This window comes from Bos indicus, chromosome 8 (assembly GCF_029378745.1).
Source record: "Bos indicus isolate NIAB-ARS_2022 breed Sahiwal x Tharparkar chromosome 8, NIAB-ARS_B.indTharparkar_mat_pri_1.0, whole genome shotgun sequence".
Classification (NCBI taxonomy): Eukaryota; Metazoa; Chordata; class Mammalia; order Artiodactyla; family Bovidae; genus Bos; species Bos indicus.
In genome coordinates, this window is record NC_091767.1 from 65,286,405 (window position 1) to 65,357,686 (window position 71,282).

The following is a 71,282-nucleotide window of genomic DNA, read 5'->3' on the forward strand; positions in this document are numbered from 1 at the left end:
ACATAAAATAAGCAAGTTCTAACTCTGGGTAAGGGTGATCCCCTGGAGGAGGGCATGGCGATTCCCTCCCAGCTGCCCCAGCACAGTATTCTTGCCTTGAGAATCCCAGGGACAGAGGAGGCTGGTGTGCTTCAGTGCTCAGCTTTCCTTATAGTCCAACTCTCACATCCACACATGACTACTGGAAAAACCATAGCTTTGACTAGACAGACTTCTGTTGACAAAGCGATGTGTCTGCTTTTTAATGTGCCGTCTAGGTTGGTCGTAGCTTTTCTTCCAAAGAGCAAGTGACTTTTAATTTCCTGGCTGCAGTCACCATCTGCAGTGATTTTTGAGCCCCAGGTAAATAAAGTTTCTCACTGTTTCCATTGTTTCCCCATCTATTATATGCCATGAAGTATTGGAGAAGGCAATGGCAACCCACTCCAGTGTTCTTGCCTGGAGAATCCCAGGGACGGCGGAGCCTGGTAGGCTGCCATCTATGGGGTCGCACAGCGTCAGACATGACTGAAATGATTTAGCAGCAGCAGCAGCGGCAATGGGACCAGATGCCATGGTTGTAGTTTTCTGAACATTGAATTTTAGCCACCTCTTTCACTCTCCTCTTTCACTTTGATCTAGACGCTCTTTAGTTCTTCGCTTTCTGCCATAAGGGTGGTGTCATCTGCATATCTGAGGTTGTTATTTCTCCTGGCAATCTTGATTCTGGCTTGTGCTTCATCCAGCCCGGCATTTTACATGATGTACTTTGCATATAAGTTAAATAAGCAATATGTGTGAATGGACCCTCATCTTTCTGAATCATTGCATTGTTCCTATCAGGTGGGTCAAAGAATTCTCATCAGTGTTGGGGATTCTCAACAGAAATCGTGCGTATGGATAGAGGGATGTCTGCACCTTAGGCTGGTGGGCACTCCTTCACCATTTGTGTGGTCCTAGCATTTGGGCCCCTAGAAGGGTGGGTCTGGTGGACAGATGACATGCAGAAGAGAACCTTCAGAGGTGTGTTGTTGGTGTAGCAGGCAGCAGTCAAAAGTCATGGTGCTTCCTGGATAAGAGGTCAGATAACCAAGTGCTCTCTCAGGAAAAGGCCCTGAGAGTCAGTTGGACAGCTCCAGGTATTGCTGGCTATTCTGTGGCACAGCTGATGGGCAAGGACAGCTCCACATTGGGTCCAGGTGGTGAAAGTCTCCACGTCTTGTGTCCCTGAACCCAACTTTCCCAGGAGCCGTGGGGACTATTGAGTATCAATGTGGTCAGCTGTATCACTAGGTCTCAACCAACCTGTGTGTGTATGCTCAGTCGTGTCTGACTCTTTGCGACCTCATGGACTGCAGCCCGCCAGGCCCCTCTGTCCATGGGATTTCCCAGGCAAGAATACTGCAGCGTGTTTCCATTTCCTCCTTCAGGGGATCTTCCTCACCCAGGGGTCGAACTCAGGGATCCGGGGATCAAACTCAGGGATCCAGGGATCAATCCACACTGCAGGTGGATTCTTTCTTTTAAGGCACCAGGGAAGGCCTTCAACCAGTCTAGCTCCGTGGAAACCTAACTTCTCAGGGATACACAGGACCTCTGGGGATCAGTGAACTGACAAGGACGAAGGTGGGTGTTTTGCAGAAAGTTTTCATTTTCGTCTCAGGTTCAAAGAATTTGTTAACAAAAGAAGTCACTAGTTATACACCAATAAATAATACAAATATTTATTAGAGAATTATCTAGCTTTCTTTCAATATACTAATGTTAGAAGAGAAATAGAAACAGCAGAGGATACATCACCAAATTGGGTTTTGACCAACATCCAGAATTAAACAGCACTGGGAAGTCCCCTGACACAGCATATCTGGAGTCCCATTTGGGAAAAGTTCCCAGGCAATGCATCTGCTTCATGAGTGAGACTTCAAATATTGCAGTTTGGGATTCCAGTTTATAATCCCAGGATGCACACTGATACCATCATCAGTGTGTGAGCAATTTCAGCTAGGTTTCAAGCTAATGCTATTTGTCTGTCATGTAAAACTTGGAATATTGTTAAGCCTGGGGCTTGGTTGGCCACTGTCCCTCTGGGGGCTCAACAATTTCAAGACTTGTCTCCTGTCTTGTCTATGGTTCTGCATGGCTTGCACTCACAATAGGCAATCAGGGCACCCAAGTCAGGGCTGTGTCCAAGCAAGTTAGAAGCAAGGTCAGAGGCCTGATCTGCTTTGTCTCTGAAGCCTAATCAAGACTATTTATTTAATTTCCCTAGTAGTGGGGAGGCTTGGTTCCTGAGAGAAAGCTTTAAGGACTGAGAATTGGAGAGCCTGGGGAGTCCCGCTCTGAGGAAATACAGCTCTGAAGTTCTCAAATCCTTTAGACATTTCTCTATTCTTTTCTGAAGGCTTAGGATTCTTCTAGCAGTGGAAGCTCATCTCAGTTTCATGCTTCTTTTATAGGATTAAGTGATCCATTTTTTAAAAAACTATTCAACAGGAATTTGGCAATAAGAAGCTCATGATCTGAGCCACAGTCAACTCCCGGTTTTGTTTTTGCTGACTGTATAGAGCTTCTCCATCTTTGGCTGCAAAGAATATAATCAATCTGATTTCAGTATTAACTATCTGGTGATGGCCATGTGTAGAGTCTTATTCAGATTTAAATTGAATAAACCAGGGAAAACCACTAGACAATTCAGGTATGACCTAAATCAAATCCCTTATGATTATACAGTGGACGTGAGAAATAGATTTAAGAGATTAGATCCTGATGAAGTATGGGTGGAGGTTTGTGACATTGTATAGGAGACGGGGATCAAGATCATCGAAAAGAAAAAGAAATGTAAAAAATCAAATGGCTATCTGAGGAGGCCTTACAAATAGCTGTGAAAAGAAGAGAAGCGAAAAGCAAAGCAGAAAAGGAAAGATATACCCATTTGAATGCAGAGTTCCAAAGAATAGCAAGGAGAGATAAGAAAGCCTTCCTCAGTGATCAGTGCAAAGAAATAGAGGAAAACAATAGAATGGGAAAGACCAGAGATCTCTTCAAGAAAATTAGAGATACCAAGGGAACATTTCATACAAAAATGGGCTCAATAAAGGACAGAAATGGTATGGACCTAACAGAAGCAGAAGATATTAGAAGAGGTGGCAAGAATAAACAGGAGAACTGTACAGAAAAGGTCTTCACGACCCAGATAATCATGATGGTATGATCAATCACCTAGAGCCAGACATCTTGGAATGTGAAGTCAAGTGGGCCTTAGGAAGCATCACTATGAACAAAGCTAGTGGAGGTGATGAAATTCCAGTTGAGCTATTTTAAGTCCTAAAGATGATGCTGTGAAAGTGCTGCACTCAATATGCCAGCAAATTTGGAAAACTCAGCAGTGGCCACAGGACTGGAAAAGGTCAGTTTTCATCCCAATCCCAAAGAAAGGCAATGCCAAAGAATGTTCAAACTACTGCACAATTGCACTCATCTCACATGCTAGCAAAGTAATGCTTAAAAGTCTCCAAGCCAGGCTTCAACAGCATGTGAACCGTGAACTTCCAGATGTTCAACTGGTTTTAGAAAAGGCAGAGGAACCAGAGATCAAATTGAAAACATCCATTGGATTATCAAAAAAGCAAGAGAGTTCCAGAAAAACATCTATTTCTGCTTATTGACTGTGTGGATCACCACAGACTGTGGAAAATTCTTAAAGAGATGGGAACACCAGACCACCTGACCACTTGAGAAACCTGTATGCAGGTCAGGAAGCAACAGTTCGAACTGGATATGGAACAACAGACTGGTTCCAAATAGGAGAAGGAGTACGTCAAGGCTGTATATTGTCACCCTGCTTATTTAACTTATATGCAGAGTACATTATGTGAAATTCTGGGCTGGAATCAAGATTGCTGGGAGAAATATCAATAACCTCAGATATGCAGATGACACCACCCTTATGGCAGTAAGCGAAGAACAACTAAAGTGATGAAAGTGAAAGAGGAGAGCAAAAAAGTTGGCTTAAATCTCAACATTCAGAAAACTAAGATTATGGCATCTGATCCCATCACTTCATGGGAAATAGATGGGGAAACAGTGGAAACAGTGGCAGACTGCATTTTTTCGGGCTCCAAAGTCACTGCAGATGGTGACTGCAGCCATGGAATTAAAAGACGCTTGCTCCTTGGAAGAAAAGTTATGACCAACATAGACAAAATATTAAAAAGCAGAGACATTACTTTGCCAACAAAGGTCTGTCTAGTCAAGGCTATGGTTTTTCCAGTGGTCATGTATGGATGTGAGAATTGGACTATATAGGAAGCTGAATGCTGACTAATTGATGCTTTTGAACTGTGGTTTTGGAGAAGACTCTTGAGAGTCCCTTGGACTGCAAGGAGATCCAACCAGTCCATCCTAAAGGAAATCAGTCCTGAGTGTTCTTTGGAAGGATTGATGTTGTAGCTCAAACTCAAATACTTTGGCCATCTGATGCAAAGAACGGACTCATTTGAAAAGACCCTGATGCTGGGAGAGATTGAAGGCAGGAGGAGAAGGGGACAACAGAGGATGAGATGGTTGGATGGCATCACTGACTCAATGGACATGAGTTTGAGTAAACTACTGGAGTTGGTGATGGTCAGGGAGGCCTGGCATGCTGCAGTTCATGGGCTCGCAAGAGTCAGACACGACTGAGTGACTGAACTGAACTGTTTCAACAGGAAGCTGCAACGCCATCAGATGGAGCCATGTGATCAGTGTGGACACCAGCTGACCCCACAGCCACCTCCTGCCTCCCATGGATTCACCCAAGAATTTCTGAACCCTCTTAACGGTGAGTCTTCTGGTCTTTTCTCCCTTATTGTGAATCCTCCTGCTAACAAAACATACTGTGGAAAATTAAGAAAAGCAAACCTTAACTATAGTTGGAGTCTGGAAGGTCTGTAGAGGGAGCTCTCATGCCGTGTCATTCATCCTCAATTACCCAACAAGAAGAAATACACCTTGCATTCTCAGACAAGAAGTGCAGCCACATTACCACTCCAGCCTTAGGAGGAAGACTTCCCTTTTGGCCAGCAGCAAACCCAGCCAATAGAAAATTCTGCCATTTAGCTAAAGAGAAGCCATTGTCACCTGAATGTTTACTTTCCTCCACTGAAGTTACACTTGTTCCCATTCTGATGACTTATTTCCTTGTCCTGCCCTCCTTGCCTTAAAAGCCTTCCATGATGTGTCACTCCTTGGAGTATCTCCCTGTCTTCCAAATGAAATGCTGCCTGGTTTCATGAATCATTTACTAGAGTCAATTTATTTTAAATTTGAAGTAAATCTTCAACTTTACTAAGTTAATTTTTGTTTTTTAATATACTGGTGGCAGCGATGGGATCTCAAGGGAATTTCTGATGACATTTGGAGACAAGGAGAGACAACTGTGGTGCCCACACATCCTCTGAGTCCGCTGTCTTTCTTGCCATTCACGGAGGTTGTTAGTAAGCTCCTCTTGGTTTGAGCTCCATTCTCTTTGCATTTGTGCCCCTAATCTAATTGGCTTTCCTTTCAAGGCAGGTTGGCTTGGCTGGCAGATCATTCTGCCTAAGGCCAAACCCACCTATTAGATCAAATTTCCAGTGCACAGTAACATTTCTTGGTTGTTGCCGATCTATTTTTGAGTGGTAAACCCTAGCTCCTAATTTTGTTTGCTAGACCCCATGTTGGGAACTGCTGACAATGTAGTCTTTACTTCCCTATGTATTTGGAATCAGTACCAGCCCCTAGATTCTGCACTCAGAACTGTTGGTGACCAGCTATACTTCATTTTGCATGGAATCAGTCTGTAGTCCTCATTTCTTGGGATTTCCTGGTTCTGTGCTCTTCCTCAGTACAAGGTTCTCTGGGAATTGGTGGTTGTGTATGCCAGGCCTTATTTAGCTAGGTGGTCGTAGCATCTCTTGGGTAGTGCTGATATATTATGGCACAGGTTTGTTTGTCTTATTTTGGGATGACAAAAGCTAGCTAAGGAAATGGTAGCCATATCCTTATTGAGCATGCCACCTTCTGGCACACCAGCTTATTTTATATTTTATATGTAAGAGCTATAGACCTTGAGGCTGTAGATATCTAGAAAGATGACAAAATTTTACTAATATTGATCTAGAATTATAACAGTCATTGTTCAGAGTGTTCCAATTAGACAAGATTTTTCATTTAAGGAAAACTCTAGAGAGCATCAGATCCCAAATTGGACAAGGAGAATGAGATGGCCTTCTTTAATTGATATGAAAAAGCTTACAGAAAGTTTCAAGATTCCTAAATAAAGGTCTGCTTCTTTTAAGGACTCAGTACAAAAAGCTAATGAATGCATTGAAATGGGTGCATTAGTCTATGTAGAATATTTAGCTAGTGAGAAGTTGCTATATGACACAGGGAGTTCTACCTCCTGCTCTTTGACAACCTAGAGAGGTGGGATGAGTTGGGGTGGGAGGGAGGTTAAAGAGGGAGTATATATATGTATATACTTATGGCTGATTCACATTCTTAAACTGCAGAAGTCAACACAACATTGTAAATAAACCATTTATCCTCTAAATAAAAATGTTTACAAAAAATTAAAGAGACAAAGGTACCTTAAAAAAAAGACTACAGACAGATGCAACTAAAGACTTCAATCCTACTGCCCACCTACCACGTCTTTTTCCACCTGAGTACTCATGTTTTACTAATTCTCTCTCTGAAATACTTTCCTAATCTAAAGAGATATTTAACTATTATCATTTAAGACAACTGTACGTGAGGTTTTAGGCGAGCCCCCTCACTTGTTCTTTACTCCTTGGTCAACTGAACTGAGAGCTCTAGTCGAAGAATTCTTGAAACTTAAGGAGGAGCCCCAATATTTTTTGAAGAGCTAAGAGTCACTGTCAGGGCCTGTGACCCCAAAGTGCTAGATCTTTCTCAGCTTGCACACATGTTGGCAGAACCAGCGGAGGCCCCCAAATGGATGCAGGAAGCAAAACGGAAAACTCCTAGGATGATATTCAAGGGTTGGGAAGAATCCCCTGGGGGAGGGCGTGACAACCTACTCCAGTATTCTTGCCTGGAGAATCCCCATGGACAGAGGAGCCTGGCAGGGCTACAGTCTACGGGGTCACAAAGAGTTGGACATGATTTGAGCAACCAAGCACAGCACAGCAACCTTAAAAGGCTTCCAAAATAACAACTGACTTTTTATAAGCCATTTCTAAAATCATCCCTGCTCAGACTGATTGAGCTATTATTTGATCATACAAACAAAAGAGGGAAGAGTCTGTGCCATTCTACAGCCAGTTTGGAAGCATTCTTTTTACCGCATTTGGGGTTCCATGTAATAAAAAGGACATTCAGCTAACTTTAGCTGCCCTGTTTGTAAATGGATTATCTTCTGAGATAGTTGTTGTTCAGTTACCAAGGCCTGTCTGATTCTCTGAGACTTCATGGACTGCAGCACGCCATGCTTCCCTGTCCTTCGCTGTCTCCCTGAGCGTGCTCAAACTCATGTCCATTGAGTCAGTGTGCCATCCAACCATCTAATCCTCTGTAGCCCCCTTCTCCTCTTTCCCTCAGTCTTTCCCAGCATCAGGATCTTTCCCTGTGAGTCAGATCTTTGCATTAGGTAGCCAAAGTATTGGAGCTTCAGCTTCAGCTTCAGCTTCAGCACCAGTTCTTCCAATGAACACCCAGGACTGACCTCCTTTGGGATGGACGGGTTGGCTCTCCTTGCAGTCCAAGGGACTCTCAAGAGTCTTCTCCAACACCACAGTTCAAAAGCATCAATTCTTTGGCATCAGCTTTCTTTATGATCCAACTCTCATCTATACATGACTAGTGGAGAAACCATAGATATTACTATAAGGACTTTTGTCAGCACAGTGATGTCTCTGCTTTGTAATACACTGTCTAGGTTTGTCATTGCTTTTCTTCCAAGGAGCAAGCAAGATATTGGATTTCTTCCAATATCTTTTGAGGCCATACTCATCATCTGCATTGATCTTGGAGCCCAAGAATTGAAATCTGAACTGTCTTCATTTTTACCCCCATTTATTTGCCATGAAGTGATAGGACTGGATGTCATGATCATTGTTTTTGAATGCTGAGTTGGAACCCACCTGTCTCCTTCAACTCTTTCACTTTCATCAAGAGGCTGTTTACTTTCTCTAACTTTCTGCCATTAAAGTAGATCTGCATATCTGAGGTTATTGATATTTCTCCTAGCAATCTTGATTCCAGCTTTTGAGTCATCCAGCCCAACATTTCATGTGATGTACTCTGCATATAAGTTAAAAAAGCAGGGTGACTGCATACAGCCTTGACACACTCCTTTCCCAATTTGGAACCAGTCTGTTGTTCCACGTCCATTTCTAACTGTTGCTTCTTGTCTTGCATACAGGTTTCTTGGGAGAGCCCTAAGGTCGTGTTTTATTCCCATCTCTTTAAGAATATTCCACAGTTTGTTGTGATCCACTCAGTCAAAGGCTTTAGCATAGTCAATGAAGCAGAAGTAGATGTTTTTCTGGAATTCTCTTGCTTTTTCTATGATCCCACAGTTATAGGCAATTTGATCTCTGGTTCCTCTGCCTTTCTAAACCCAGCTTGTACATCTGGAAGTTCTCAGTTCATGTACTGCTAAAGCCTAACTTGAAGAATTTTGAACATAATCCTGCTATCATGTGAATGAGTGCAATTGTATGGTAATTTGAACATTCTTTGGCATTGCCTTTCTTTGAGATTGGAATGAAAACTGACCTTTTCCAGTCCTGTGGCCACTGCTGAGTTTTCCAGATTTGCTGGGATACTGAGTGCAGCACTCTAACAGTGTCATCTTTTAGGATTTTTAAATAGCTCAGCTGGAATTCAATCACCTCCACTAGCTTTGTTCATAGTATTGCTTCCTAAGGCCCAATTGACTTCACACTCCAGGATGTCTGGCTCTAGGTGAGAGATGACACCATCATGGTTATCTGGGTCATTAAGAGTTTTTTGGACAGAGTTCTACTCTGTCCATGGAATTCTCCAGGCAAGAATATTGGAGTGGGTTGCTATACTCTCCTCCAGGGGATCTTTCCAACCCAGGGATGGAACCCACGTCTCTTACATGTCCTTCATCAGCAGGCGGGACTTTACCACCATGCCACCTGATTAAAATAAATAAGCCAAAGAGCTCTCATATCAACCCTGCTTCTCTTAGAGGAAAGATTGTCATCCTGTGGATAAATCTGACTTAACAATGATAAACGCATGCCAGCTGTCATTAAAGTCAGTTTTAACAAAGCAGGGAAACTAGTTGTTTATGAGCAATGAAAAGTATGTCTGTGATATCACTGAAGTCCCTCTTTGGAAAGGGCTGGATATACAATGTGAGGATTTTGATGATTGTTGTACACATTGTGTATGTTAATGCACACTTTGATTATTTATGTAAACTTTGTTCGATTCAGATGTGAAGTCCCTTCTGGTCATATTATTAGGACATGCTGCTGCTGCTGCTGCTAAGTCGCCTCATCATGTCTGACTCTGTGTGACCCCTACCAGGCTACTCTGTCCCTGGGATTCTCCAGGCTAGAACACTGGAGTGGGTTTCCATTTCCTTCTCCAATGCATGAAAGTGAAAAGTGAAAGTGAAGTCACTCAGTCACGCTGCTGCTGCTGCTGCTAAGTCGCTTCAGTCGTGTCTGACTCTGTGTGACCCCATAGACGGCAGCTCACCAGGTTCCCTGTCCCTAGGATTCTCCAGGCAAGAACACTGGAGTGGGTTGCCATTTCCTTCTGCAATGCATGAAAGTGAAAAGTGAAAGTGAAGTCACTCAGTCGTGTCCGACTCTTCAAGACCCCATGTACTGCAGCCTACCAGGCTCCTCCACCCATGGGATTTTCCAGGCAAGTGTACTGGAGTGGGGTGCCATTGCCTTCTCCACTCAGTCATGAGTATACATCAAACATAGATTATATGATATCTTTTTGTAAATTCCACACTATTTGAGACAAAGTATCCTTTTTTAGCCCTGGAATGAACATAAAATGGAGCCTATTTGAGTCTTGGAAATTGTACATTTTAAAGAATTATTTAAATACTGAATCTTCTTCTATAGTTCATCAGTTTAAGCTATGTTACCTGGATATTAGAATTTTATCATATGTTGGAAATATGCATAGTATCATCTGAGGGCGTTACCATACTTTGAGAAAGCAATAAGTGTATTTTTGCAGGAGACCAAAAAGAAATATTGCCAGATAGTTGATTCATTTGAAAAACATACATGTTTTATTGAAAAATAAAACCCAAGCCTGACACAAGCTGTTTTGTACAAAATGCTGCGTTAGTTGCACAGCCCCCTGGGAGGTGAATGAAACTCCACACACCTTGTTGCTGCTTTATTTTGTTCTAGAGCCCATTTGCTACAGTCCTTTACCTTGTTTCCAAAGTAAAGAAATCTGCATCTTGAGTTCAGATCTTATCCTCCTTGGATAAGAAAAGAAAAAAATGTGATCTTGGCACCATCTGACAGAAAGATGAATACAATGGGACAAATAAGATACTTTCATGGGAAGTTGGCAGCATTTAACTAATGTTTAAACTTTGTGGTTCTCTAAGCCATGGACAGAGCTGAAGTTAATGAAGATCTGTGGAGGAAAGACTTCTGCAGGTCTGCACATAGAACACTGTGACTCTTTGTTCAGAGGCAATGGTGACAAAGGACAGAAGGTATGAGCATTTCCCCAGCAGAGACCCCACCCCCACCCCCGTTTAGGACAATGCTGGTGATGTCTGGATGTCTTGGAGTTCTGGGGGCAGGAGTCGGGGCCGGACACCATCTCTGGTCCTTCTCCTGTGCTGCCAGATTGTTAACTGATACCAAACTCACCATGATGGACCTGTCAGTGGGGGAATACTCAAATCCTAAAGAACACCTATGAGGTGTGTGTGTGGGAGGTCTCAGACAGAGGTCTCTGTGGGATGCTCTGAGAGGTCTCTGGGTGAGATTTCTCAGAGTGGGTGTGCGGGAGGTCCCCATGTGCGGACAGTGTGGGTCTCTGTGTGGAGACTCTTAGTGAGGGGACCTCCATTGCAGGCTGTTCTTCCCCTTACAGCAAGAGAAGGGCACAGGGATTTTCCCCTTCCGGTTTCTTGCTGTTCTGTTGGTGTCCCTCTGTGTCACTTATCCCCACAGGTGTCTTTGGAGTCAGCTCCCCCCACCCTCAGCACTTGCCTCTCAATGCCTCTGAGAGGACCAGGCAGCACTCAGGCTCAGAGTCTCTGCTTTATGGCTCCCTCTTGCCTTAGCGCCAGAGGCCAATCTGTGTCCTGGTTTCAGCTGCTCCCTTAGGTCCTGGCTGAGCCCTCACTGCTGTATGCACCCTGGAGGAAGCCAGGTCCAGCCCCAGTGGATCCAGGGAAATTTGAAGGAGAAGACGGCATCAGCGAATACACTGGCGTTAATTAGATATTAATTAGAGATATAAAGAGTAATAGAATGAGGATAGCTCAGCAGGAAAATTCAGTGGAGAAAAGAGGCTGAGTAGCTTGGTTTACGCGGAAAACCAATAAAACTTCAAGCCAAGAAGTTTGCACCACTTACATAGGCCGCAGGCATCCTTCCATTCTCCTGAAGAAGAAGAGACACTGAGGCCTCCCCGGTCAGATCTTAAAAGCCCAGGCAAAATTAATAAGCTTGGTGGGCCTCTGCGTTCCAGATGGAAACTCAGCCAGAGGTTGAGAAAAAGAATGACATGAGGAGACCAGTATTTTGAGGAACTGATCCAATTTTTTATTTTTCCAGGGTCTGTTTTTATACACTGAGATGTTATACAAAAGTCACATGGGGTCAACAGTCCTGACTTTTATTAAAGTCAGGTGCTTCATACAGATGCATACAGAGGTCTTAGGGGTGTTACCTCATCTTCTAGCCATGGGGCCTGCTGACAATTTATGACCCTCTCCTTGTGACAGTGGTCAGTCAACCAGAACACTTATTTCTCCAGGGGTGATTATTCTTAAAACAGACTCCACCTTCCAAAGGTACCAGATAAAGTTACATTCCTATATGGTGAGGGTGTAGTGGGTTTTAATTAAGGAAAGAATTTACTTAGCCTAAGGTCTAACTTGATTAATATCAAAGGTTAATACTTATTTCTTCTATATATTCATTAATGTGTATAAGGGCAGGGGATGCAGAAACTTAGCAGCAAACATTGGCTCAACAAATGAAAAACCCTTCACCAATACAATTTCTAATCAGCCCACTATACTCATACTAATAGTTTTCTAACTTCTCTAAAGAACCTGTTTTTAGAAGGTTTAAAGCATCTCGTGCCTCTCACGGTTGGGAGGCTGTGAACAATCACATGTGGCTGGACAAGCCTGTCAGGCAGGCTAGAGAACCTTCAGAGGAGTTTGTAGGTTGAAACATTCCTGTCACACCCAGGAATTATTATTAACTGGAGCTCCTTCTCCGAAAGAGGTGGTGGGGGACAGCCCCCCGTAAAGTCAGAGGTGTAGGTGAGAGCACAAAGTAGTAAAGTAGGCAGGCTCTGGTTATGGGGGTAGATGCTCGAGAATTTCCAGGGGGACTCCTGAGGCTCGATCCCGCCTTTGCGTATGTTGAGCCTCCTTCCTCATGACCTTTGCCACGGGCGGAGCTCCTCACGCTTGCTCCTGGCATTGGCTATAGGTAGAAACCACAGCACAAGTAGGCCTGTGCACCCTGTCCTGCAAACCTGGTCCTTGTCCCACATGTCAGGGTCCTTGTCCCACATGTGGGGTCCTAACAGGCATGGGGGCAGGGCCATTCCAGCTGTCACCTGGATCAGAGGCCCTTCCTGGAGCTGGTCTCTCCACAGCCTTAGTGACTATGACACAAAGCCCTGAATCACTCTAAGAACTGCTCTTGTCTCCCTGCTTTCCAGGGCTTCCATCATGGCTCAGATGGTGAGGAATCTGTCTGCAATTCAGGACCCCTGGGTTCGATATCTGGGTCAGGAAGATTCCTTGGAGAAGGGAATGGCTACCACTCCAGTATTCTTGTCTGGAAAATTACATGGACAGAGGAGCATGGCAAGCTACAGTCCATGGGGTCTCAAAGAGGTGGACATGACTGAGTAACTAACACTTTCCTGTGTAGATGGGTCCCAGGGAAGAAAGCTGACCGCTCCCTTCTCCACAGGTCACTTCCCACCCACTGGGTAACATATCCTGTCTGCTGGCTTCCTCCCCTTCCAGGCTCTGGGCTGAGCAAGGCTGATGACAGGTGAGACCTGCTATGACTTCAGAGAGCCCTTGGGCCTGTTGGGTCCCACCTGTCCTCTGGGAGCCTCCTTGGGCCACATGCATAGGTAGAGGCCCCAGACCGCGAGTCTGTCCTGAGCTCCCCGTCCTGTGAAAGCTGATTAACTACACTGTGGAGAAGTGAAGACTCCTTGCTAGGAGGCCCCCCTCTGTCAGGGACTCCAGGTGGCCTCCCTCTTTCTGGGCTCTGGGAGCTAGAATAGAAGGGAGACTCTGGGGTGGGGCCACCAGGAGTCAATGGGCCCCTAACTTCTTTCCTCTGGGCCTGTAGACGCTGGTGGGACACCAGGGGCTCCTTGGTCACTGCACCATCTACAGACAGCTCTGCCGCCTGCCTCCTTTCCCTGCGTCCGACACTAGGGGCACAGTGTCCCACTCAGACAGTGAGGTGACTGCACACAAAGACATGCCCCTGCCCATTCCCTGGCAGAGGTGGGTACTCTGAGCAGGCTGTCCTCTTCTCCAGGGTGGAGGTGGACTGGCCTTTGGAGGCCTCCATGCTCCACACCGCACACGCTTAGAGCTGAGAGTGTGCGGTCCTCATCCTCGCCACTGCTCCAGAGCACGAGAAGGACAGAGAACGGGCGACAGTCCTGGCCCATCTCATTACAGCCCATCCGGAAGAGGAGGGGCTTCCAGGACAGTCATCGAATCCCATCATTACACGGGGACGATCTCTCACCCTGGACTCTGGGCCAGCACTGCCCCAAACTCCCTCCTTACTCTGACATGTGAATTGTCTCTGACACTTTCTGAGCCTGAGGGGAATTTCAGCTTATGCAAACTCCTCCCCTACAGCCTCACAATTTCAAGGTAGAGAGAGAAGTGGAGACCACAGAGCTAGATCCTGAGAAGAGGGGGGTCTTTAGGTTTAGTTCACTGTGACGTATCCTGAATGCTGTTGCTTGTTTCTGTGATGCTGGTATTATGGACGCTGAGGTGCAGGGAGGGAATTAGGGTATGGATGAGTATCCATGCTGGGGTTCACTTTCCTTCCATGGCCTCGTCCCATATGGAAGTCAAAGCAGGCACCTGGGAAGAGTGAACCCTGATCCATTTCCTTCCCGCCAGCAGGGCACAGACAGAGCACCATTTCTCATGAGAAAAAAATTTATTTCAGGAAACTAATTTTCTGGTTGGAAGAAGCTTTTAGCACACAGAGGATGTTCTAACATGAGAGAAAAACGTTCTCATATGCATGGTATGCATTTGTTTTGGAGAAGAGTTTTTCTCTCAGGAAAGCTGTGACAAGCATGTTCTGATTGACCAGAAGAGGTGTATTTCTGAAGAAGACAGTGCCTTGGACAGTGGAGGGGATGGCCTGGGACACTTGTCACTCTTGATGGATGCTGGCAGGCTCTGCCCGGAAGGGGACCTGACTCCCTGGGAGGGAAGGTCCACGTGCAGTCCCTGGGACTGGTCCACTTACTCTTTGTAGGACAGCTGTGGCCCATGGGGGTAGCACACTGTTTGTCCCCCATTTGTCCCCCGTGTTTTTCCATCACTCTCCTTTGCTCGTTGTTGGAGAGAAACTTATGGTAGCAGTAAGCTGGACCTCTGGGCCCTGGAGTTCTCCTTTGTACCAATGAAACTCTGAAGATGAGGTCCATGGTGAAGCTCCATCTTCTCCTCTAAGATCTGTCCAACAGCTGTCCTGAGGGCCTGAGCTTCAACAGTCTTGACGTACATATTCAGACTTCTTTTTACTGTTCCCTGGCTCTGGGCAGTGTCTGCAGCAGGCTTGCCTTTTTGCAGGGGCTATTCCAGTCTTTTTGCTTTATTGGGGAAAATCCATTGCAGACAGTGCTTAATCCTTTCTCTGAAAGGAATTTTTCTGAAGGAAAAGGAATCCTTTTTCTGAAGAAATGTGTCCCTTTTTCAGGATTATCTTGTGAGACTTGCTTTGTAAGGACTCTGCTGATTCATTTTTCTGGCCAGGGTGGCTCATCCTGCAGGCCTGGTAGGACTTCCGTACCTCCAACCACTTTCTATGCTGTCCTAGTTTGGGATTCCTATTAGTCTCTCTCGCATCAGTGGAGATGAAATTCCTGTGCTGACTCTTATGTTGGGGCTGCCTTCTCAGGGCCTCCTGCTGTCCCTGGCTGCTCCCTCCACTCGATGTAGAAGTGGAGGGAAGGAGGGCTCCTTCCCTCCACATCACATGTGCGGGAATTGGATGTGTCTCCACTGGACAAGGTCTCAGAACAGCACAGAGATTCCTGAGAAGCCAAGGTGTTTGTGGCAATGAATATATCCGAATGACAGTCTTTGAGAAGCCTCTCAGTGGCACAGTCTTGAAGGAGCAGGCAAGTGGTCTGGGTCTGAGCCTGTTTCTGCCAGTCTGTGAACCCTTGGAACTTAAGCTTATGAGACTGTTCATCAAAGTATACATCTTCTGGATTTGTGGCAACAGATTTTGTGTTCAAGGAGGGATTTTTATGGGACCTTGGATACCATGATCTCCTCATATCTATATTAATTATTTGGTATGTGATTAAAAGACTAGGTTCAAAAGTACCTTTCCAAGTAGTGTCTCTGCCCATCGCCTCTTGTTCTCTGGAAGATTGGGAATATTCATCGAGGTCCATGACTCTCTCACTAGAGCAAGTTTCTGGGGAGGCCCGTCCTCCAGATTCCTCCTGTGGCTCATTCATAAACACTGTTGGATTTGGATTGGGCTCCAGACTGCTTTTGTCAGCCTCCACAACAGACTCATTGTGCCAAATTCTGTTCTATGTGGGGGCCTGAGAGGGTGGCTAGTCTTCCTGTCTAGTCAGCCTCTGAGGGCTTCTGGACGTTTGCCAGTTGAGGTTCCTCCCAAAGCCCCCCAGGGTTTCCTCAATCATTAGGTGGCAGGGAGGGGACTCTCCAGGGTGGGCACTGCCTACATTGTTATCACTTTGTCTCCTGGATGGGGATGAGAATGTTTTCACAAGACCTCTGGTAACTGGGCTTTTGGGTGGTCCCCAGAGTGTCCTTCAAGGTGAACCTTGGAAGGCATATGCGGTGAGTACTTTTCAACTTCAAGCTAAATGTGACCTTGAGGATCTTAGGTAGTAGGACCAGTCTGTGCCTGACGCGAAATCTTGTAACATGCACTTCCAGCTGCTATTGAATATAAGGACTGAGGACAAGAGACTTCATGGGAAGTGGTCATGGAGACTTCCCTATCCTGAGAGGAGCCTGCATTTTCTGTACCCGGAGGACCATTTGACTCTCAAGCAAGGTCTAAGAAGTGGTTGGCAGCAAGCCTTGAACAACAGACATTAACAGGGATCTGTCACTCATGCATCTGCTGTCCCTTCCTGCTCATAAGGACCGCCAGGACTTCTGGATGCTTTCTGCCTGGGCTCAACTCTTTCTAACTCAGGCTTTGCACTTGGAACCTTCATTGGAGCGTTGGCTGAGATCATGTACAGATCTTTTAGGATCCTCCCATACCCTGCTTTACATCCTGGCACAGGTGCTTCCCTGGTGGGATCCTTGCTGGGTACCAGGATCTCATCTTCTGTGCATCTGGATTGCTTTTGCCTAGACCTCCAGAGGGACTTGAGGGCCCCTTATTTTCCAGTGCCTGACAAGGCTTTAGGGAATTGCCCTGAGTCTGCATCACTTTCTGAGACTCTTGGATTTTGCAGGGCAGGGCACTCTCTTGTTGCATGAACCTTTTGGAAAGATGGTACTCCAGTTTCTCCCAAACCTGAGGGCTGATCAAATCCCTAGGAGTGATGGAGACAGAGGTGTGGGCCTGAGAAGACCTGTTCCCCTGGGGAAGATTGGGGGTGACCTGGCTAAAGACTTGCTGAGATTTTTTAACCAAAGAGGATAAAGTTCTCCCACTTTCTAGTTGGTTTTTTAAAAAAATGATATTCCAGGATTTGAATTGCATTGGGGATCAAAGATTGTGGCTTATTTTGGATTATAGGGCAAGACTTCATAGTACTTAGTCTGCAGTTGAGAGGATGATGGTTGGATTGGGAAAGACAGTGTGAGATGGGCAGTGGTCTCTAACTGAGCCCAAAGTGGTCCTTGATCTTGGGGCATGGTTAGAGTCAAGTGTTGGAGTTGGGCCTGGATTATCATATGAGCCCAAAATTGTGGTTGAGAGTGAGGCTTAGTTAGAGTCAAGAGTTGCAGTTGGGCCTGCCTCTCTATGTGAGCCCGAAGTTGTGGCTGGAGTGAGATATGATTGGAGTCAAGGGTTGGGGTTGGGCGAGGGTTCCCATGTGATCCCAAGGTTGTGATTGTGAGTGGGGCTTGGTTGGAGTCAAGGATAAGAGTTGGCCTGAGTCTTTATGTCAGCCCGAGTTTGTGGCTGTGAGTGAGATATAGTTGGAGTGAAGGGTTGGGGTCGGACCTGGGTTCCCATGTGAGCCCGAGGTTGCGTTTGAGACTAAGGTTTTATTGGAGTCAAGGACTGGGGTCAGGTCTGGGTCCTCATGTGAATGTGGGGTGGTGGTTGAGAGTGAAATATGGTTGGAGTCAAGGGTTGGAGTTGGGCCTGGGTCTCCATGTGAGCCTGAGATAGTGGTCGGTGAAAGTGAGCTGTGGTTGGAGTCAAGGGTTGGGGTTGAGCATATGTGTCCACATGAGCTGGAGGTGGTGGTTGAAAGTGAGTCATGGTTGGAGTCAAGTGTTTTGATTGGACCTGGTTCTCCACTTGAACCTGAGGTGGTGGTTGACACTGGGGCATGGTTGGAGTCAAGAGTTGTGGTCTAGCCTGAGTCTTCATGTGAGCCCAAAGGTGGTGATTGAATCTGGGGCATGGTTAGAGTTAAGGGTAGGGGTCTGGCCTGGGTTTCCATGTGACCCAGAGGTGATAGTTGCAACTGGGACATAGTTGGAGTCAAGGACTGAGGCTGAGCCTGGGCTCCAGCGTGGGTAAGGGCTGGACCAATGATAGCTGTGAAGTTAATTTAGCTGGAACTTGGAATTGTTCAGCCTTAGAGCACTCATTGAATAAGATAGGGTGTAACTCTAGAGGGGACCCAGGTACTGTGTCAGTAGCCACCAGAGACTCACTGTGCAGAAAGCGGAGACCCCAGAAGAGCTGCCTGCATGTCTTCTGTAGATGGTCCCCCAAAGTGTCAGGATATCAGGTCTTCTTGGGACCAAGCAGCTGTTCTGGTTTGCCTTTTATGTTCCAGAAGTGTTGGTGACCCAAGGTGTCCTGCTTGTCACTCAGTGACTTAATTCTCATCCCCAGTGAAGTCAGATGGTAGCCTGCCTCCTCCTCCTTTTATTTCTCCTTCCAAATCTTCAGTTCCACTCTCTTGGTGATTCATATCTCCAGCAGCTTCTGGACATACAGGTTGACAAAAGAGAAGCTTCCAGCCTCTACCTGTCTGTTTCTGGGGTGTCCTAACAGCAAGGCCTCTGGTGGGTGGCAGTGAAGGTGTTCTTGCTGGGACTCCAAGTGTGTAAAGGTGGAGACGCTCCATGCTCTGGCAGCGCGCTACCTACAAGACAGGCTTAAAGAGGACAGCTTGAATGGACAAGCCCTGAGATGGCTGGTCTCCAAGGGGAGCATGGGGATGACCTTTGTGGGATGGTGCCTAGTGGGAGTGCCATGGAGTTACCCTAGGTGAGACTCAGCATGGAGCCTGATGGTGGTGAGGTGGAGGAGGGTGTCAGAGGTGGAGGGCAGGTCCCTTCATCAAGGTGACATGGTGGGGAAGGGGAGACAGCAAGTGGCCTTGGTGAGAGACTGTGCAGAGGAAAGAAAGGCTCTGGTGTTGAGAGGCACTCAAGGATTAATTTGAGTGCATGGAAACAAAGCAGGGAACTGAGCCAGGAGAAAAGGAGGAGGCTCGAGGTAGAGGCTGTTTGGGCAGAGGAGACATGGTGGGATTCCACTGCTATTGGGCTCCAGTAGGTGTTGCTTTGCACAGTTCCCCAGGAGTATCTTGAGAGGAGACCTGATGAAAGCCACCCTTGTCAGGGAACCACCCCAGGTGTCTACAGGAGACTTGAGGAGCAAGCTGCAGCCAGGAGCTGCCTGGCCAGGAGCGATGGGCCGGCTGGCTGGGGTGGGCATCTACAGCCCACAGCCCTGCATGCCCCCCATACTGACTTTACAATGCTCCTGCTGTTCCTCACCTCAGGATTTTAGCCATAACCCACCCCCAGGACTCCCCCTGCCAGCTCAACCCCAGGCTACCTGCAGCCCTGGGGTCAGACCATAGGCTCTGGGAAGAAGAACCACCAAGGAGAGAAGAGGAAGATTCTCTGCCTTTGCAGAAGTGATAGGTCCCAGACCTCTTCCAGTGCTTCCAGGCAACCTCTGCAAGCTGGAAATCAGCAGACTGCATCATGGTGAGGAAGCCAGGGTGTAGGGGTATTATAGGAGGCTGATTGCAGTGTCCCTTTAAGGGGACAAAATTAGGAGATTGGAATCCAAGTACTAGGGTCCAAGGCCACATGATCCCTGACAGTGATGGTGAAGCTTATGATAGGGTTTATATTAACAAAGTGCTTTCAGATCCATTACCCCTTGATGCCCTCACCAACCCCTCTGTGGGGAAGAATGGACAGCAGTCACGGCATAGACGAATATGAGAGAAGTTAAACGATGTGCAAAAGTGATTATCTGCCAGTTAAAATAAATTAATTAAAACAAAAAAATGTGTCCACAGTTGGATCTGGAGTCCCACCTCCCAATCCAGGTGCTATGAGCTCAGTGCAGCCCACAGGCACCTGCTGGGCCACACCTTTTTCCAGGCCCCTCATGGCTTCATTCTCTACATGGAACCTGGGTAGTATCTGGGTTCTGCTCTTCCTCCAGGAGCTTCCCTGAGGTTTCTGTTTCCCAAGTCCAGGGCCCCACTCCACGACTCTTAAGACCTCAGCACTGTCCTCAGATCAATCCTCGTCCAAGATACCTTTCATGGCTGGTGAGGCAGTGCTCGCACGCCTGTGCTGTAGCTGAGATTGAACTCAGTATCCAGCCCCTGGGCCCTGGTCACTGTGTTTGGGACATACCCTGGAGCCCTCGAACATACTTGGACAACTGATACCTGAGATCTTTGGAGAGAAATGTTCACTGTGCCCCCTGACCAGCCTGGGGCACCCAGAGGGTGATGCTTTATTCTTTCATGAGAATAGATGTCCTATTTTTTCCCTTCTCAGGGGTCTCCCTAGATAATTCAGAAGAGTAGAAATAATAATAGAAAAGAAGAGAGGATCTCATACTTGTGGGTCTCTGCCAAGGTTTCCTTACCTTCCTGATGTTTCCACATTTCCTAGAAGGAGGAAAGGATGAGTTATTCTCAAGGTAGGGAAGAAACAGGAAAAAGAGCCCCAGTGTACACAGAAAGGCGAGAATGGTATCAATCGCCCAGGAAGTGGAACTGGAGTTCAGCCAAATATCAAAAGTGCTTTTCAGAGAAAAGCGAGGATTCTCCATCGCCTGCATCACAGTGCTGCCCTCAGGCAACTGCGAACAGCGTATGTACTTGGGGACTAAAGTACTAGGCCCGCATCTTAGAGCTGTGGTCTGGTCACATTTGACTTCCGAAGGTGAGGAGGGAGTAATAGAGGAGGAGGCTCGAACATGGCCCCTCCCCAGCCACTCAGCCTTGCAGCTCCATTCATCCCCATCATTCTCTGAGCCTCCCATCCTGCCTTCTCATCCTGTTAGGCAGAGACATTCGTCAAGTTTCAGTTCATTCCACCTGGAACTCACAATACTTGCACTTATGATGGTTTATGTCAGCAGAAGTATACAGATTAAAACCAGCAAAAGAATATAGATCAGAACTAGCCAAAAAAAAAAAAAAAGATGCAGGGAGCCATATGCAGTCTTCCAGATGTCTGGCCTAGTGGGGCTCTACAGACAGTGCTTAGTTCTCTCAGCAAACAGTGTGACAGCATGTGTAGAGTAGTGTCAACCGTCATCCAGCCTTGAATGTCCAGGGTTTCTATTGTGGGGTAGGTCACATAGGGATGAAGAGCCCATATACTTGACCTTAGCTGCTTAGTCACCAGTACCCCTCCCTGAGATCAGACTGATACAGCCTTGCCAGGCCTCCATGTCGACTTAAAACAGGTGCACACTGTAAATCACATCATTTCCATAAACTATTTGGCGAGACCAAGGTCTCATTTATACAAATATGATCTTATCAAGTAGGCTATTCTCAGGACTGAAAAGTGATCTTCAAGCATAAAAAGGTCCGCGGTCACTCTGGAATGTGAAGGGCTGGAGGGACCTCAAGCTCATTGACTTAATGCTTTGCTGGAACTTTGAAAGATGCTAGCAACTTATGAAAAATTTACCCTGAAGGCTTAACTATTTCAATTTGCTTTATATTTCATGGCCTTGTAAATTTCAAATCATTTTTTATCTAATTTTTAATTCCCATAGTTGAATATAGTAAAGATTAACTGAATTTTTAAAAAAAATTAGTATCATAAGAGTAAAAATACCTGTGATTAACCAAACTTAGGAGAACTCCAGATTCTTTACAGTACTGATGAGGCTCAAGCAGTTATGTCAGAGGAATCAGGAATTCTCTTGAGTTCTAGGTGGACTGAATTGACACTTGACTAATGTCTATATAACAGATAATAAGGTAGGAAGGGAAGGCTCAGAGGAAGGGAGATGCATGAAGCTGCGGGGCTGGATGGTTAGGGAGTTGCTATAGTCCAGCCTCCTCCTCTGCTGCTCCCTCTTACCCCCAGAGCCCTTTGTGACCAGACCACAGCTCTATGAGGTGGGCCTAGAACTTTAGCCCCCAAGTGCACACCCTGGCTCAGTTGCCTGAGGGCAGCAGTATTATTCAGATGATGGAGAATCTGCTCTTTTCTCTGAAAAGCACTTTTGATATTTGGTTGAACTCCCGTTTCACTGCCTAGGCAGTCATTACTGTAATCACCTTTCTGTGTGAACTGGGGCTCTTTTTCCTGACCCTTCCCTACCTCAAGAATAATTCATCCTTTCTTCCTCCTAGGAAACATGGAAACATTAGCAAGGTAAGGAACTCTTGGTCCAGACTCACAAGCACATATTTTTCTGTTCTTTTCTATTATTATTTTCACTTTTCCGAGTCAACTAATAAGACCCTTGAGATAGAAAAGAACAGGACGTCTATACTCAAGAAAGAATAGATGAATATCCCTCTAGGGACAAACCAGGCTGAGCAGGGATACAGTGAACACTAGGATTTCTATTTAAAGATCTCAACCCATGTATCCAGGTAGGTAGATGGCTCCAAGGCAAGTCCAAAACACAGTGACCAGAGGCCAATGACTGGATTCTGAGTTGAATCTCAGCCAGAGGATAGACTTCTGAGCACCAGTTCAGCAGCCGAGAACAGTGTCTCAGACAGGAGTGATCTTCTGGCAGTGGTGAAGCCCCGAGAGCCTCAGAGCAGGGGTTGGATGGCTGGGGGCCTGGTATCAAGAAGCAGAGACCTACTTTATGGAGCTCAGATTCACCCATGCGTCTGAGTATGTGTGTGTTTCTTGAGCAGAACAGTGACGAAAGAAGTCCAGAGTGAATCTCACATTGAAAATACTTCATTATGTTCTTCAAAGAAGGAAAACAAAATATTTTTATCTCTTTTAAAAATGAGTGAAAGGAAAGAAAAATCACAGAACTCTGTTAGTGAAATGTAGAGAGTCATATTCTGTGTGGACACTAGTGTCTGATGCTTGTCTAGAGAGGGAAGACTGAGATTTGCATCTTACGTCCTCATTTCTCTCTCTCAGTATCGAATGGAAAGAAGGGGAAGAAGCAGGAGCATCCAGAGAAATGAAGCTTTGAAATTTGGAAGGTGAGTTCTGACATCCAGCCCCAAGTGTTAGTCCCCACCTCTCTGGCCACGAGAACCCACTTCCACAGATTCTGAGGGGATCTGTGGCACGACTTCTCCCTTGAGAAACTAACTCCAAGGGAGGCTTCTGGGAATGAGAGCAGAACCCAGATACTTCCCAGATTCCCTGTGTAGAATGAAGCTGTCCAAAACGGCATGCAGGTTGCGTTGGACCAATAGGGCCTGGATTGGGAGGTGAGCCCTCCAGTACACGTAGGACACCTGGTTTTACTTTGCTCAGATTCAACTGCAGCGTGGTGCCTGCCCATTCTCCCCACAGGCAGGCTGTGAGGGCATCAGGGGTAACGAATATGGAAACACTTTGTAAATGATAAATGCTTTCAGAGCTTCACCATCACTGTCAGGGATCATGTGGCCTTGGACACTCATGCTTGGGTTCCAATCTCCCAATAATGTCCCCTTAAAGAGACAGTGCACTCAACTTCCTGTAAGACCCCTAGGCTCCCATGTTCACTATCATGACTTGTCTGCTGATTTCCAACTTGAAGAGATTGCCTGGAAACACTGGAAGAGGTTCCAGACCTGACTTCACTTATGGAAAGGTGGAGAATCTTCCCCTTCTTTTCCAGGTGATTCTTCCTCCTAGAGCCTATGGTGCGACCCCAGGGACACTGGCAGCCTAGGGCTGAGCTGAAAGGAGTCCTGGGGCCGGGGTAAGGCCAATGTCCTGGGGTGAGCAATACCAGGAATATTGTGAAGTCAGCACTGGGGCCGTGCAGGCTGTGGGGTGCAGGTGCCCACCCCTGCCTGGCCTGCCCAGCCTTCCATGCCTGGCAGCTCCTGGCTACAGCTTTTTCCTCATGTCCCCTGCAGACACCTGGGGAGGTTCCCTGACAAGGGTGGCTTTCACCAGGTCTAATGTCAAGATATGCAGATGATACCACCCTTATGGCAGAACATGAAGAGGAACTAAAAAGCCTCTTGATGAAAGTGAAAGGAGAGTGCAAAAGTTGGCTTAAAGCTCAACATTCAGAAAACGAAGATCATGGCATCTGGTCCCATCACTTCATGGGAAATAGATGGGGAAACAGTGGAAACAGTGTCAGACTTTATTTTTCTGGGCTCCAAAATCACTGCAGATGTTGACTGCAGCCATGAAATTAAAAGACGCTTACTCCTTGGAAGAAAGTTATGACCAACCTAGACAGCATATTGAAAAGCAGAGCCATTACTTTGCCAACAAAGGTCCATCTAGTCAAGGCTATGGTTTTTCCAGTGGTCATGTATGGATGTGAGAGTTGGACTGTGAAGAAAGCTGAGTGCTGAAGAATTGATGCTTTTGAACTGTGGTGTTGGAGAAGACTCTTGAGACTCCCTTGGACTGCAAGGAGATCCAACAAGGCCATTCTAAAGGAGATCAGCCCTGGGTGTTCTTTGGAAGGAATGATGTTAAAGCTGAAACTCTAGTACTTTGACCACCTCATGTGAAGAGTTGACTTATTGGAAAAGACTCTGATGCTGGGAGGGATTGGGGGCAGGAGGAAAAGAGGACGACAGAAGATGAGATGGCTGGTTGGCATCACCAACTCAATGGACGTGAGTTTGGGTGAACTCCGTGAGATGGCGATGGACAGGGAGGCCTGGCATACTGTGATTCATGGGGTCGCAAAGAGCTGGACACGACTAAGCGACTGAACTGAACTGAATGTCAAGATTCACCTGGTGAGGTTTGCAAATCAGTGCCCACTAGAGCCCATCAACCATGCGGGAAGAGGCAGCTCCCACCATCTCCCAGCTCCTCTGACCAAGCTCCCACCATCTCCCCAGCTCCTCTGACCAAGCAGCCCCTACCTTGGGCTTCTACCATTTCTCCAGGCTCAGTGACCTCAGTTTTCATTTCCTCATGCTCATCCCTGAGTACCTCTCCAACACCAGAGCTTTTCTTCCCCCTGGACAGCCTCTCAACCCGCCCACTTATACTTTCCCCTTCCCCACCAAGCCTCCTTTATGTGAGAGCCTGCCCTCCACCTCTGACACCCTCCTCTGCCCCACCACCATCAGGGTCCAAAGTTGAGTCTCAATCAGGGGGACTCCGTGGCACTCACACTGGGCACCATGTGCCACAGGTCATCTCCACACTCCCCTTGGAGACCAGCCATCAACAGCTTTGTCTGTTCAAGCAATCCTGTATCAACCTGGCCTGGTGGCAGGAGACAACAAAACCGTGGAGCTTCTCCACCTTGACATACTTAGAGTTCCAGCAAGAACACCTTCCCCTCTACCCACCTGAGGCCTCATTTTGGGAGACCCCACAAACAGGCAGGTAGCCTCTCTTTTGTCAATGTGGATGTTGAGAAGATGCTGGAGATACTAATCACCAATAGAGTAGAACTGAAAATTTGGAAGAAGAAAGAAAAAGAGGACGAGGCAGGCTACCAGGTAACTTCACTGGAAAAGAGGAGCAAGTCACTCGTGACAAGCAAGATACCTTGGGTGGCCAAAACTTATGGAGCATAAAAAGCAAAGGAGAACAGCTGCATGGTCCCAGGAAGCCCTGATATCCTGACACTTTGAGGGATCATCTACAGAAGACATGCAGCCAGCTCTTCCGGGGTCTCCTCTTTGTGCACAGTGAGAGTCTGGTGGCTACCATCACAGTACCTGGGCCCCCTCTTGAGTTATGCCTTGTTTTATTCAGTGAGCATTCTAAGGCCGAACCATTCCAAATTCAAGATAAATTAACTTCACAACTGTCATTGTTCCAGCCCTTGACTTACCTGTAGCCCAGGTTGAACCTCAAAACAAGACTCCAACCATGCCCCAGGTGCAACCATCATCTCTAGGTCACCTCTAGGGTCACGTGGAGACTCACGCCCGCCCCCAACTCTTGGCTCCAACCATGCCTCACTTTCAGCCACCACACTGGGCTCACGTGGAGATCCAGGCTTGATCCCAAACCTTGACTCCAGTCATGCAGCAGTTTCAACCACCACCTCAAAACTCACCTGGAGACCCAATACTGACCCCAAACCTGGACTCCAGCCATGGCCCAGTTTCAACCAGAACCTTGGACTTGCATAGAGATACAGGCCCAACCCTTAACCTGGTCTGCAACCTTGCTTCAATGTCAATCACCACCTGAAGCTTCCATAGATTCCCAGGGCAATCCCTACCCTTGGCTACAACCGTGTCCCAGTTTGAACCACCACCTTGGGCTCACATGAATACCCAGGTACGACCTCTACACTTGACAACAACCATGGCCCAATGTCAACCACAACCACCTCGGCCTCTCATACAGACCCCAGCCCATCCCCTACCCTTGACTCTAACCATGTCTCCATGTCAACCACCACCAGCTCAGGCTCACATGGAGACCCAGGCCCAACCCCAACGTTTGACTCCAATGCCACCTCCTTAGGCTCACATGGAGATCCAGGCCCGACCCAAACCCTTGACTCCAAATGTGTCAAGCATGACCTCAGGCATGGTTAGAGATCACTGTCCATCAATCACCCTCTGTCTGAGTCTGACCACCTTCTCAATACCAGATTGGGTCCTGTGAAACATCTTCCCTACAGTCCCAAATAAGGCATATCTTTCATCTCAAATGCAATTTAAAACCTGGAATGTCACTTTTGGAAAAAGGAACTAGAAAGAGGATGAACTTTCCCTCTTTGGTTAAATCTCAGCAAGTCTTTATCCAGGCCACTCTCAACCTTTCCCAGGAAAATAGGTCTTCCCTGGCTCACAGCTCTGTCTTCCATGCTTCCTGGGGAAAGGATCAGACCTGAGATTTTGGAGGTACTGTGGCATCAGTTTTCCAAAAGGTTGTTGCACCAACAGAGTGGCCTGCCCTGCAGAATACAAGCATCTGAGAGACTGATGCAGCCTCAAGATCAATTCCCAAGGCCTTGTCAGGTGCAGGGAGGGGCCCTCAAGGCCCTCCACAGGTCGAGGCAAAATCAGCTGGGACTCAGAGAAGATGAGGTCCAAGTGCCCAGCACAAATCCCACCAGGGAGAGAGCGACACTATGATGTAGGGCAGAGTGTGGGGAGGATCCTGAAAGGTCTGTACCTGATCTCAGCCAACCTCCAGTGAATGATCCAAGAGTGAAATCTGCATCAGAGAGTTGAGAGTAGGCAGGAAGAATCCAGAAGTTTCAGGGGTCCTTATGAGGAGGAAGGCATAGGAGATCCACGAGAGTGAGATCCCTGTTGAATGTCTGTATTTCAAGATTTGCTGACACCTTCTTTTAGACATCCCTAGAGAGATGCATGCTCCCATGGAGACAGAAAATCCACACTCCTCTTAGGAAAGGAAAGCCTCCATGAACACCTCCCTTGAGTCTCTTGTCCTCAGTCCTGATACTCAACAGGAGCTGGAAACACAAATAGTAAAGTTAAGGGTGAAGCACAGGTGGGACCTACTCTTCAAGCTCCTCAAATTCATACTTAGCTTGAAGCTGAAAAAGGCTCAAGGGTCTACCTTGAAGGCCACCTGTGAATCTGGGGACCACTGAATAGCCCTATTAACCAAAGGTTTGGGAAAAGCTCCTTAGCCCCACGCAAGAGAGAAAGTAGTAACAACAGGGGCAAATGCCTCCCTGGACAGGCCCCTTCCCACTCCCTCACAGATAAGTGAGGAAGCCCAGGGAGCTCTGGGAGGACCCACAGCTGGTGACATCCATAAGCCCTCAGAGGTCCCTCTGACTGGACAGGAAAGCAAGCCACCTTCTCACACCACCACATACGGTTTAGTGACCAGAATTTGGCACAGTGAGTCTGTCGTGGGGGTGGACAAAGGCAGCTTGGAGCCCAGCTGTAGTCCAGCAATGGCCAGCAATGAGTCACAGGAGGAAGTTGGGGGATGAGCCTCCCCAGAATCTTACTCTATCATGACATTAGTGGGCCTCGATGAATGTTTCCCATCTTCCAGGTAACAAGAGTCTGTGGAAGGAGACCCTGCTGGAAAAGAAACTTTGGAACCTAGTGTGTGGATCAAATCCCTACTCATTAATATGAATTTAAAGAGTCCACGATCTCCAAGGTCTAGTAGAAACCCTTCCTTGAATACAAAGTCTCTTGCCTCAAATCCAGAAGATCTAAATTTTGAAGCACAGTTTCATAAGCTTGAGTTTCAAGGTTCAAAGATCAGCAGAATCACAATCGAGGTTGGGCCACCAGTGTGCTCCATCAAGACTGTGAAACTGGTGTGCTCCTTCAAGATTGTGCCACGGATACACTTCTCAAAGACTGTCACTCAGATATGTTCCTTGCCGCAAACATCTGGCTCTCAGGAATCTCTGTCTTGTTCCCAAACCTTGTCCAGAGGAGACACATCCACGTCCAATTCCCAGACGCTCTATGATATTTCATCGAGTGGAGGGAGCAGCCAGGGGCAGCAGGTGGCCCTGAGATGGGAGCCCAAATATCAGAGCCAGAAGTGTGTCCCCATTGAAGGGTGAGAGACATATAGGAGTCCCAAAGTAGGACAGCATCAAAAAGGATTGGCAGAACGAATGGCCACCAGGTCAGAGGGATTAGTCACTCTGGCCAGAAAAAGGAATCAGCAGAGTCCCTAAGAAGTAAGTTTCGACATTTAATTCTGAAGAAGGGACAGGTTCTTTCAGAAAGCTGCTTCAAAAAAAGGACTGATCTCCTTCTGCAGTGGGTTTCCCCCAGTAAATACAAAGGACTAGAAGAGCCACTGCAAAAAGGCAAACCTGAAACAGCCACAGCCCAGAGCCAAGAGGCGGTCAAAAGCACATCGACCATGGACAGCAGGGCTACTGAGGCTCCAACTCTCATGACAGCTGTTGGACAGATCCCAACGGAGAAGACGGTGCTTCACTATGGACCTCATGCCTTGGAGTTAAATTGGTACAAAGTGGAACTCCGGGACCCATTATGTCCACATTACTGCAACCAAAGTTTTCTCTCCACCCAAGAACACACAAGAGTGAGAAGAGATATAGTCCGTGATTACCGAGTTACCCCCATGGGCCATAGCTCTCCAAAAGAGAATAAGTGGGCCAGTCCCAGGGACAGCAAGTGGGCCTCCCACCCAGGGAGCCAGGTCCCCTTCCAGGCAGAACCTGCCAGCATGGCTCGAGTAACAAGTGTCCCAGGCTGTCCCCTCCACTGTCCAAGGCTCTGTCTTCTTCAGAAATATGCCTCTTTTGTTCAATCAGAACATGCTTTTCATAGCATCCCTGGTAGCAAAACACTTCTCCAAGGAAAAAATGCTTATCTTGCAGAGACCCTTTTTTTCCCCTCATATTAGTGCATCCTCTGTGTGCTAATAGCTTCCTGTTACCACATATTCTTTTTTTTGGTTCCTGAAATGTTTTTTCTGATGAGATCTGGTGGCCTCTGTCTGTGCCCTGCTGGGGGAAAGGCAATGGATAACGATCCACTCTTTTCAGGTGCCTGCTTTGGCTTCCAGGTGGGATGGGGCTGTGCAGGGAGGTTGACCCCAGAGTGGAGACTCACCTTCACCCCAATTCCTTCACTGCACCTTCTGTTACCATCATCTCAGAATTACAGAAACAACCAATAGCATTTAAAACATATCAAGGTGAATTAAAGCTAAAGATCTCCCCGTTTTCAGGATCTGGCTCTGTCTTCTTCTGCTCTCTCTCTACCTGGAAACCGTGGGGCTGTAGGGGAGGGGTGTTCAGAGGCTGAAATTCCCCTCAGGCTCAGAAAGTGTAAGAGACAAACTCACATGTCAGAATAAGGAGGGACATTTGGGGGCAGTGCTGGCCCCTAGAAGTGGGAGAAACCTTGTCCTCGTGTCACGGTGGGATAGATGAAGCTGCCCTGGAAGCCCCTCTTCTCCCAGAAGGAGCTGGAATGAGATGCACCCGGCCTGTCACCCTCCCTCTGTGTTTCTCGTGCTCTGGGGCAGAGGCAAGGATGAGGACCACACACTTCCAAGGCTGAGAGTGTGCAGTGGCAATCACGGAGGCCCCCAAGGGCCATTCCACCCCTGTCCTAGAGGAGAGGGCAGCCCTGCTCAGAGCACCCACCTCCCCTGGGTAAGTGAGCAGGGTTCTTGGCTGTGTGTGCCATCACCTCATGGTATGAGGGGAGGACGCTGTGCCCCTAGGGTGGGATGCGGGGAAGGAGGCAGGGGGCAGAGGCTTCCATAGATGGTGCAGTGACCAAAAGCCTGTGGTGTCCAACCGCCATCTATAGGCCCAGAGGAAAGAAGTTAGGGGCCCCATGGCTCCTGGTGGCCCCACCCCAGAATTTTCCTCTACAGGTCCCAGAGCCCAGACAGAGGGAGAACATCTGGAGCTCCTCCAAAGAAGGCCAGGCTACCAGAGGCAATGGAGCCTCCAAGAAGGGGAGCTTCACTTCTCCACAATGTAAATAATCAGATTTCACAGGACGGGGAGCCCAGGACAGACTCATGGTCTGTGATTTCTACCTACACGTGTGGCCCAAGGAGGCTCCCAGGGGACAGGTGGGGGACTCAACAGGCCCAGGGACTGTTCAGGGGTCATAGCAAGTCTCACCTGTTCTCAGCCTCACTCATCCCAGAACCCCGAGAGGGAAGAGACCAGCAGACAGGATGTGTCACTGAGCGGGTGGGAAGTCACCTGTCGAGGAAAAGGGTGCCATCAGCTTTCCTCCCCGGGGCCCGTCCACACAGGAAAGTGGGGAGACAGGAGCAATCTTGTAAAAGAACTGGGGCTGTATGTCACAGTCACTCCCATGGTGGAGAGATCTGCTCTTGGAGGGTCCCAGATCCAGGAGCCAGCAGGAATGGCCCCGCCACCATGCCTGTCAGTACCCCTAAATGTGGGACCAGGCCCGGGGCTGTGGGGGCAGAGGACACAGGCCTGCTTGTGCTGTGTTTTCTCCCTGGAGACTAGTCCTGCCTCTGCACCGTATCCTCCATGGAGGGCATGGAGGCTCAGCCAGGGTCTGAGTGGAAGGGCTGTGACCTAGGCCATCGAGTGGCCTCCAGAGCTCACAGAGGGGAGCACAGAGCGTGATCCTGAGCCTGCTTGCTGCCAGGCCCTCTCGGAGGAGCCAAGAGGTGAGCACTGAGTCAGGGGAGCTGGAACTAAGGTGCCTGTCTGGAGAAATGACACAGAAGGGACCCTCACAAAACAGCAAGAAACCAGACTTGGAGAGTCCCTTGCCCTTCTCCTGCTGTGAGGTGCAGAAAGGACAGCAATGGAGGGCCCCCCACAAAGAGTGGGTCAGACCCACACTGACCCAAGACAGGGACCTCCCACATACCCACACTGATTCAGCACAGGGCCCCCAGTAACCCCACACAGAGACCTAGACAGATCCACACTGACCCCAGAGAGGGACCTTTGACAGACCCACAGTGTCCCCAAAGATAAACCTCCCACACACCCACACTGACCTTGCACAGGGCCCTCCCAGAGACCCACACTCACCCCAGACAGGGCCTCCCACTGACCCACACTAACTCCACACAGGGATCTCCCACAGACTCACAGCGACCCTGCACAGGAACCCTTGCACAGACCCACACTGAGCCCACACAGGGACTCCACTACCCTCACATGGGAATCTTCCACAAATCCACACTGATCCCGTACAGGAGTCAACCACAGATTCATACTGATCCTGCTTGCTGCTGCTGCTGCTGCTAAGTCGCTTCAGTCGTGTCCGACTCTGTGCGACCCCAGAGACGGCAGCCCACCAGCCTCCCCCGTCCCTGGGATTCTCCAGGCAAGAACACTAGAGTGGGTGGCTATTTCCTTCTCCAATGTATGAAAGTGAAAAGTGAAAGTGAAGTTGCTCAGTCGTGTTCGACTCTTAGCAACCCCATGGACTGCAGCCCAGCAGGCTCCTCCATCCATGGGATTTTCCAGGCAACAGTACTGGAGTGGGGTGCCATTGCCTTCTCCGACTGATCCTGCTTACAGATCTCTAAAACACCCACACTGATCCCATAGAGAGACCTCTGACAGACCCACACGGACATGCACTCTAGGAGTCTCTCTGTTCCCTAGGCCACTTCCCGAAGTGGGTGAAGGCCTTGTTGGGGCAGAGGTAGGGGCTAACTTTGAACCTGAGCCTGGGGGACAGGAAGTTCCACTACAGATTACCCCAGAGGGACTAGTCTTTCTCTCCGGAGGTAACGGAGGATATAAAGGAACATAAGGAAGCAGAGTTTGGGGGTAGTCAGAGGGCCCCAGAGAAGTAGGTGGTTCTGGGAAGCAGGTGGGGCTTGGTTTTTCTCACCTGAGTGTTGGGGAAGGTTGGAAGGGGATCATCTAAAACATCAGAAGTGTTTACTGATTCCCTAGGTTTTTGATTACAGGAGCAAGATAGAGTAGGGTTTTGGTAAAGGACCATGAAGCCTTTTTTCCCCCTTTTTGTTTGCCAAAGCGACTTGTGGGATTTTAGTTTCCCAACGAGGTATCAAACCTGGCCCCTCAGCAGTGAGAGCTTGGAGTCCTGACCACTGGACCACCAGGGAATTCCCAGGACCATGAAGCCTTGAACATAGGGAACCTCAATCCATTTTTCCATGTTGCAACAGTAAAGAACTAATTGCAAGATGGTATTATAATTTAGAGAGCCATTTTCAGGCCATTTTCAGGCAATGTTTTCTCCACTTTCCAACTTATATAAGGCCCAGCCCATGTTACAGTAAAGTTTTAAGTTTTTCCTTTTCAGTCTGTCTATTTTGAAAAATCTTAAGGTTTTAAAGTTATACTCCAGAGGTTTCTCTTCTGGCTTACATCTCACATGTTGAATAACCTGCAATCCAAAAAGAGCGCTCCCAGAAATGTAGTTCCATGTCCTGGAGACATTCACCTGGAGGCTTTTGCCCTATAATATGTTTTCTTACGCTGGGGGTGGTATTCCTGGAGTGCGAGCATCTGTCAAGCCTAGGATGTGGGCTGCCTGGAAGCGACCAGCACGATAGGTATTCTGTGGCATGGTAAGGGCTGCCAAAGCCTGGAGAGAAGGGAGTCCCAGAGGCGGACAGAAGCGCTCATGAAGGAACCGGGAGTTGAATGCAATGAAAAATGCCATGGGCGACACGACTTGAGAGCCTAGAGGTGCAATTATTCCCACAGGGGTTTTCTTTTTAGGTAGTGAAAGAATAAACAGCAGAAGAACCCAAAACCCTTTCCCCTATTTGGCAGCTACAGTAACACTGGGGAGAGCCTGGTGACTCCATCTGACACAGGCAACAGGGAGTTTGGACAAGGTTTCCCTTGTAACTGATACTAAACGAGCACAATGAGTTTAGGATCTCTCTTTTGGATGCGCCACGGGCCCCTTGAAGCATTCCAAAGTTTACTGGAAGTCCAAAGTTTACTGGAAGTCAAAAGAATTTCAGCCAGAATTTGATATTTGGGGAATCTTTCAAAATTTCAAAAAGTTTTAAAATACCCAGTCAGAGAGAATCATAGGTTGCTGTGAAACAATTATTCCTTGAGCTAACAAAAATTCAAAAGTAAGTACAGATCACTTAACATCACAGAAACTCACAATCTGTTATCAAAAACAGCGTTTCAGGAAAATTTCATTCTCTTATGAAAGAAACCAAATCCAGTCTCATATCAGCCTACTCTTGATAATAATCCATCTATCTACTTAAATTTAATCCAAGCTTAGACAGTCCCAACCTCATACAAAATTCTTTTCTCAATGTTCCTTTCCCAGAAATCCTCTGCAATTTTCTGTAGCCATATTTTGTACCTTCTTTTATCCATGTAGAGCTAACCAGCTCTAGGACAAAATCACCTCTTTCCTTTTATTAATAGCAAAGTATATTTCCATTCCTCATACCTTCTTTTCTGAACACATACATACTATTTTTCTTAAGCTACCATGAACTGCATTTTACATTCACATTCCCTAACTGGAATATCCCATAACTTCTAGAAACACATCTTTCCAAAGCACAATTTCTTTCCTTGATGTGCTGCAAGACATGTGACTAATAAAGCCAAACATCTTTAGTTTCTCTCTCACAAGAGAGAAAGAATAGGTAAATTTAGACCTGTTAAGCAATTAAAGTTCCAATATTTCATTTCATTTAAAATTTTCTGGATGCTCAGTAAATTACCATCCTTTAACTTAATTTAGTTTCAAGTTACCAAAATTAGGAGGAACTATTCTAGATGGACATTTCCAAAACATAATCATTCCCGTAAAAGTGTGAATGTGTTAGTCACTCGTTTGTGTCCAATTCTTTGCAGCCCCATGAACTATAGCCAGCCAGACTCCTCTGTCCATGGGATTCTCCACACAAGAATACTGGAATGGGTAGCCATTCCCTTCTCCAGAGGATCTTTCTGACCCAGGGATGGAATCCAGGTCTCCTGCCTTGCAGGAGGATTCTTTACCATCTGAGCCACCAGGGAAGCCCAATTATTCCCAGAGAATTTACTAAAAACTCTTATCCCAGTCATATTTACTTAGAAGTTTGATCATTTCAGGTTATTTTCCTCAATGGCAGATTTTACAATAGAAACAATATGTACTTATTGACTTCCAGTAACTCTAGGTACAATAAAAGTATTATACTTATTATTGATAATACAGAGGAGTGTGCATTGATTAAACCCACAAACTTAAGCTAGACGAGTTAATTTTTACAACACCAGAGATCTCATAGTTTTCCTGCTGAATTCTAAAAGGCCTTTTATTTCCCCCTCAGTCTGGGGGACTACAGATGGATCAGGTATTTCCTGAGAGAGTCCTGGCCAAATACGCTTCCCAGGTGGTGCTAGTGGTAAAGAACCCGTGTGCCAATGCAGGAGACATAAGGGCCGCAGGTTCAATCCCTGGGTCAGGAAGATTACCTGGAGTAGGAAATGGAAACCCACTACAGTATTCTTGCCTGGAGAATCTCATGAACAGGGAAACCTGGCGGCAGAATAGTACACTACAAATCAGAGGAGAGAGATACAGGCTCCTCTCTTCTTTTTTTGTTCTTTAAACTCCCACTAAGTTGGCTCAGTGGGTAAAGAATCTGCCTGCAATGCAGGAGACACAGGAGACAGGAGTTCGATCTATGGGTTGGGAAGATCTCCTGAAGAAGGAGAAAGCAACCCACTCCAGTATTCTTGCCTGGAAAACCCCACAGACAGAGGAGCCTGGCAGGCTACATTCCAAAGGGTTGCAAAGGGCTGGAAAGCACACAGGAAAATAGCCCAAGGCTGGAGTTTCAGACAATGTGGATTGTATTTGTATTTCAAGGCATAGGTGTTCCGCCATGTGCCGGGAGCCGGCATATTGCATATTGAGTGCATATTGTATATTGCATATTGAGTGCAGCACTTTCCACAGCATCATCTTTCAGGATCTGGAATAGCTCAACTGGAATTCTATCACTGCCAGGAGCCAGCGTGAGGAACTCCGCCCATGGCAAAGGTCATGAGGAAGGAGGCTCGGCATACGCAAAGGCAGGATTGAGCCTCAGGAGTCGCCCATCTACTCCCAAAACCAGAGTCTGCCTACTTTCTGCTTTGTGCTTTCACCTACACCTCTGACTTTACGGGGGGCTGTCCCCCACTACCTCTCTGAAAAAAGAGTTAGCTTACAGCTCCAGTTAATAATTCCTGGGTGTGACAGTGTTTCAACCTACAAACACCCTTGGAAGTCCTCTAGCCTGCCTGAATAGGTTTTTCCGGCCACATGTGATTGCTCAGAGCCTCCAAACTGTGAGAGGCAGGAGATGTTCTAAACTGTCTAAATACAGATTCCTTTGAGCAGTTAAAAGATTGATTAGAAATTGTATTGGTGAAGGGATTTTCACTTGTTGGGCCAATGTTTGCTGCTAAGTCTCCATATCCCTTACCTACTGTGTCCCTGGCAGTGTATTGATTAATATAATTGGTGTAAATAGTAGCTTTAATGTTTGTAACCTGGGACCCTTGAGTTAATTCTTTTTCTTGTTATAGCCCACCACACCTTTGCTCTGTAGGAATGCAACTTTATCTAATGCTTTTGGAGGGTGGCGCTTGACTTATCACCTTTAGAGAAAAATAAGTTTTCTGAAGAAAGGGTCTTAAAATGTTAACAGGCCTCCGGGCCAGAAGATGACGCAAATCACCTAAGCTTTTGCATGTGATAAGTTTGCAGAAAGAAAGCCTGGCTTGCTGCATGACTCTACCCCTTCCCCCATTATCCTCTATGCATAACTTAAGGTATAAAAACTACTTTGGAAAATAAAGTGCGGGCCTTGTTCACCAAAACTTGGTCTCACCATGTCACTCTTTCTCTTACCTTCTGGCTGAATTATTCAGCCTCTTTTCTCCACTGAACTTCCTCACTGAGCTATCCTTATTTCAGCCTCTTTTCTTCACTGAATTTTCCTACTGAGCTATCCTTATTCTATTACTCTTTATATCCTTAATTAACGTTTAATTAAGCAGTTGTTTCCTGATCCTTGCCGACGCCGTCCCCGCTTCAAATTCCCTGGATCAGCCGGGGCTGGTCCCCGGCAGCCATGCCCAAAGTCAGCAGAAACTTGCAGGAGCAGTTGGACAGACAAACCTCAATAACAGAAACTTAAAGACACAAGAAATATTCAGGATTAAGGGGATGGGAGTGCAGGTATAGGACTAAGCGGGAGGTAAAGGGAGGAGGGACAGAAAAGACTGAAAAAAGAAAGGGACAGAAAGAGATTGCAGTTTCAACCGCCCCCTGTGGGCGTCTATTCAGGCACCAACCTGTGTGCTTCCAGAAAGGGCCAGTTAAGGAGGGAGCACCCTGTGCACTGCCCACTGGGGTGATCAAGCCTGGAAACCAGCCAGTTGTATGTCGACTGTGGGACTCTAACCCACAGGTGGGACTCACCCATGTGTACACCAGTATATGGGAATCCGCTGCAGCACTTCAGCAAAGGGCCCCATGTCCCAGTCTGTCTCAAAAGTGGAGGAAAGATAAGAGACATACAGAAAACAAATTGCAAACTGGATAATGTGATTCCAACCGTATTAATCATCACATTAATCTGAACAGATTCAATACTCAAAATTAAAGACAAAAATTGATAGACCATATTTTAAAAACAGGATCCTTATCAATGTCAACTCTATAAAGTGCAGGAAAGAAAGGGAGAGAGAGAGAAAGAGAGGAAAGAAGGAGGAATGGAAAAAGAAAGAGAAAAGAAGATAGGAGGGAAATAAGAAACTAAAGGAATCCAACTTTAAGTGGAAAAGTTAGAACTTTCATTGCAGAAGACATGATTGCATGTGTTAGAAAACCCCAATGAACCCACCAAAGCAAAGTAAAACAAGATGAAGCAGACTAGGATAAAAAAAGTTTAGAAAGTTCATAGGAAGCAATATTTCTTATAAAAATAAATTGTGTTCCTACATATTAGGTACAAAATATGAAAAGGGAATTAAAATAATTTCATTCAGAATAGCATGGAAAATGATAAAATACCTAGCAATAAACATAATAAAGAAGTATAAGATCTGTACATTAAAAACTACAAAATATTGCTGACAGAAATTAAAGATCTATCCAAAGAGAGAAATAGTTCTTGTTCATGGATCAGGAAATTTCATATTATCAAGTAAGCAATTCTCTTCCAATTGGTCTATAAATTCAATGCAGTCCCAATGAAAATTCTAGCAGGCTTTTTTTGAGTGGAATTTGACAGCTGACCTAAAATTCAGAGGGAAATGTGAAGAATTCAAAACAGCCTAAACAATTTGGCAGTAGAATAAAGCTGGAGAACTTTTATTACCTGATTTCAAATTTTACCATAACATACTAATCTAGACAGTGGATCGGGCATGGGAAAGGAATACAATTCAATGGCACAGAATTGAGAGTCCAGGAATAGAACCTTCCTTTTTATTATGAATTGATTTTCAACAAATGTCCTAAAACAGTTCAATATGAGAAATACTAATCTTCCTTTCTAACTAAGAAAAGGTACTGGTACAAATGGATAGCCACAAGAAAGACCAAAAACTAAGAAACAGAAACTTATTATACCACACTAGGCAAAAATGAACTTAAACTTGATCATGGCTTCAAATGTAAGAAACAACCTTTAAAATTTCTCAGAGAAACATAGGAGAAAATCTACATGAGCTCTTAGATATAACATCAAAAGTATGAGTTATATAAGAAAAAATTAGTAAATTAGACTTCATTAAATTAAAAACTTTCGCTCTTCAAAAGCCACTGTTAAAAGACAAACCACAGCCTTGGAGAAAATACTGCAAATCATATATTTGATAAAGAATGAAATCTTACCATTTGTGACAACAGGCATGGACCTAGAAAACATTATGTGCTCTGTTCTGTGCTAAGTTGCTTCAGTCAAGTCTGACTCTTTGCGATCTGAGGACTGTAGCCCTCCAGTCTCCTCTGTCCATGGAATTCTCCAGGCTTGAATACTGAAGTGGGTTGCCATGCAACCCAAGGAATCTTCTGTTTCTCCAAGGAATCTTCCCAAGCCAGAGATGGAACTTCTGTTTCTTAAGTCTCCTGCATAGAAAGGCGGGCTCTTTACCACTAGCGCCACCTGGGAAGCCCAGAGAGTATTATGCTAAAGTGAAATAAGTCAGACAAAGACAAGCATTGTATGATGACACTTGTGAAATCTAAAAAATAAATGAACAAACATAAAACATAAGCAGAGTTATAGACAGAGAAAAAATGAGTGGTTACCAGAAGAAAGAGGATTGAGGGGGAAGAAAGCAAAAGCTGAGGGAGATTGAAGTTCCAGCTGTGAGAGTTCCATGGTGGTCCAGTGATTAAGAATCCGCCTGCCAGTGCAGGGGACACGTGTTCAATTCCTAGTCCAGGAGGATAACACATGCTGAGGGGCAACTAAGCCCATGCGCCTCAATTGCTAAAGCCTCTGCGCCCTAGAAAAAGAGCTCCCCAAGAGAAGCCACCGTATGAGAAGCGCCACATCACAGCAGAGAGTACCCCCTGCTCTCCACTGCTAGACAAATCCCTCGTGGAGCAACAGAGACCCACACAGTCAAAAAGAAGAAATAGATAAATAGTATCCATGTAGTTGCAAAATAAATGAGTATGAAACGGGTAAGAAATGTCCAGTGTGGGGAATACAGTCAATAACTATGTAATGTCTTTGTACGGTGATGTATCGTAACTAACTTATCATTTTGAAATGTGAGGAAATATCCAATCACTATGTTGTGTAACAGGAACTAACACAGCATCGTAGGTCAATTATACTTCAAAAACAAATTCATAAAAAGAGAGATATTAAACTTGTGGTTACACGAGGCCAGGAATACGGAAGTAAGAATTGGATGAAAGCGAAAGTGAAGTCGCTCAGTCTTGTCAGACTCTTTGAGACCCCATGGACTATAGTCTACCAGGCTCCTCCCTCCATGGGATTCTCCAGGCAAGAGTACTGGAGTGGGTTGCCATTTCTTTCTCCAGGGGATCTTCCCGACCCAGGGATCGGGCCCAGGTCTTCCGCATTCCAGGCAGATGCTTTAACCTCTGAGCCACCAGGGAAGCTCCCACAGTCAAAGATACAAATTCCCAGTTATAAATTAAATAAGTACTAGGAAAAGTAAAATTCCCAGTTTTAAGATACATAAGTACTAGGAATGCAATATACAGCATGATAAATATAATTAATACAGCTCTATGTTATACATGAAAGTTGATAGAGTAAATCCTGGGTTCTAATCACCAGGAAATACATTTTTTTCCAATTTCTTTCATTTTGTACCTATGTGGCTTCATTAAATTTATTGTGATGACCATTTCATGACGCATGTAAGGCAAATCACTATGCTATGCACCTCAAACTTAAAAAACTGAAGAAAAAAGAGTAGACTAAGGTTAACAACTATGTATCAATATTGGCTCACTAGTTGTGATAAATGTACTGTAGTAATACAAGATCTTAACATTAGGAGAAACGGGGTGAGGGGATATTGGAAGTCTTTGTATTATCTTTGCAGCTTTTTCATAAACCTAAAATTATTCTAAAATAAAAGGTTTATTTAAATATAAAAATTTTTTTAACTTACTGAAAATCATTGAATTGTCCTTTGTAATAAGTGAACATCATGGTATATAAATTTTATAGAAGTAGAGTTGTTTAAAAAGTTATTAAGAAGATCAGGGTGGGAATGGGGTTAGTCTGGGGTGGGGCCAGAGCAGGGTGAGGTCAGGCTGGGGTCAGTAACCCTGGCAATGGACAGGGAGGCAGGGATCCCCCAACGCCTAGGCCAGCCCGCTGCTCTTCTCTGGCTGCTGCTGCTGAATGTGGCCACCCTGGAGCTGCGAGGTTCCCCAGCCAAAGCCACCCCCGGCTGGACTGCAGGCCATGGGGGAGCATTGAGGGGCGGCGCTCTGACTTGGCAAGCACAGCGGTTGGCTCCGGGAGTTACAGGTGCATTGGGGCCTCCATTCGGGCCAAGATCCCCTAGTCTACAGGGCCTGGGGGTGGCCGGCTGTGACCAGGGCCTGGTGAGTCACTAAGTCTCATCATTTCTCTGCCCTTCCCTCCAACCAGGCAGCCCAGAGATCCCCTCCACACAGGTGGGTCAGGCCCTCCACTGTGAGGCCTCTGGGTGGGAAGAGACCCAATCCCTTTGTGGGGTGTGGGAGAGGGGACTAGCAGGGTCTGGCCTGGAGGTTGGAGGCTGGGTGGAGGAAAGTTCTAGGACTACTGGGTGAATGGGCCTGAGTCCAGGGAGCAGGGGTGTCATTCCCCTCACTGAGGCCCTGGGAGCCCAGGCCCTGGACCAGGATGCCCAGCCTTAGGGGGCCTGGGCACACTCCTGCCCTCCCGGATATGAGTCCTAGAACCAGGGCTGTCCTCATGAGCCCACTCCTTCTTCCTTTAGAAATGGAGACTCCTGCAGAGTCAGAGAGGGGAGTGACTTGCCCCAGATCACACACACCACAGACTTCTGCCTGCAAATCTCCCTCCCTAAGACATGGGGTAAAGTGGAGGAGCACAGGCCCTTAGAAGCCATGATCTTGAGAAAGTAATGTTGGCAACTTCTGAGACCTTTAGTTCTTTGATGTGCAAGATAAGGCATTGAGGCGTGCTAGGGGAGGGAAGTGAGGTCTGTGTCATGCCCAACACTTGGCAGCCTTGATCAAGGATGTCCATCTGCCTGGAGATGTTCCTGGGAGCTGGTCCCCCCCAGACCCCTGGGTCCTCATCCTCACAGGGCTTGATGTGTTGTGCTCTGCTCTCCAGTCCTCAGTGGCAGCCAGTGAAGGCAGAGTCCAGGTAGCCCTGTCATTTTGGCTAGGCTGCTGGAGGCCAGGCCTTGATTTTCCCATATGTGAAACAGGGAGCCCTTCCTATTCAACATTTGGGGTACAACCAGTGTCTCTATTATAGGCGGCAGGGGAGTCTCCACAGTGGGCAGGAAATCCAAGGTGATGGGGAGGATCTATGGTGGCCGGGACGTGGAGGCTGGCCAGTGTCTGCAGCAGACCCGCCTGCAGTCCCAGGGCTCGCACGTCTGTGGAGCTGTTCTCATTAACTCCAGCTGACTCCTTTCCACTGCCCACTACTTTCTCAAGTGAGTCTCCTTCCTAGGCTGCCAGCACAGGCTCTGGCAGGGACGGGGATGCAGGGGAAGACGAGAAAAGGGGGATGGTGTCCCACGTTAGCTAGCTCCTCTGGGCTTTCCTCTGGGCAGTCTGTGGCCTTCAGAGGCATGTCGTTCCTGCCTTTGGCCTGTGTACCCTCCACCTGGACTGTCCTCCCCGCTCACCTGCCCAGATCCTCCTCATGCTCTGCCCTCGGCCCCTGTGTCCGTTCCCCAACACAGGTGTGCCTCAGGAGAGCGGCAGTGTCTGTCCTCGCTGCCATTTGGTGTGGACCCATCTCAGATCACAGCTTCTTCTCAGTGCCCCCTTATTTCCAGGTGTCAGACTCTAGGCAGGGGCCTGGGACCACATGTGTGACCAGCAGCTGAATGATTCTTCCTATTACTCCTGCGAAACTGTGTGCCCAGGAAGAGTCATGGTCACTGGCGTGCATGCAGGGATCCTTGGTGCCAGGCTGCCTGAGGGGGCGGTGTGCTCCCTGGGAGAGTGACAGGGGTGCTCAGGAGTCTAATTCAGCTAGCCAAGAGGGGCTGGCTCAGTGACTGGCTTCTAACGGATGAGGAGGGGTCCCAGGGAATTCATGCATCAAGCCCAGGTCCAGGCACTGGAGCTTTGAGGGCTCAGAGTCTATCGGCACCCACTCTGTGCCATGTTCCGTGCAAGGCCTCGGTGGCATCAGGAGTGGCAAGTCCCCCCTCACCATGTCTCCATCCTGTCAGAAAAGAAAGCCCAGCCTGGATGAGAAGGGCAGAGTAGATGGGGTGGGGGACCAGGGAGGGCTTGCTGGAGGGGAAGGGTTGGGTGAGGGGAACATGAGAGAGGGTCTCCAAATAGATGAGCTGTGAAGACAGTGAGGGAGAGGGGAAGATTCAGCACCTGTGTTGGGGGATCAAGGCAAGGTTCTGTTTCCTGCCTTCATTTGCTCATTTATTTAACGAATCTTTAGCAAGTCCTTGTAACTCAGTGGAGAATCAGGTTTTGGGCAGGTAGGTGTTGAAAAAGGGATGGTCAGGAAGAATGTGGGGCCAGAAGGTGGGTTGTAGGGAGTCTCAGGAAGGGTAAAGTTAGAGCTGGGACTGAGCCAGAATGCCTGCTGTGTACAATCAAAAGGTCATTTGATGACCCCAAAGAGGAGCTTTCCAGAACAAGGATTGAGTGCTTCTCCAATTCTAGGGTGTGACGGAGCCATATGTTCCAAACTATAAGTAGGATACCAATTAGCCTCAAGAAAGAAGGCCTCCTGAGCATTAGAAATGGAGAGACAGAAGCTGTCTGGCATCACGTGGAGCAGAGGGGTCCAGAGGGGTATAGCCAATTAGATGAGGATGCAGGGAAAGAGCTTGTCCCCACTTAAAGATGATGGTGACAGTGCGCCTTTCCTTCTCCAGGAAATCCAAAGCCCCGTGGAACTACGGGGTCTGTTAGGAAGCACCCAGCTGTACCAGCACACCCAGCACACCCGGGAGGTGTCTGTGAGCCAGATTATCACACACCTAGACTCAGAGAAGTTACATCCCTTTGGGAGTGGCATCACCATATTGCAGCTGCTCTTTCCTGTGAATTTCACCTCCTACATCATCCCTGCCTGCCTCCCGGTCCCTGCCATGAAGCTCCCCAGTAACTCATCCTGCTGGATACCTGGCTGGGGGATCTCAAGGAGGAAAGTGAGGGGATGTGGGGGAGTTGGGGGGGGTGAGAATCGGGAGGAGGAGGAAGGGGAGAAGGACAGAAGAACAAAGAAGGGAGGTGTGTCTCCACCTGAGGGGTCCCCAGGCAAAGGTCCCCTTGGCCCACTATGCTTCATTTCCAGAGAACTGGACCATTCTAGTTCTAGTTCTGAAAGTGTGTGATTCTAAAGCTTTGGTGTTCCCTAAGTGTAAAGCTGTGAAGTCTGGGAATCTTTGACTTTGGAATCAAGAATCTGAGTTCTTGAAGTCTTTCTGGTTCTTGATTTCAAGGTTTAAATCAACCATAGATCTGAATGACTTGATCCAACTCAAAGATCAAGGTTGGGGCCTGACTCTGTCCAAGTCATTGACAAACTCTCTGATTGCCCAGTGCCATTGGAGGCGCTTGGGAAAAGTGGTAAGAAAACGCAAGTATGACCTCTGACCTCTGAGGCTGCCTGATCAATTCCAAACCTCGCTTCGCTCTTCTCCCAACCCAGTTCAGTCATCTACTTTGCAGGCTGATTAGGTGAACTGAATGACACAGGAAAAAAATTGTATTTTTTAAATTTGAAAGTGGAGAGATGTAGGCAAAAACTTATGAGCAAGAGTTTGTATTAAAGAAAAACTTTAATAATTTGGTGAAATGCTTATGATGCATAATTAGGGAGGGAAAGAGTACTTATTTGTAATTATTTAGTTGAGTCATAATTTGATATGGTGTTTCTCTACGGAGGTACTACAAGGATTTTGAACTGATGCTGTCTTCATGGGGTGGGATGCTCCAGCATCTCTGGTCCTTGCCTATCAGTATGTCACTAACGCGTCCTAATCATATCATAGGAGATACAACCAGGTCCGCAGCATTCTCACACCACACACACACACACAATACACAGACACACACACAACACATATGTACCACAACTCACACACACAGACACACACACAACACATGTATACCACAATTCACACACACACAGGCACAATACAGAGACACATACACACAGACGCACATACAGCACATGCATACACACACACACACACACACACACAGACTGGTTCCTCCTGAGGTCAGGGACCCTGTCTTTCTTGTTTCAATATCCCAGTCCGTGCCCCTGGCAGGGCCTGGCGCCTGGTAGGTATCCCACTGCTGCCCCCGGGTCCTTCTTCCCTGACCTCAAGACTGGTCTCAGCTCCCACCCTGTGTGCTCTGTTACCCTCCATGTAGGTGTCTGAGTGTTTGCTTTAGAGCAGGAGTCATGCCAGTTCCCTGCTCATCACCCCCAGTGCCTTCTCATTTCTTCTTAAAATAATGCTGCAACTCCCTGCCTTGGCTCTCAGGCCCCCTCCTCTCTCTCATCTCCCACTGCATCCCTCACCCACCCCACCCCAGCCAGCAGGCCTCCTTCCTGCCTTGACGATGACAAAGCCATTCCCACCTCAGGTCTGCACCTTGGCTGTCTCCCTGGACGCATTTACTCTCCTGACTAACCTTGTCATGAGTCGTTTCTTTACATATGCAACTCAGCTGCTCCTCTGAGGAGTTTTACTTGATCACATGAGCTAAAACAGGCCACCCCTAATATCACATCTCCCTGTTGTTATCCTTGACACCACTTCTTAGATCTAAAATAACGCTACTTATTTACTTCATTTACTCTGTCTGTACCAACTAAAAATATTTCCCTGTATCATTAGTTAAAAGATACTTAACATGAGGATACAGGAATAAATGAGTAAATTGAATGATGAATAAGTGAGTGAGTGGATGAGAGGGTGGATGGGGAAAGTGGGAGGTTGAATGGGTGGAAGGGAAGATGATTGGGAAGGTGGGTGAAAGGATGGTGGGCAGAGAGATGGAGTGAGCAGTCTATTGATGGAAGGGAGAAATGGAGAGATGTAACAAAAGATGAGTGTATAGGCAAATGGATGGAAGGATGAGTGAGCGAACGGGACATGAGGAAAGATAGGTAGATGGATGCAGGAACAAGTGGATGGAAAGCAAGGTTAATGATAGACAAAAGATGAGTGGATGGGACGGTTTGTGAAAGGGTAGATAGGTTGGTGAATGGTTGCTAAGCACCAGTGAGTGGCATGTGTTGGTGGGATTTGCCTTTTTCCTTTGTGGAATAGGAGTGTGGTCTGTTACCATGAAAGAGGTGAGGGAATAGGATGAGTTTGGAATAATTGATGAGTTTGGAAAAGAAACAGGGGAGGGCTTATTAGGCATATGTAGAAGACTGAAACATGGAGAAGGAAATGGCAACCCACTCCAGTGTTCTTGCCTGGAGAATCCCAGGGACGGGGGAGCCTGGTAGGCTGCCATCTATGGGGTTGCACAGAGTCGGACACAACTGAAGTTACTGCTGCTGACTTAGCAGCAGTAGCAGCCGAAGACTGAAACCTGGAGAAGGAAATGGCAACCCACTCCAGTACTCTTGTCTGGAAAATCCCATGGATGGAGGAGCCTGGTCAGCTATAGTCCATGGGATCGAGAAGAGTCAGACACGACTGAAGCTACTTAGCAGCAGCAGCATCAGAAGACTGAAACAAGGATGAAAGCTCAGCTGTGCAGAGAAAACCCCATGTTGAGGGGCAGTGCTGACTGGTAAGGCAGAGCTCTGTAGCTTGGTTACAGCATCCTTCCTGGATTTCCTCCTTATCCTCACAGCACCTCTGCTCGAACCCTTCCATCTCCAGGAGGGTAAGGTGAGCTTCATTGAGAACAAGTTCTATGAACTGTTATATGGAGATGGAAAAGACAAGACTGCTCTGTTCATGTGAACACGCTGTGTGCTGGGGACTTCTCCACAGGAAAGTCCATCTGCCAAGTGAGTAAGGCGCTTTCTGTTTTTCCCTCGCCTGTTCTCAGGGCCTCGGTTTCTCTGGGGAGGGGCTGTGTTGCCTCTGCTCTCTTTGTGGAGCCCCTGGGACTTCCCATTTCCTCCTCTATGCGTCCTCCTGGGCTCCATCCCTTGGCAGTGTTCCCCAGGCCAAGCCCCCTTCCTAAGTTCCTTGCACATGAGGGCATCTACAGCATCTATTCTTGAGGCATACATTAAAGTGTTTTTATTGAAGTATAACATACATACTAAAGAATATATCCATGTTCTTTTCATAAGTTGGATGAATTTTCACATAGTGAGGCAACATGTGATCAATACCCCAGAGGCCCCACTCACACCTCCTTCCGGTCACCAACACCCAACAGAAACCACCATCTTCACCTTTAATACCTTAGATTTAATTCTGAATGTTCCATAAAAGAAAGAAAAGAAAGTGAAGTCACTCAGTCGTGTCTGACTCTTTGCGACCCCATGGACACCAGGATCCTCCGTCCATGGGATTTTCTAGGCAAGAGTACTGGAGTGGGTTGCCATTTCCTTCTCCAGGGAACTTCCTGACCCAGGGATTGAAGCCAGGTCTCCCACATTGTAGACAGACGCTTTACCATCTGTTCCACTTGTCAGTCTTTCTTGTCTTAACATTAGATTTGTGAGATGTATCCTATGGTTATGCGTTCAGTATCCTTGCTCTATGGGACTCTTCTGTGTGCTTTGGATTCTATGATCAGTTTTACTCTTAATGGATGTTTTAGTACTTCGCAAGATTTTCATTTTGTTTCACTTCCAAATGTTTTACCTTCTACTTCACAGAAACCCTTGAGTAGAATTGTTGGAATAAATAGTATGGGTATATTCAGCTTTGGCTGCTGCTGCTGCTAAGTCGCTTCAGTCGTGTCTGACTCTGTGTGACTCCATAGATGGAAGATCACCAGGCTCCCCTATCCCTGGGATTCTCCAGGCAAGAACACTGGAGTAGATTGCCATTTCCTTCTCCAATGCATGAAAATGAAAAGTGAAAGGGAAGTCGCCCAGTCGTGTCCGACCCTTAGCGAACCCATGGAATACAGCCTACCAGGCTCCTCCATCCATGGGATTTTCCAGGCAAGAGTGCTGGAGTAGGGTGCCATATTACCAAACATCTCCAAAGTGGTTCGCCATTTCCACTCATTCAAGCAGTGGATTAGAGTTTATATTCTCACCAGTACTTAGCATTTTCCATCTTTTTTCATTTTAATAGCTTGTTCTGGTTTGCATGTTCCCGATGATGAATTAAATATACTTTCACATATTTATTATTATTAGATATCTTTTTTATGTAAAGTTTCCTTTCAAGATTTTTCCCCCTCTTATTTTTCTGTTGGGTTCTCTGTCTCTTCCTTTAGGGGCTCTTTATGTATTTTATATATTCCTGATATTTGTTTACTGTTGGGTATTGGTTTTTGTGTGTGTGTGTTTGCTTTCGCATCTGTTTGTCTGTTTTGTTTTGCTGTGTTGGATCTTGGTTGTGGCACACAGGATCCTCATTGCAGAGCGTGGGCCTCTCTTGGTCGTAGAGTGCGACCTCCAGAGCGGATGGGCTCAGGAGTTGCAGCATGTAGACTTAGTTGTCCCGTGGCATGTGGGATATTAGTTCCCTGACCAGGGATGGAACCCATGTCCTCTGCAAGGAGGGAGGACTTTTAACCACTGGAGCACCAAGGAAGTCTCCTTGCTGGATATTTGAATTGGGAACCTTTCTATACACTCTGTGTAGTGCCCTGTTTTATAGTTGAGAAAACAAGCTGGGAGAGGGAAAGTGGCGATCCTAAAATAAGGCAGCACAGCCTGGGGCCCTGTGTTTTCACTCGAAGCCTACCATGACCTCCACTGCATCCCCCTCAGGGCCGAGCCTCCCAAGCTGGCATCATGTGCCAAGCTCTTCTGTGGCCCTTCGTCTGCTTGCCTGCTGGACACCCATAGTGCCCTTGAGCCGACTCCTCTCATTTCTCCTCAGGCTGAGGACACCACTGAGGTGGACCCTCAAGAGCCAAGGCAGCATATGACCCCGCTCCTGCCTCTCTTAGCTTTTCAGTCACCACAGCCTACCTGAGAGACTCCATCTAGACTCATCTTCTGCCATATCACCTGCTCTGGCCCCCATGCTCCAACTCAGGCCCCTCTTCTCTCCCTGAAAGTGCCTCCCCCCTTGCACAGGGCACCCAGAAACAGGTCTGAGGAGAGAAGACCATAGGGGCACTCAGTGCTTAGACTGTGGGGCAGAAAAGATCTGGTTCCAGTATTCAGTCTGTCATTTCCTGGGATTGTGACCTTAGCTAAGCTTCCTCACCCAGGAAATGGACTTGCTAAAGCCTCCTCTTAATAAGGTCCCTGTGAGGGGCTGCCATCTATGGGGTCCCACAGAGTTGGACATGACTGAAGCGACTTAGCAGCAGCAGCAGCTGAAAATTTAGAACTGTACTGGCATTCAGGAGGTATTTAGCAAGTCGTGGCTTTCAATCTCCTGGCCTGGCCTGTCTCCATCTACCTGGGTGGTACCTGCTCTTCTAGACCTGTGTCAGACCTATCCTCTCACCCAATGTGGAATTCACTGCCCTGGCTCCACTCAGCACACACAAAACCCACACACCCACACACCCACGCTCAGTTTGCGCTGTCTTTTCAGTAGTGCAAAGCACAGCTCACTTTCCATGGGATATACTAGTGGTGGGGCATCCTCTGCCTTCTGAGAACTCCCGTGGGGTCAGGAGGCTACTGGAGCCCTTCCCATCTCCCCCATTCTGGCCCAGAATCCACCATAATATCAGCAACCACAGGACTCATCTGCATGAATCCCTGAGGTCTGGAGTGTACAGGGTCCTGGCCTTCCCCGGCCTTAAAGAGTGCAGTAGGGGTGCACTATGGGGAGAGCCAAGGGCACCCCAGGTGGGGACCCCAAAGGGGAAGAGCTGACGGGATAACGGCACATTCCCAATGTCCAAGAAGCCCCTGGTGTGACTTTCTTGGTGCTCTGGTGACATCACCTTAAATTGGTGGCTCCGACAACAGGATGTACTATCTTACATTTCTGGACGTCAGAGTCTAAAGTCAAGGTGTTGGCCTGGCTGCTCCCTTCTGGAGGCTCTAGGAGAAAATGTTTTCTTGCTTTTTCTATCTTTTTAGAGGTCCCCAGCAATCCTCAGTTCATGGCCCCTTCCTACGTCACCAAATCACATTGCTCCTCCCTCTGCTCCTGTCATCACATCTCCTCCTCTGACTCTGACCTCCTGCTTCCCTCTTTCCTCATGAGTACCTTTGTGTTTATGTTGGGTCCAATCAGATCAACCAGGATAATCTTCCTATTTCCTGATTCTCAACTCCATCACAGCTGCTGAGTCCCTTTCGCCGTGTAAGGTAACATAACCCAGGTTCTGGTGATGATGATGGCTGTCTTTGAGGGTTACTTTTGGCCAGCCACACCATGTACCTTTCCCTCTCCTTCAAGTTGCCACTTCCTCACCCCTCCCTTTCAGCTGGAGAGCTTCCTTCCTGTTTCACTAAGAATATCAAAGCTCTCAGCCTAGACCCCATTCATCTTCCCAGCCCACCTCTTTTCACACCAAGAAAACATCTTCTATTTCTCTTGAGCCTCCCGGCCCATCCCAGTCAGTCTCTCCTGGAGCTCTGGGTGCCCAGAATCTCCCTCGCTCCATGTCTTCCGTGTCCCCTTTCATGGCTCCTGTGTGAATGTGCAGTGGCAATCTCCCTCCCAATACTGCCCAGTTTCTCTGCCTCCTTTCCCCCAAAGACTCCTCATAACAGCTTTGGATCTAACCCACTCTGCCCAGGAGTGTCCCCAGTGCCACCAGAGCCACATGGCCAGCGTCCCCAAGAGCCTGTCTTGCCAGAGCCATCCTTGGACCTGAGTCCTCCTCTCACTCAGCACTTCAGCAAGTTCACTGCCATTTCCTGGGCACCAGGACCAGCCAGCTACCCTGCTCTGCACTGGTCCCCTCCCCTCCCACCTCTAAACGCTGGAGACCCCAGGGCTCTGTGCTCAGCCTGCTCCTCCTCCCTGCACTTCTTCCCTGGTTGGTGAGATAGGCTTAACTTTGACAGGTCCTGTTGCCTCCTTCAACATATTGTCCCAAATCTGACTGTTTCTTACTGCCCTGGCCCCTCCCCACCCATAATCTCTCACCTTCTCTCCTGTAGCTGCCTCCAAACAGGTTCATTCTCCACACAGCACCAGAGCAATATGGTGCTAGACTGACCTAGCATTTCTCCATGGGCGTCAACTCCAACCCCCACCTAAAGGCCCTGGGAACCTGAGTCCTGTCTACCCTCCTTGCTTCCCACTTGTCATTGCTCTTCCTCCCACCCACCTGGCCATCCCTCCTCTCCTCGTCTACACTCACTGCTCCTTCTGCTCCAGCCTCAGAAAGTTGGATTGTCCTATTTAGTATCTCAGATTGGGAAAGCTCCTTGCTTCCACCCTAAGAAATGTCCTTCCCTTCCTGTCCTGTCCCTTCCGTGGCTTGCTTCCACACGTCATGTCTGACAATGGCAGTCTAGTTGGATTCTTTACAAAAGCTTCACGAAAGAGGAACTTCGTCATTTCACCCTTGTGCTCAAGGGCAGAAGCTGCCCTGGATGCTGGATGTGTGTGTTGGACAGGTGCTTGAAGGGGCCCAAGCACAGCTATGGCCCCTGCTCCTCTACCCACCTCCAATGATGAAACCTTCCATTTGGCTGGTGAGGTGAGGGAGTTTCCACCCAGATGGTCCTGCCCTGACAGCATTCAGGACTCCATTCAGGACTCCCAGAGGCTTTCAGGTGACCCTCAAATGCTCCCTGGGCAATGCAGGCTGCCTCCACCAGGCCTGGGTATGGGCACTTTCTGAAGAAACTCAACCAAGAAGTTGAGAGAAAACTAAAGGCCTGACTAAATGAATGAAAAAGGAGGATGACTCAGATGGGGATGTGCTGCTGCAGCTCAGTTTGCAAAAGCTGGTCTATTGCAGCTTCAGCTGGCCAGTTTCCACTCACAGACCAGCTCTCTTGGGTTCAAACCCTGAAGCTGTCCCTTCTTGGCCTTGGAGAGTGCTTTCTCCTGGACCACCATGCCCTTCTTGGGCACAGCCTCCATATATTGATGGATTTACATTTGTGATTGTTCTGAGGGTCGATCAGGAACTTCCTGAAGCATGATTCCAATGCTTACCTGCATGACTTAATCAGGCTGGTCAGAGTGGGATGCTGGTGTTTGGAATTTCACAGAGGTCCACCCGAGTGAGGCAGGAGGACAGAGACTCATAAGGCCCACTTTGCTACCTGGTCTTCTCAGACCTGGCTCAGTAACCCACCTGAACTCCCATTTCTTTCCTAGAGTGATTCTGGGGGGCCCCTGGTCTGTGACTTCACTAGTTCTGGGTTCTGATGGGGCTGGCCAGCTGGGGCTTTGACTGCCAATACCCCATCAACCCTAGCATCTTCACCAACGTCACCAACTGGATAGACAAGATCCAGAGACTCATACCCCTCCCGAGCCCACATCTGCTCTCCTCCACAGACCCAGTTTCCACAACAGCCTCCTCGCTGGAACCTTCCCCCCTCCCCTCCTCCAGTCCCATCAGCTCTCAGTGGTCCATTCTTGGCTTTCCTGTCCACCAGCTGCAACCCCCACAAACCAAGCTTGAAACACCAAATAAAAACAAATGAAAGACTCATCCCAATCCTGTCTTGGGGCCCTATTGCTCCTCCTGATCCTCAGCACTCACCCCTTCACTTGAGGTTTGTTGTCTGACCCTCCAGACAAGGGAACAGCAACTGGCAGGAACATTGCAGCAGGAGTGGAGCGGGGTTGGGGACACTGGAGCCCAGCTGGGGAGAAAGGGCATCTCCGCTTGCATGCACCACTCCTGCTGTGGGAGTGCACAGACTTTGGAGGAAGGACATCAGTCAGCTCCAACTGCCATAACAAATATCACAAGCAATGTGGCTTAGACAACAGGAACCTTCCTGGCCCTCAACCCCACATGACCGCTCCCTTCTGGCCAGGGGCCCAGGCCAGCCTGTCCCAAGGTGTCCACATACCTTCAGCAGTAGGAGCCTAGAGTCTCCTTTCTGCTTAGCTGACTCAGGACTCAGTGACCCTGCCAATAAGCCTTGAAGCAATGCTCTCATCATCCTTCTTGCTAGTCTGCCTGATACAGAGTCTTTGTGTAGCCAGCAGGATCCAGGAAGCCTCACAATGCACTTGTCCCAGCCTTCAGAATCTCTGATAATCTGGTAAAGTTCCCCTTTAGCACATAGCCAATATGGACTAGATGCTATTCAAAACATTCAGGCCAAATTCTTTCCAATCCTGGCATTGCCCACATATCCCAGAGTCTCACTGGCAGATGAACACAAATGGACTCACATGGACTCTCACACGGATCCCACTGGCTAGAGCCAGGAACTTGCACAGGAACTCCCTCCCTAAGATGAGCTTGGAGGTGCATTCCCAGCATCCACACCTTTCCACAGTCCCTGCCTCTGGGTGGAGTTCTACCACTGAGGTACCACCATGCTTAGCCATGTGTCCACCACCAGCATCAACTTTAAGAGCCCAGCAGTCTCTGGAAGGGGGAAGACTAGCATTCCCTCTCTTGTTGGTGAACTCAGTTATGGATCCTCAGGCAAGACTGCTCAGGCCCTTGGAGTCAGTGAGCTACTACCACACCACGTGGGCCACACACATTCTCCAGAAGATCAGGGGAGCTCAGGCAGTTTAGCTGCACTTGTAGCCACTCCACTGGTCCTAAGTTCTTATTTTCCTCCCAACTCCAGCATCCTCAGGCTGTCCATACCCTGGAGGCTGGCCTTCATACACCTTATTTCTGGAGTTAGGTGGTTCCCTACCCCTCCTGGTTGTCCTTAGACCTGTAATCAGGGGATCCCAACACATACCTCATCTGCGTAACAGATGGACCAAATGTCAACTCCAGCTCAGCCAGTTCCCCATTACCTGAAACTGACTTAGTGCTCAGCATTATCTTGTTTTATCTGCTTCTTAAAGATAAACGGAAGCCTAGCGTAGTTAAGTAGTTTTTCAGAAATGACATAGGTAGGAATTAGTGGGAATAGGAATTGAAATCTTGACTTTCTTACAGAACTTGAATATCTTTGTTCTTCGTACTCTGCAGAGTGTATCCAGATGCCTGTTACCCTGTGTTCATTTTCCTGGAGTAAACAGCCAGGGATGCAATTGCTGGACCATATGGTAAGTACATATTTAGTTTTTTTTAAGAAATAGACAAACTGCTTTCCAGAGTGACTTTATGATTTTACAGTTCCATTAGTAACACTATGAGAAATCCAATTTCATGGTATACTCAACTAACAATAAAGTTAATTTTCATTTTAGCTGTTCTAAATTAACATGTGATTATTCTCATTGTGTTCCTAATTTGAGTTTCATTAATGACCAGGAGTTTTGAACATCTATTCATGATTCCTTGCCAAACACATGTCCTCTTTGGTGAAATATCTCTTCATAAATTTTCCCCATTTTCTAATTGAATTGTTCCTATTTTTATTGAGTTTTGATAGTTTTTTATATACTCTAGATACAACCAGAGATCAAATTGCCAACATCTGCTAGATCATCAAAAAAGCAAGAGAGTTCCAGAAAAACATCTATTTCTGCTTTATTGACTATGCCAAAGCCTTTGACTGTGTGGATCACAATAAACTGTGGAAATTTCTGAAAGAGGTGGGAATACCAGACCACCTGACCTGCCTCTTGAGAAATCTGTATGCAGGTCAGGAAGCAACAGTTAGAACTGGACATGGAACAACAGACTGGTTCCAAATTGGGAAAGGAGTACGTCAAGGCTGTATATTGTCACCCTGCTTATTTAACTTCTATGCAGAGTACATCATGAGAAACGCTGGGCTGGAAGAAGCACAAGCTGGAATCAAGATTGCCAGGAGAAATATCAATCACCTCAGATATGCAGATGACACCACCCTTATGGCAGAAAGTGAAGAGGAACTAAAAAGCCTCTTGATGAAAGTGAAAGAGGAGAGTGCAAAAGTTGGCTTAAAGCTCAACATTCAGAAAGCGAAGATTATGGCATCCGGTCCCATCACTTCATGAGAAATAGATGGGGAAACAGTGGAAACAGTGTCAGACTTTATTTTTCTGGGCTCCAAAATCACTGCAGATGTTGACTGCAGCCATGAAATTAAAAGACGCTTACTCCTTGGAAGATAAAGTATGACCAACCTAGATAGCATATTCAAAAGCAGAGACATTACTTTGCCAACAAAGGTCCATCTAGTCAAGGCTATGGTTTTCCCAGTGGTCATGAATGGATGTGAAAGTTGGACTGTGAAGAAAGCTTAGCACCAAAGATTTGATGCTTTTGAACTGTGGTGTTGGAGAAGACTCTTGAGAGTCCCTTGGACTGCAAGGAGATCCAACCAGTCCATTCTAAAGGAGATCAGTCCTGGGTGTTCTTTGGAAGGACTAATGCTAAAGCTGAAACTCCAGTACTTTGGCCACCTCATGTGAAGAGTTGACTCATTGGAAAAGACTCTGATGCTGGGAGGGATTGGGGGCAGGAGGAGAAGGGGATGACAGAGGATGAGATGGTTGGATGGCATCACCGACTCGATGGACATGAGTTTGGGAGAACTCTAGGAGTTGGTGATGGACAGGGAGGCCTGGCGTGCTGCAATTCATGGGGTCGCAAGGAGTCGGACATGACTGAGCGACTGAACAGAACTGAATGGAGGGTGTTTATACATGTGTGTTGTAGTGGCTAATATATTTGTATAATCAGGATGAGGCTAAGTATACATATATAGTGTCCTTCTATTTATATGTTGGGAGAGAGGTGAGGAGGTTGTATTCTGGAGAGATAACGTAATATATCTCCAGCGTTCTTGCCTGGATAATCCCCATGGACAAAGGAACCTGGCAGGGTATAGTCCATGGGGTCACAAGAGTCAGACACGACTGAATGTTTAAGCACAAGATTTTATTCTTTATATTGATTAAGAATGGTGTTTTTTTTTCTTAATATCTTTTTTGGGTAGTTCATTGCTTTTATATAATGACTTCTATATGCTGATTTTAGCTCCTGCAAGTTTACTAAATTCATTTATGAGTTCTAATGTTTTCTTTTGCTGTTATCACTGTGGTTTTATATAATCATGTCATCTGCAAATGGAAGTAATTTGACTTCTTCCTTTCTGATTTTAATGCATTTTATTTCTTCATCTTGCCTAAGTCCTCTGGCTAGGACTTTCAGTGCTATGTTGAATAAAAGTGGTGGGTGTGGGCATTTTTGCCTTCTTCCTGATATTAACGTGAAAGCTTTCAGTTTTTCACTGTTGAGTAATATGTTTGCTATGGTTTTTTTCATATATGCCATTATTGTGTTGAGGTATGATCCTTCTATACCCAATTTGCTGAGAGTTTTTATCATGAAAGAATGTTGAATTTTGTAAAATCCTTTTCTGAATTTTTTCAGATGATCATACGAGTTTTTCCCCTTCATTTTCTTAATGTAGTGTATTATGTTGATTGATCTATGTCTTTGAATCATCCTAGCATCCCGTGAATAAATCGCACTTAATCATGGGGTATGACTCTTTTAATTTATTCTTGAATTAGCTTTGCTAATATTTTGTTGAGGATTTTTGAATCTGGGCTTATTCCAGATATTGGCCTATAATCTTCTTGTAATGTCTTTGTCTGACTTTGGTATCAAGGTAATGCTGGCCTTGTAAACTTAATATAGAAGTGTTCCCTCCTCTCCAGTTTTTTTGGATGAATTTGAAAAGGATTGGTATTAATTCTGTAAATGCTTTTTAAGATTCACCAGTGAAGCCATATGGTACTGGATTTTCTATATTTTTATATTATTGATTCAATCTCCTTATTTGTTATTTGTCTGTTCAAACTTTCTATTGTGTCTTGATTCAGTGTTGATAGGTTGTATGTTTCTAAGTTATCTAATTTGTTGACATAATTGTTTATAATAGGCTGTAATGATTCATTTTCGAGGCATCATTTGTATTGCTGCCTCTTTCATTTCTGATTTCATTGATTTGTCTTCTCTCTTTTATCTTAATCTGGCTAACAGTCTGTCAAATTTATGATTTAAAAAACACACTTTTTAAAATTTTTCTATTATTTTTCTATTCTCTAATTCCTTCTGCTAAGTGTGAGATTAGTGTTTTCATTTTCTATAGTTCCTTGAAGCATAAAATTTTTTATTTGAAGTTTTTGTTACCTTCTAATGTATGCATTTATCACTATGAACATCTCCTGTAGTACTGCTTTTGCTTCATCCCATAAGTCTTGGTGTGTTGTGTTTCATTTTAGTTTGTCTCAATATACTTTTTAATTTTCCCTTTGATTTTGTCTTTGACTCAATATTTTTTTTAAAAAGTGTTATACAGCATTATAACTCTAATTAAAATTGGTGTATTTTATATATGAGGGTTAATAAAATAAATCCTAAGAGTTCTCATCACAACAGAAATACTTTTTTATTTTTATCCATACAAGATGATGGTCACTAAACTTCTTGTGGTTATCATTTCATGATGTATATAAGCCAAATCATTATGCTATATGTCTTAAAATTATGCAGTGGTCAATGTCAATTATCCTCAATAAAATCAGAAGGGTGGAAAGAATGTACTGTTTACTTTCCACATATTTGTCAATCTTCCTGTTATCTTACTCTTATGGGATTTCTTGTTTCATCCTATTGTGGTCAGAAAAGATAACCTGAAATTATTTCAGTTTTTTTTCATTTTTACTATATGACCAGAAGTGGAATTGCTGGATCACATGGTATTTTAATTTTATTGTTTTGAAGAATCTCCATACTATTTTAAATATTGGTTGTACTAATTTACATTCCAAACAGCAGTGCACATGGTTTTGTTAAGTGATATCAGATCCACCATGAAGAAACTATCAAAGGCTGTACACTCTGATCCTAAAGAACGCCTGTGACGTCTATGTGGGGGTCTCTGTATGATGATCTGAAAGGACTCTGTCTGGGTGAGATTACTCCGTGTGGGTTTGTGAGGGGGTCCTGTGTGTCGTTAGTGTGGGTAAATGCATGTCTGTCAGAGGGCTTTGTGTGGGGTCAGTGTGGATTTGTGGGAGATTCCCGAGTAAAGTTAGTGGAGTCCCTGTGTGGGGTTAGTGTTGGTCTGTCAGAGGTCTCTGTGTGGGCTCAGTGTGGGTCTGTGCGAGGGTTCCTGTGCAGGGTCGCTGCGAGTCTGTGGGAGATCCCTGTGTGGAGTTAGTGTGGGTCAGTGGGAGGCCCTGTGTGGGGTGAGTGTGGGTCTCTGGGAGGGCCCTGTGCAAGGTCAGTGTGGGTGTGTGGGAGGTTTCTGTCTGGGGACACTGTGGGTCTGTCAGGGGTCCCTCTCTGGGGTCAGTGTGGATCCGTCTAGATCTCTGTGTGGGGTTACTGGGGGCCCTGTGCTGGATCAGTGTGGGTATGTGCGAGGTCCCTGTCTGGGGTCAGTGTGGGTCTCTGTGGGTAGTCTTCATGGGGGACCCTCCATTGCTGTCCTTTCTGCACCTCATGGCAGGAGAAGGGCAAGGGACGCTCCACGTCTGGTTCCTTGCTGTTCTGTCAGGGTCCCTTCTGTGTCATTTCTACAGACAGGCACCTTAGTTCCAGCTCCCCCGAATCAGTGCTCACTTCTTGGCACCTCTGAGAGGGCCTGGCAGCAGGAGGGCTCAGGATCCACGCTCTGTGCTCCCCTCTGTGAACTCTGGAGGCCACTCGACGGCCCAGGTCACAGCCCCTCCCCTCAGACCCTGGCTGAGCCCCCACCGCTATGCCCCCCATGGAGGATCTGTGCAGAGGCAGGACTAGTCTCCAAGGAGAAAACACAGCACAAGCAGGCCCGTGTCCTCTGCCCCCACAGCCCCTGCCTTGGTCCCACATTTGGGGGTCCTGACAGGCATGGAGGCGGGGCCATTCCTGCTGGCTCCTGGATCGGGGACCCCTCCAGGAGCAGGTCTCTCCACCATAGGAGTGACTGTGACATAGAGCCCCAAATTGTTCTAGGAGACAGCTTTTGTCTCCCCACTTTCCCATGTGGATGGGCTCCAGGGAGAAAAGCTGGAGTCACCCATTCTCGACAGGTGACTTCCCACCCGCTCGGTGACACATCCTGTCTGCTGTTCTCTTCCCTCTCGGGGCTCTGGGATGAGTGAGGCTGAGAGCAGTTGAGACTTGCTATGACCTCTGCACAGTCCCTGGGCCTGTTGGGCCCCTCCACCTGTCCCTTGGGAGCCTCCTTGGGCCACATGTGTAGATAGAAATCATAGACCACAAGTCTGTCCAGAGGTCCCTGACCTGTGAAATCTGATTATTTACATTGTGGAGAAGTGACGCTTCCCTTCTCGGAGGCTCCTCTGCCTCTGGCAGCCTGGCCCTCTGTGGAGGAGCTCAAGGTGTTCTCTTTCTGTCTGGGCTCTGGAAGCTGGAGTAGAGGGGAGACTCTGGGGTGGAGCCACCAGGAGCCACCAGGCCCCTAACTTCTTTCCTCTGTGCCTGTAGATGGTGCAGGGATGCCAGCGGCTCCTTGGTCTCTGTGCTATCAGTGGGCACTCTGCCCCCTGCCTCCTTCCCCACATCCCACCCTAGGGGCACAGCGTCCCACCCTCAGACCATGAGGTGACTGCACACACAGCCATGCCCCTTGCTCGTTCACCCAGGGCAGGTGGGTGCTCTGGGCAGGGGTGGGCTGGCCCTCAAGGGCCTCCATGTTCCCCACCACACATCCTCAGAGCTGAGAGTGTGTGGGCCTCATCCTCAACTCTGCTCCAGAGCAGAGAAAAACAGAGATAGGGTGACAGGGCTGGCACATCTCATTCCAGCTCCTTCTGGGAGAGGAGGGGCTTCCATGGCAGCTTCATCTATCCCACCATGACATGAGGACAAGGCTTCTCCCACCTCTCACTTGGGACCAGCACTGCCCCCAAAAGCCCCTCCTTATTCTGACATATGAACTTGTCTCTGACACTTTCTGAACCTGAGTGTAGCACCCCTCCCCCAGGTTCATAATTTCTAGATAGAGAGAGAGCAGGAGAAGACAGAGCCAGTTCCAAAGAAGGGGGAGGTCTTTAGGTTTAGTTTACCTTGATGTGTTCTGAATGCTAAGATCATGGTAACTGAAGGTGCAGTGAAGGAATTGGGGTGAAGGTCAGTATCCACACTGGGGTCAACCTCCCTCCACGGCCCCATCCCACCTGGAAGCCAAAGCAGGCATCTGGAAAGAGTGGACCATTATCCATGGCCTTCCCCCGAGCAGGGCACAGACAGAGGCCACCAGCACTCATAATAAAAAACATTTATTCCAGGAAGCAAAAATATTTCTGCTAACAAGAAGCTATTAGCATGCAGAGGACGTGCTAATATGAGAAAAAAAAAAAAATGGTCTCTGCAAGATAACCTATCAGGAGTGCTGTGAAAGCAGGTTCTGATTGACCAGAAGAGGCATATTTCTGGAGGGGACAGCCTGGGATACTTGCAGTCTTGAGTTATGATGCCAGGCTCTGCCTGGAAGAAGACCTGGCTCCCTGGGTGAGATGGGAGACTGGACTCGTACACTTACTCTCTTTTGGAGAGCTATAGCCCATGGGGGTAACTTGGTAATAACACGCTCTATTTTTTCTCACTCTTTATTGCTCTTGGTCCGAGAGAAAACTTTGGTGGCAGTAATGTAGACCTAATGAGTCCCGGAATTCTGCTTTGTACCAATTTAACACCAAAGCATGAGGTCCATGATGAAATACTGTCTTCTCTGTTAGGATCTGTCCAACATGAGAGTCTGAGCCTCAATAGCCCTGCTGTCCGTGGTCGATTTGCTTTTGACTGCCTCTTGGCTCTGGGCTGTGGCTGTTTCAGGTTTGCCTTTTTGCAGGGGCCCTTCTGATTCTTTGCATTTACTGGGGAAAATCCACTGCAGGAGATTAATCCATTTTTTGAAGCGGCTTTCTTCAGGATTAACTGTTGAAACTTGCTTCTTAGGGACTCTGCTGATTCCTTTTTCTGGCCAGAGTGACTAATCCCTCGGACCTGGTAGCCATTTGTTCTGCCAATCCTTTTTGATGCTGTCCAGTTTTGGACTCCTATATGCCTTTCTCCCTTCAGTGGGGACACACCTCTTGCTCTGGCTCTTATATCTGGGCTCCTGTCTCAGGGCCACCTGCTGCCCTTGGCTGCTCCCTCCACTCTATGTAACATCATAGAGTGTCTGGGAATTGGACGTGGATGTGTCTCCTCTGGACAAGGTTTGGGAACAAGACAAAGATTCCTGAGAGTGGCAAGGAACATATCTGAGTGACAGTCTTTGAGAAGTGTATCTGTGGCACAATCTTGAAGGAGCACACCAGTTTCACAGTCTTGAAAGAGCATGCTGGTGGCCCAACCTCGATTCTGATTCTGCTGGTCTGTGGACCTTGAAACTCAAGCTTATGAAACTGTGCCTCAAAATTTAGATATTCTGGATTTGAGGCAACAAATTTTGTATTCAATGAAGGGTTTCTACTGGACCTTGGAGATCGTGGACTCTTTAAATTCATATTAATGAGTAGGGATTTGACCCACACACTAGGTGCCAAAGTATCTTTTCCAGCAGGGTCTCCTTCCACAGGCTTTTGTTCTTGTTCCCTGGAAGATGCAGAACATACGTCAAGGTTCACTGCTGTCATGATACAGTAAGATTCTGGGGAGGCTCGTCCCCCAGCTTCCTCCTGTGGTGCACTGCTGGCCATTGCTGGACTAGAACTGGGCTCCAAGTTGCCTTTGTCAGCCACCATGACAGATGTGCTATGCCAGTTTCTGGTCACTAAACTGTATGTGGCTGCATGAGAAGGCGGCTTGTTTTCTGCCCAGTCAGAGGGACCTCTGAGGCCTTACGGATGTCACCAGCTGTGGGTCCTCCCAGAGCTCCCTGGGCTTCCTCACTCACCTGTGAGGGTGTGGGAAGGGGCCTCTCCAGGGAGGGATTTGCCCCTCTTGTTTCTACTTTCTCTCTTGCATGGGGCTGAGGAGGTTTTACCAAGCCCTTGGTTAATAGGGCTATTGAGGGGTCCCCAGATCCACAGGTGGCCTTCAAGGTAGACCCTTGAACCTTTTCAACTTCAAGCTAAGTATGAATTTGAGGAGCTTGAAGAGTAGGTCCCACCTGTGCCTCACCCTCAACTTTACTACATGTGTTTCCAGCTCCTGTTGAGTATCAGGACTGAGGACGAGAGACTCAAGGGAGGTGTTCATGGAGGCTTCCCCATCCTGAGAGGAGTGTGGATTTCAGGTCTCCATGGGAGCATGCATCTTTCCAAGAATGTCTAAAACAAGATTATCAGCAAATCTCGAACTGTAGACATTTACAGGGATCTCACTCTCGTGGATCTGCTGTGCCTACCTCCCTATAAGGATTCCTGAGACTTCTGGATGTTTCCTGCTGAGGCTCAATTCTCTTTCTGACTCAGTTTTGCTCTTGGATCATTCACTGGAGGGTTGGCTGAGATCAGGAACAGATCTTTTAGGATCCTCCCCACACTCTACCCTACATCATATTGCAGGTCTGTTCCTGGTGGGATTCATGCTGGGCACTTGGGCCTCATCTTCTCTGTGTCCTGGCTGATTTTGCCTAGACCTGCAGAGGACCTTGGGAATTTATCCTAAGGCTGCATCAGTTTCTGGGATGCTCGGATTCTGCAGGGCAGGCCAAACTGTTGCTGCATGAACCTTTTGGAAAACTGGTGCTCCAGTTCCTCCCAAACCTCAGGGCTGGCCAAATCTTCAGGAAGGATGAGGACAGTGCTGTGGGCCCAGGAAGACCTGTTCTCCTGGGGAAGGTTAGAAGTGACCTGGCTAAAGACTTGCTGAGATTTCTTAACCAAAGAGGATAAAGTTCTTCCTTTTTCTAGTTGCTTTTACCAAAAGTGGCATCCCAGGTTTTCAATTGCATTTAAGATGAAAGATTGTGCCATATTTGAGACTGTAGGGCAAGATGTTTCACAGGACCCAATCTGGTGTTGTGAAGATGTTCAGACTCGGAGAGAGGGTGATTGATGGACAGTGGTCTTTAACTGTGCCTGAGGTTGTGCTTAACACTGGGGCATGTTTGGAGTCAAGGGTTTGGGTTGGGCCTGGATCTCCATGTGAGCCTGAGGAGGTGGCGTTGGAGTCAAACGTTGGGGTTGGGCCTGGGTCTCCATGTGAGCCTAAGCTGGTGGTGGTTGACATGGAGATATGGTTAGAGTCAAGGGTAGGGGATGGTCTGGGGTCTATATGAGAGGCCGAGGTGGTTGTGGTTGACACTGAGCCATGGTTGTTGTCAAGTACAGAGGTCGTACTTGGGTATTCATACGAGCCCAAGGTGGCGGTTGAAACTGGAGCATGGCTGTAGCCAAGGATAGGGATTGGGTCTGGGATTCCATGGATGCTTCAGGTGGTGATTGACATTGAAACATGGTTGCAGTCCAGGTAGGGGTCAGGCCTGTATCTCCATGCGAGCGTAAGGTGCTGGTTGAAACTGGAACATGGCTGGAGTCCAGATTTCAAGTCGGACCTGGGTCTCCATTTGAGCTTGAGGTGGTGGTTGATATTGCTGCATGATTGGAGTCAAGGTTAGGGGTCGAGACTGGGTCTCCATTTGAACTTAGGTGCTGGTTGAAACTGGGCCATGGCTGGAGTCCAGGTTTGGGATCAGGCCTGGGTCTCCATGTGAGCCTGAGGTGGAGGTTGAAACTGCTGCATGGTTGGAGTCAAGGTTCGTGGTTGAGCCTGGGTCTCCATGTGAACTTGAGGTGGTGGCTGAAAGTGAGGCATGGTTGAAGCTAAGTGTTAGGGACGGGTGTGTGGCTCCATGTGACCTAGAGGTGATACTTGCAACTTGGGACATGGTTGGAGTCTTATTTTGAGGTTCACCGTGGGCTACAGTTGAGGCAAGTGCTGGGCCAATATTGGTTGTGATGTTACTTTAGATGAAATTTGGAGTTGTTCAACCTTTGAATGGTCATTGTTAAGATATGGCATAACTCAAGAAGGGACCCAGGTACTATGACAGTAGCCACCAGACTCTCACTGTGCAGAAAGGGGAGACCCCAAAACAGATAACTGCATGTCTTCTGTGGATGGTCCCCCAAAGTGTCAGGATATTGGAGCTTCTTGGGAACAAGCAGCTATTCCGGTTTCCCTTTGATGCTCCAGAAGTTTTGGTGACCCAAAGTGTCCTGCTTGTCACCAAGTGACTTGATCCTCTTCCCCAATGAAGTTAGGTGATAGCCTGCCTCCTCCTCCTTGTTTTTCTCCTTCCAAATCTTGCCTTCTACCCTCTTGGTGATTAGTATCTCCAGCATCTTCTGGACATCCACATTGACAAAAAGAGAGGCTAGCAGCCTCTACCTACCTATTTTGGGTCTCCCCAAAATGAGGCCTCTGGTGGGTGGCTGGGAAGGTGTTCTTGCTTGGATTCTAAATGTCTCAAGGTGGAGAAGCTCCAGGCTTTGGCTGCCTCCTGCCACCATGCTAGGGCTGATACAGGACTGCTTGAACAGACAATGCCTGAGATGGCTGATCTTTAAGGGGAGTTTGGAGATGACCTGTGTGGGATGGTGCCCAGTATGAGTGCCATGGAGTCACCTTGAGTGAGACTCAGCATGGAGCCTGATGGTGGTGGCAATAGAGGAGGGTGTTGGAAGTGGAGGGCAGGCTCTCGCATGAGAGGGGCTTGGCAAGTAAGGGGAAAGGGGAAGTGGCCAGGGTGAAAGGCTATCCAGTGGAAATAAAGGCCCTGGTGTTGGAGAGGCACTCGGATGAATGTGAGGGAATGGAAACTGAGGAGGTCACTGAGCCTGGGGAAATGGTAGAAGCCCAAGATAGGGGACACTTGGTCAGAAGAGCTGGGGAGGTGGTGGTAGCTGCTTCTTCCTTGCATGGTTGGTGGGCTCCAGCAGGAACTGGTTGGCAAGCCTCACCAGGTGAATCTTTACACGAGAGCTGATCAAAGCCTCCCATCTCGGAAGCTCCCTAGGTGTCTGCAGGAGACATGAGGAACAAGCTGCAGCCAGGAGCCCTGGGGCCAGGAGGGCTGGGCAGTGCAGGCAGGGGTGGGCATCTGCACCCCACAGTCTGGCACCGCCCCAGTGCTGACTTCACAATGCTCCTGCTGTCCCTCACCCCAGGACGTTGGCCATACCCTGCCCCCAGGACTCCCCCTCTCAGCTCAGCCCCAGGCTGCCAGTATCCCTGGGGTCACACCTTAGGCTTTAGGAGGAAGAACCGCCTAGAAAAGAAAGGGAAGATTCTCTACCTTTCCAGAAGTGAAGTCAGGTCCCGGACCTCTTCCAGTGCTTCCTGGAAATCTCTTCAAGCTGAAAATCGGCACACTGGGTCATGGTGGTGAACATGGGCGCCTAGGGGTCTAAAAGGGAGTTGAGTGCACTGTCACTTTAAGGGACACCATTGGGAGATTGCAGACCAAGCGCCTGTGTCCAAGGCCACATAATCCCTGACAGTGATAGTGAAGCCTGTGAAAGGTTTATCATAAACACAGTGTTTCCCCATTCATGACCCTGATGCCCTCACAGCCTGCCTATGGGGAGATGGGCAGGCACCACGCTGCAGTTGGATCTGAGCAAAGTAAAACTATGTGTCCTATGTGTCCTGGAGGGCTCACCTCCCAGTGTGGGTGCTATTTGTCCAATGCAGCCCACATGCCCTTTGGTACAGAGCCTTTTCCTGGCCCCTCACAGCTTCATTCTAGTATCTGGGTAATGTTCTCCTTCCCAGTAGCCTCCCTGCGAGTTCTGTTTCTCAAGGGAGAAGTCCTGCCACTGGCCCCTCTCAGAGTCCGTGGAGCTGGGTCCTCACGGCCAGAAAAATGGGGACGAACTCTGGGGGCACTCATGGCTGGATTCAGAACTCACCTTTCAAAGCTTCATTTCTCTTGATGCTCCTGCTTCTTCCCCTCTGCTCCATCCGATGCTGAGAGAGAAAATGAGGACTTAGGATCCAAATCTCAGTCTCCTCGCTCTAGACAAGCATCAGACACTAGCGTCCATACATGATATGACTCTCTACATTTCCCTAACAGCTCTGTGATTTTTCTTTCCTTTCATTCATTTTTAAATGGGATGAAATGTTTTGTTTTCCTTTTTTGAAGAACATAAAGAAGAGTTTTCAATATGAGATTCACTCTAGACTTCTTTTTTCACTGTTCCTCTGCTCAAGAAACACACACATTCTCAGACTATGGGTGAATCCGAGCTCCATCAGGCGGGTCTCTGCTTCCTGATACCAGCCTCCCCACTTCCCAGCTCCTGCTCTGAGGCTCTCAAGGCTTCAGCACCGCCATCAGGTCAGTCCTGTCTGAGACACTGTTCACAGCTGCTGAACTAGTGCTCAGGAGTCTGTTCTCTGGCTGAGATTCAACTAGGAATCCAGTCATTGCCCTCTGGTCACTGTGTCTTGGACTTGCTTTGGAGCCACCTACCTACCTGGATACATGGGTTGAGATCTTTAAATAGAAATCCTAGTGTTCACGGTATCTCTGCCCAGCCTGGTTTGTCCCTAGAGGGATATTCATCTATTCTTTCTTGAGGATAGATGTCCTGTTCTTTTCCATCTCAAGGGTCTTATTAGTTGACTCGGAAAAGTAAAAATAATAACAGAAAAGAACAGAGAAATATGTGCTTGTGAGTCTGGACCAAGAGTTCCTTACCTTCCTGATGTTTCCGTGTTTCCTAGGAGGAGGAAAGGATGGGTTATTCTCAAGTTAGTGAAGGGTCAGGAAAAAGAGCCCCAGTCCACACAGAAAGGTGAGGATTGCATCGATCGCCCAGCAGGTGGAAATGGAGTTGAGCCAAATATCAAAAGTGCTTTTCAGAGAGAAGAGAGGATTCTCCATTGTCTGCATCACACTGCTGCCCTCAGGACCCTGAGCACAGGGTGTGCACTTGGGGACTAGAGTACTCGGCCCACCTCTCAGGGCTGTGGTCTGGTCACAAAGGGCTCCTGGGGGTAAGAGGGAGCAGCAGAGGAGGAGGCTGGACTATAGCCCCTCCCTAACCATCCAGCCCCGCAGCTTCATGCATCTCCCTTCCTCTGAGCCTTCCCTTCCTACCTTCTCATCCTGTTAGATAGAGACATTAGTCAAGTGTCAAGTCATTCTGCCTAGAACTCAGAGAATTCCTGGTTCCTTTGATATCACTGCTTGAGCCCCATCAATACTTTTAAAAATCTGGAGTTCTGCCTAACTTTGGTTACTCCCATGTATTTTTACTCTTAGGATACACATATTTTTTAATTTCAGTTAATCTTTACTATATTCAACTACAGGCAATTAAAAACTAGATAAAAATTATTTGAAATTTACAAGGCAATCAAATATAAAGCAAAATGAAATAGTTAAACCTCAATTTTTCATAAAGTTGCCAGCGCCCTTATTTCAAACTGAAGAAAAACATTTGAAACATTCTGTACACATACCCAGACATCCTTTATTTTTAATTTTTTAAAAATTAATTTAATTGGACTGCAAGGTGATCCAACCAGTCCATTCTGAAGGAGATCAGCCCTGGGATTCCTTGGAAGGAATGATGCTAAAGCTGAAACTCCAGTACTTTGGCCACCTCATGCGAAGAGTTGACTCATTGGAAAAGTCTCTGATGCTGGGAGGGATTGGGGGCAGGAGGAGAAGGGGACAACAGAGGATGAGAGGGCTGGATGGCATCACCGACTCGATGGACGTGACTCTCAGTGAACTCAGGGAGTTGGTGATGGACAGGGAGGCCTGGCGTGCTGTGATTCATGGGGTTGCAAAGAGTCGGACACGACTGAGCGACTGAACTGAACTGAACTGAACTGAGTTACAATATTGTAGTGGTTTTTACCATACACTGACGTGAATCAGCAATGGGTGTACATGTATTCCCCATCCTGAACGCCCCTCCCTCCTCCCTTCCCATTCCATCCCTCAGGGTCATCCCAGTGCACCAGTCCTGAGCACCCTGTCTCATCCTTTAAACAAATCAGTCTCTAAGGATCAAGGTTTTTTTTTTTTTTTTTTCCAATTCAACATCTTCCTTCAGTATATGTTATAAGTTGAACTGCTAGCAGCAAATTCTCCCAAGTCTTTGTTTTTCTGGGAATATTTTTATTTTACCTTCTTTCCTGAAGCATAGATTTTATAGACATGGAATCCTTGGGTGACAATTTTTTTCCTTTAAGCTCTTTGAATATGGCATCTCACAGTCTTCCCTCTGCTGTTGCTGATTGGAAGTCAGTGATTAATCTGACTGTGTTCACCTCGTATATGGAGAACAATTTTTCTCTTGTTACTTTCAAGATTTTTTCTTGATTTTCCACACTTTGACCAAGATTTGTCTTAGAGTGGATCAGTTTGCTTTCATTTTTCTAGAGGTAAACTCTGCCTCTGGAAGTTGTTTTCCATCAGAATTTTAAAAATTTTCAGCCTTTATGTCTACAAGTAATTTTACTCCCTCCCCTTTCTCTCCCTGTTTTCTGAGAGTCCCTTTCCTTCCATACTTCTTGGTGAGCTGAAGGGATGCCATAGATCATTTTCCCTCAACATTTTTTCTCTTTGTTTTTACATTGATTTCTATGAATCCATCTTCAAGTTTATGGATTATTTCTGCTAGCATCTCAAATGTGCTATTGAACCTGTCTAATCAATTTTTCATTTTAATTATTTTAGTTTTCAAATCCAGAATTTATATGTTTCCTTTTTTAAAAAATAATTTGTAGCTCTTCATTGAGTTTCTCTGTTTGTTGACTTAGTATCATACTTTCACCTAATTCTTCGAACATGGTTCCATTATTTCATTTTGTAGTTATCAATATTTTGATACCTTATCTTTTGACCTTCATATGCAATTTATAAGTGATATACGAGTTATCAGTGGTATGTTATACAAATGCTTTAGTCACCACCATTACAACATTAGAGTTTTCTGATTTTAACTGTATACTTACCTGTCCCAGTGACAGAGTTAAGCAGTTACTTAAGAGTAACTAAGCTTGATAAGGAGTATAAACCTAAAACCCCTTTATGGAGGAGGCAAACTTTCTTTTTCACATTCTTTTGCCTTAGACAAGTAGGGATTGTAGGGAGCAGTATCTCAGGTTCAAGGACATTCCTTTTTTTGAGCTTTAGATCTATGTTATAGGAAAGGGTCTGAGCAAAATGCTCACATCCTTGAGGTGTTTTTTTGTCTATTCTCAGAGGCTAGTTGAGAAGTATATATGACCCCGCTTAAATTAGTGAGGTGGGTACACTCCTACCCCCTTCTGAGGTCTGTGTCAAAAGCTTTTTCTGTCACCTTCACTTTAAATAAAATCTACACAAAGCTCTGAGGGACTGAGACTGTCTTTGGTCCCAGAGTTAAATCTTCCTCTTCAGACACCATGAATCCAGTGGCACTGGTCACCGTTGACTGCTAGGTTATCATCTTGGAGGCTTGTCCAGGATCTTCAAGACAAGGTAAGAACACTCAGAGTTGAGACTCTTTTGCTCTTTTACTGTGGTCTCTACTTTACTAAATCAGAAGCATATGGACCGAACTTCTTTTCCCTGGTCAGCTTTTCCTGGTCCCTCTGACCATTTCATATCTGCTTGGGGAATTAGAGTTATTAACCTTGTGTGCCAGATTGTAGACTTTCAGGGGACTTGCAATCCATGCTGTTATTGTGTTTTTCTAGCCAGGCACCCATTCCAAGTTTTACAGGACGCTGCAGGCAGGAGCACGTTAGGCAGCTAGCTGGAGCTCTAGCTCCAGGGACATCTCTCAGACTGGAAATCACCATCCTGACCCCAGAGACACAGAGGCAAGTTCTTGTCATGGCTATGCCTCTGGACTATATGAGCTGAGGCATTGCTGGACAGCATGAGATTCCTGAGGACACAGATTGGGACACCTCAGATCTGGGCAGATTGAAAATGCATCGGGTTTCTTCCCTTAGTAGCACTAGCACTTAGCAGACCAGAGAAAGCCCTCCAGTGGCTCTTGTCTCAACTCCTTAGATATTCTTTTTGTACAGTCTGCTGGACTGTACAAATAAAAAGGATGTTGACACTCCATGAATATGAAAGATGATTTTTTCCTCACAGGCTGGCCCTCCATCACCTCCTTTGTTATCACATAGACTTATGTGGCAACTCTCAGAAGGGATATCTTGGGTTTTCTGTTCATCCCTTTATGACTTGCCACTTCTGCTATTGTCAGGCATGGACACAGGCACACAGAAGATGGATGCTTCCCCTAGTGGTCTTGGCTTGGCCTTTATCCAGAAAACTACTCTGCTCCACCCCAGGTGGCACCAGAATCAAGGGGAAATCAAACCAAGGTTTTAATGGTGAGGACCTGGACATCAATCTGGGATGCCATCAGGTCTACCCCTGGTGCATCTCCACCATGCCTGGGTGGTAGAACAAGGGGGGCTGGGAGTAGGGCACCTTCATCAGTAGGAGACAGGTTAGCTCTGGCCAGGGAAGGAAGCTTAGGTGGAAAATCAGTCTCCAACCCCATCTAGAGCAGGGGCAGATGCTTCCGGTAGAAAAAAGCCATGGCACTGGGCGCAGCTTTTTTTCTCTCTTACAGATGGGAGCTAACAGTTCCAGAACCACCCCTTTGAATAATATCTTGAAAAACTGGGATAACTTTGATCCTCAAGGCCTAAAAATCCCTTATATATGGGGTTTCTTTTCTGTGAAAGAAGACCTCACCTGCCCAGAGAGATAATCCCTGCTGGGACATCTTATCTATCAGTCTACCCGTTATCAGAGCCAATTTGAACACTCTCTGGTTTAAATTTTAGCTATGAAGCTATGATACAAGAAGGAGAGATGACATTTTGGACCCTGAATGGCCATGGTATTCTTTAGACTCTGGAGAAAACTAGTTAAAATGAAATCTTATTGAAATTGCAAAACTGGTTCTTTTTGCACATGTAATTACTAAAAGATTGACTTGTTAAAATACTTTTAATAAGCTCTGTTTTATCAGGGAGCTCTGATCCTGCCTGAGAAACAGAAACATGCCTGAGGAAGAACCTGAGTTAACTCTTATCATGTCCTTGAGATACACAGCCTACTCTATCTGGGACTCCAGCCATGAGTAAATTGGTGGGACTCAAGCCAAGAAAAAAAAAAAGGCGGGGGAGGTGGGGTGGGGTGGGCAGATCAGATCAGATCAGATCAGTCACTCAGTCGTGTCCGACTCTTTGCAACCCCATGAATCGCAGCACGCCAGGCCTCCCTGTCCATCACCAACTCCCAGAGTTCACTGAGAGTCACGTCCATCGAGTCGGTGATGCCATCCAGCCATCTCATCCTCTGTCGTCCCCTTCTCCTCTTGCCCCCAATCCCTCCCAGCATCAGAGTCTTTTCCAATGAGTCAACTCTTCGCATGAGGTGGCCAAAAGAGACATTTTATTTTTCAGGCAGAAAACTGTGAGGTTTCTGTCTGTCCAGAATTATGTGTGTCTCAGTGTATGTCTCCACCTTGGAAAAAAATTGCAAAAGGCTAAGTGGTTCAACGAGCTTTATTCAATTGGCCTAAAGAGAAGTAAGTGCTTATAAATCAAACAATTCTAAATTCAAGAAAATTAAAGTAAATGAATTTAATGCTTGTGTGAACTGGGAAATAATCATTATTGAATTGATACATGATATTGATGTTTGTTTATTGATCTAATTAATAGAGACATTGTGAAGATACTTTTATAAATGACATAACTTTGGGTGATTTATCCCAGAATGATGATGTAAAGTGCAATTCATGGCTGCTGAAGAAAAACAAGATGTGTGTTTTTAATAAAAAGTAATAAGGAATGGAATTACATTCTATTAAGGAAAAGGAAAGTAAGTCTAAACTTACAGGTGGCTGTCCTCTGAATGGACAAATGGTGATGAATGCAGAAAGTGTGAAAAAGGTGTGTGGCAAGTGAAAGAAGAGTTTTGTGCATGGTACAAGTTTGTTAAGACATTAAACTACCTTTGAAGTCTTATTGTTACTATGACTAAGTGAATAACTCTTGTTTCACAGTGATTATAAGCTGTTACCAAACTGGAATTTGGTTTTCTCTCACTGATTAAAAGAACAAAGGTTTCTTGGAAT

General features: G+C 46.9%; 1 protein-coding gene and 3 long non-coding RNA genes across 5 annotated transcripts; 1 reads left to right on the plus strand and 3 right to left on the minus strand.

Annotated features, from left to right (window-relative positions):
* Window positions 1–13,183: 13,183 nt before the first annotated feature.
* On the minus strand, window positions 13,184–38,830 carry LOC139184580 (uncharacterized). Of its 2 annotated transcripts, none has more exons than XR_011568118.1 (4): window positions 38,293–38,830; window positions 30,579–30,662; window positions 21,704–29,905; window positions 13,184–20,517 (listed from the first exon to the last, which is right to left on the minus strand). It is a non-coding gene; the product is annotated as an uncharacterized lncRNA (long non-coding RNA). The 2 variants fall into 2 exon arrangements; XR_011568119.1 differs by having other exon boundaries at window positions 13,184–16,995; window positions 18,299–29,905; window positions 38,293–38,826.
* On the plus strand, window positions 22,132–43,256 carry LOC109562528 (uncharacterized). Its single transcript, XR_011568120.1, has 5 exons — window positions 22,132–22,249; window positions 22,988–23,052; window positions 30,323–30,428; window positions 41,390–41,573; window positions 42,993–43,256. It is a non-coding gene; the product is annotated as an uncharacterized lncRNA (long non-coding RNA).
* Window positions 43,257–61,323: 18,067 nt separating this feature from the next.
* LOC139184410 (spermatogenesis-associated protein 31D3-like) lies at window positions 61,324–63,724 on the minus strand (the record flags this gene model as incomplete). The annotated part of the gene is made up of 2 exons (XM_070794171.1): window positions 61,324–62,077; window positions 63,559–63,724. Coding segments are annotated over 2 exons (423 nt in total), but the record flags the coding sequence as incomplete, so codon positions are not given.
* A 716-nt stretch (window positions 63,725–64,440) lies between these two features.
* LOC139184581 (uncharacterized) lies at window positions 64,441–66,253 on the minus strand. Its single transcript, XR_011568121.1, has 3 exons — window positions 65,867–66,253; window positions 65,073–65,130; window positions 64,441–64,567 (listed from the first exon to the last, which is right to left on the minus strand). It is a non-coding gene; the product is annotated as an uncharacterized lncRNA (long non-coding RNA).
* Between the last annotated feature and the right edge of the window lie 5,029 nt (window positions 66,254–71,282).